At 45.3% G+C, this 72,089-nt stretch overlaps 1 protein-coding gene, 2 long non-coding RNA genes and 1 pseudogene across 3 annotated transcripts in view; 1 reads left to right on the top strand and 3 right to left on the bottom strand.

The window, feature by feature from the left end:
- Positions 1-2,512, bottom strand: part of LOC123424589 (elongation factor 1-alpha) — a 3,201-nt gene extending 689 nt beyond the window's left edge. Inside the window, exons 1-3 of the mRNA XM_045108228.1 lie at positions 2,428-2,512; positions 1,088-1,571; positions 1-424 (exon numbers count right to left, since the gene is read on the bottom strand). The exon at positions 1-424 is cut by the window's left edge and continues 689 nt beyond it. Of these exons, the coding sequence (XP_044964163.1) occupies positions 1-424; positions 1,088-1,549 (886 nt within the window). The 5' untranslated portion in view covers positions 1,550-1,571; positions 2,428-2,512. The remainder of the gene's footprint in view (positions 425-1,087; positions 1,572-2,427) is intronic.
- Positions 2,513-17,854: 15,342 nt separating this feature from the next.
- LOC123429366 lies at positions 17,855-20,681 on the bottom strand. Its single transcript, XR_006622655.1, has 2 exons — positions 18,534-20,681; positions 17,855-18,066 (listed from the first exon to the last, which is right to left on the bottom strand). It is a non-coding gene; the product is annotated as an uncharacterized LOC123429366 (long non-coding RNA).
- A 15,305-nt stretch (positions 20,682-35,986) lies between these two features.
- Positions 35,987-61,967, top strand: LOC123425128 (annotated as a pseudogene).
- A 1,138-nt stretch (positions 61,968-63,105) lies between these two features.
- Positions 63,106-65,160, bottom strand: LOC123429365. Its single transcript, XR_006622654.1, has 2 exons — positions 63,572-65,160; positions 63,106-63,467 (listed from the first exon to the last, which is right to left on the bottom strand). It is a non-coding gene; the product is annotated as an uncharacterized LOC123429365 (long non-coding RNA).
- Positions 65,161-72,089: the final 6,929 nt, after the last annotated feature.

Raw genomic sequence — 72,089 nt, 5'->3', positions numbered from 1 at the left:
CGTTGTCACCAGGAAGCGCCTCCAGGAGAGACTCGTGGTGCATCTCAACGGACTTGACCTCAGTGGTCAGGCCAGTAGGGCCAAAGGTGACAACCATGCCTGGCTTGATGACTCCAGTCTCAACACGTCCCACTGGCACAGTTCCAATGCCGCCAATCTTGTACACATCCTGAAGGGGAAGACGCAGGGGCTTGTCTGAGGGCCTCTTGGGCTCATTGATCTGGTCAAGCGCCTCAAGCAGGGTCGGGCCCTTGTACCAGTCAAGGTTGGAGGACCTCTCAATCATGTTGTCACCCTCAAACCCAGAGATGGGGACGAAGGGAACCTTGTCAGGGTTGTAGCCGACCTTCTTCAGGTATGAAGAGACTTCCTTGACAATTTCATCGTAACGGGACTTCGAGTACTTGGGAGTGGTGGCGTCCATCTGCAACAGATCATAAGAGCAATCGCATCAGATAAAAAAATTATTGAAAAGTAACGATGCAAACAAACACAAGCATGAGAAACAGCATACATGCATATACACCCAGGTATTGATGGAAGTTGCATGGAATACGAGATAATGAGCAAACAAACAGTTACAGTCATTAATTAAGTTATACAACAGTCAGTAACATTCATGATGAGTAGTGGGTGAACTTATACTATAAAATCACCAAATATTGGCAACATGCAAAAGCTCATCAATTAGAGGCAATTCAGTGGTACTAATAAACCTGGACATTTACGAAGTGATTCTGAATTTTAACAGATCAAGCATATTATAGCAACACAGTACATTTCCAAAATAAAGAAACAAAGTGGTCAACACTTATTACTAGAATGAGACAGATGTCAATCAGTCTACAGGAAATTTCTGTACTAATGAACATCCACATTGACAGAGTAATTCTGAACTTTAACATCAAGTGGAAATCAAAAAGATGGCTTAACCTTAACATCAAGTCGATAAAAGATGTCAATTAGTTTACAGGATGTTTCTGTAGACTAAGTAATTCTGAACCTGAACATAAAGTGGATAGCAAAATAGTAAATAAATCATATGGTCAGTCAAAGAATTGCCATTGGAAGTTGAATAGAAGTATACCTTGTTGCAGCAGCAGATCATCTGCTTCACACCAAGAGTGAAAGCAAGGAGAGCATGCTCACGGGTCTGGCCATCCTTGGAGATACCAGCCTCAAAACCACCAGTGGTGGAGTCAATGATAAGCACAGCACAATCAGCCTGGGAGGTCCCAGTGATCATGTTCTTGATGAAATCACGGTGACCAGGAGCATCAATGACAGTGCAGGAGTACTTGGTGGTCTCAAACTTCCACAGGGCGATATCGATGGTGATACCCCTCTCACGCTCAGCCTTGAGCTTGTCAAGCACCCAGGCATACTTGAATGACCTCTTGTTCATCTCAGCTGCTTCCTTCTCGAACCTCTCGATCACACGCTTGTCAATGCCACCAAGCTTGTAGATGAGGTGGCCAGTCGTGGTTGACTTGCCAGAGTCGACATGGCCAATGACCACAATGCTGATGTGGATCTTCTCCTTGCCCATGGCTGCTGGAACTGTTAACTACCTGCATAGACCAAATGAGGGGTGGTGAAACAAGTTTAGATAATTCAATACTTTAGCAAATGACTGAATAATCAGGCAATAATAACAAAATTAAACCGTAAAAACAATGGTCATTATACAAATAATCAGGCAACAGTTGACAGGCAAGCAGGGCTAGACTTAGAAACTACAAATTTCATAGACTTAAAACTAAACACTGATAAGCAATACAACTGCAGTTATTCAATTCATCGCGTAAGGCATGTGCAAAACCAAATCTGACTAACAGGTAAAACTAGATCTGTATCCAGACGGTTCTTAACAGAAGATTACAACAAACCTACAGACCAGAACGCCCTGTCAAGTAGCCAAGCATGATCTAATCCCAAAGGGCGAGATTAGCAGGCAAGGCAACTACCTGACAAGGCAATTCAGGGCCAGAGCAAACTGGAGATGCGGAGGGGATCGTCCGCAGAAGCACCCAATAGGATTCGAACCTACATGCGAAGGCCCCCGCAAGGAGGCCTCCGGTCTTCAACATTAGACGATGGGCGCTTTTCGCATCTCCAGTTTGCTGACAATACCAGATCACATTCGTGCCGTCTCTAAACTAGAGGAATTGACTTGCAGTTGATGGGGACTCGCGAAACTAGTTGACGCGACAGGCTCGAGATCGAACGGAGCAGGGCGCAAAGGCGAACTGAATCGAATCGAATCAATCTTAGGTACCCAAGTCCAGGCGACACGCTTGAATACAGATCGATCCATCTATCACGGCGCGCGGTCGAGCAAAGAGACGCGATGGCATACGAGCGAGAGGAATAACCACCGGCGGCGGAAGGGCGGGCGGCGGAAGGGCGGGCGGCGGGGCTGCGTACCTGGCTGGCCGGCGACGAGGAGTGGGGGAGGGAGGGAGGAGGCGATGGAGTCGAAGCCGCGGTGGGGGGATGGGATGGGATGGGGACGACGGGTGCCTAGGGTTTTATCTGCGGCCTCTTGATCGTCGGACGGGCGGCTGCGATGGCGGTTGCGTCTCTTCCGTTCGATCCCGATCGTGCGGTTGCTGGTGACTCCCCGGGTGGACTCCCGTTTCGTAGCGCCTACGTTCGCCTTGGCCGTGAAGGAATGTCCTGTTGTTTAAAATCAAAAATATCTTTTAAATTTGGGGCCTGCTACGCCATCCACCGACCACATGGAGGGCCGATCTACGCATAGCCGTCTGTTCCGCTCCGGCCAGGCACCCCATAGTTCCTGAAACGATGGCTGAGTTGCAGAAATTTTCACTTTGTTGCAAGAATAAACTTTGGATCCGTTAATTCCTGAAACAACGGTCGAGTTTCAGAAACAATTTGCTTGTTGCAGAAAAAAAATTCTTCGTCTTTCTGCAACATAGGTACTTTTGCGAGAGAATTTTTTGCAACAAAGGTTATGTTTCAGGAATTTTTGCAAACAAAAGTCAAGGAGCTGCTTTGCGCCGACGACGACGTGGTCGACTAGCTCGACTGCTACAGGCTACAGCACCAGCACCAGCACGAGCTCCTGCAGCTCGCCAGGGTGCCGAGGTGCGGCGCCTGACCAGCACCAGCACGAGCTCCTGCAGCTCGCCAGGGGGGCGAGGTGCGGCGCCTGACCAGCACCAGCACGAGCTCCTGCACCTCGCCAGGGTGTCGAGGTGCGGCGCCTGACCAGCACCAGCACGAACTCCTGCAGCTCGCCAGGGGGGCGAGGTGCGGCGCCTAATTCCATTCCTGCTCAAGTTCATGGAGCACGCGCGAGGGGAAAAGGGGACGGGCATACCTGCTTGGGGTGGTACTGGCCGCCACCGCTACCGAAGGATTAGTCGTCGTCACGGCGAGCCCCAGCCGCGCCGTCGCCTCTCGAGAGCCTCCCCAGATCCACTAGTCGCCCGCCTCCTCTGAATAGATCGTGCAACTTCAGACCGTTTCCTGAAACTACACTCCAGTTTCAGGAAAACGGTCAGGTCGTTTCTCCGATGGGTGCGGGATCTGGTTCGTCAGATGGATGCCAGATCGACGGACGAGGAAAGGGATGACAGATTCACCGGATCAGACGGTGGGACGAAAGACTTTCCCTTTAAATATTCCTCAAAGAAGATCTATTTTAAATTATTGTTACTAGCAAAATGGCCCGTGCGTTGCCACGCAAAAAAAACATAATCTGCAATGATGGTGACCACACTATGTTCACAATTCATCGCTTGATTTAGAAATTTTATCCACAAATGTAAGAAAATGTTTCTTCTTTTAAATTTATTCACAAGTTAAAGCAATCTTTACATTTTCAAAAAATATATATCATGGTTGTCAAAAATCTTGTCAACTCAAAGATTTATTCTGAATTTCAATTTTTTCTTTGAAAACATACAATAATAATCCGATACATCCAACAGTTAATTCTTCAAAATTCACACATGTATATTGTCACAAAGACTTGGAAGCATTAATGTTTAACTACATAAATTAGATCTTTCGTGAACAATTTTACAAATATGGGAACAATTTTAAAATTAAGTACATTTTTTACAATTTACAAACATTTACTAAAAATCGTGAATATTTTTTATATTTTGAACGGGTTTAGATATTTTCTTTCGAATTGGCGACCAATTCAAAAAAAGACGAACATAATTTTTGATGTTGGAGGATTTTATTTTAAATTCACAAACATTTTTTGAAATGCATTAAGTTTTTCTGAATAAACAAACATTTTTATAAATCAGTAATATATTTATTAAATTCATGAACATTGTTTTGGAATTTGAAAAAAAAAAAAACCGGCGCTTTTTTGAACCCTATTTTTAATTCAAAATAAAAATTCGTCAGCATTTTAATTCAAAATTCCTATTTCTTTAATATGCAAAAGTTTTTGTTATTCTAAATTACTTAAATTATAAATAAACAAAAATGGAAGGGAAAATTTTAAATAAAAAAAAGAAATTATCAAAACAGGCGTTAGCTATTTTTAAATTTTAGGACATTTTTTAAATGCATTAACATATTTTGAATTAGAAATCATTTTGTTAAATGCCTTTAATAATATTTAATACATGGAATTGTATTTGAGATCATGGACTTTTCTTATTGTACAAATATTTTTTAAAAATTGCAAACATTTTATTGTATATGCGAGTATTTTTCACAAAACTCCGAGCAGTTTTTGAAGTCACAAACATTTTAATTTTTTAAATATGTTGATTTATAATTTTCAGTTTATTAAAATATGAAAGATTATTTGAAGTTCTAAATTATTTAAAATAAAAAACTAAAACGGAACTGAAAATAAATAAATAAAGAGAACTAAAAGCAGGCGCCTGTGAATGGGCTGGCCCATATGGTGTGCTGGAAATTCTCCCAACATACAGAGCGTAATATAGGAGGTTTTTACATGGGCCGGCCCAGTCTAAAAAAATTCGCTTTGTGAAACGTTTTTAATTACTTACCATTGGCATGGTGGATAATTTATGCAAACTTTAAGGCCTCGTTTGGTTAAGGGGGATTGGGGAGGATTTGAAAGGAAAATTCCCGAGGGGCTCAGAAACCCCACAGATCCTCGCGCGTCCATTTGGTAGGAGTGCTTTGCTTAGCCCAATCCCCTCCGTTCCCCTTCAATCCCTTTCAATCCATGTGTTTCAAAACCCTCCTCACGGGACTAGTGGAAGCAAAACCCCGGGGATTTGAGAGGATTGGGTGAAACAAAGGGATTCACCCAATCCCCCGAAATCCCTCCCTCTCAAATCCTCCCCAATCCCCCTTAACCAAACGAGGCCTAAGGGTAATTTTCAAGACGGGCGACCAGAAATCGTATTTCCTTTATTATTATGAAGAGATTTCGGACGAATATCATTACTCGCGTGAATGGATATGGTTGGGCCGGACGGCGTGAGGCTGGGCACATACCGTGACACTGCAGAGCGAATAATGATGGGCCCAACGACCACAAATGTCCAAGATGGGTTTTTTAATTTTTTTTAGAAAATGTACAAGATTTCCTAAAAGAAATGTATAAGACGGTTTTCTCCCCTAATAATAAAGCGCGCAGCGCTTCTGTCGCCCGTCATCGGTCATTTTGCAGAAAAGCCCTCGCAGTTTCAGTTAATTAACCCGCAGTCCAACTTTAAGTCAGAACGAACCGTTTTCTGTCCTTTTGCAGAAAAGTCCTCACAGTTTTAGATAATCAACCAGCGGTCCATCTTTTAGTCAGTGCCGAACTGTTTTTTTTTGCATTTTATAGAAAACTCCTTGATGTTTCAGGTAATCAACCCGCCGTCCCTATTTAAGTCAGTCGAAACGTTTTTTTGTTTTAACAAAAAAAAAACCTAACTTTTCAGTCAATCAATCCATATTTTATCTAAAACAAAATTATCCATATCTTTTAAACCGTAACTTCGATTTTAACATGTTATATATGAGTTTTGATTGAAAAAATGTGTAGAATCTAAATAGGATGTTATTTTTAGCTGTTGAATACTTCTTAAATATTATTTTTGGTGCAAACTTAATCTGTAATGCACTGTCTTTTTTTTCTCTCTCTTTCCGACGACCATACGAATTGCAATAAATATCCATTAAATTAAAACCAAATTAAGAGGAAAGAAAACATCGTTAACCACACATGCACACCTTTGAAAAATCTCGTGGGGAGAAACAACATATTTCTCATCTTATTCCGAGTGATTGTACATTCTAACACGTTTTCGTTGTGTGAGCACTGAGGCCATCGTCGACAACACAAATGTGCTAATATATTACGTTCAAAGCGTGTGTTATTTTCTCTTCTTTTGCAACGCACGGACTTTTTTGCTAGTATACGGTAAAAAAAGTGTTTCCAGCTCAAGAAAATACAAACAAACAAAAATGCAAACAAGCGTGCCGTGCGGGTAAGGCCGAACCCCTTATTACATGCACACGTCAGCATACGTTTGCAGCTTCATAAGGATCCAAGGTGGGGAAAACTTGCTAAAAGAATTAATTGCTAAAAGAATTAAGAAAGTTGCTAAAGAAATATAACTTATGGAAAATAAATGTAAGCTTACAAATAAAAATGAAACATAAAAGTATAAAAAATACAGTAAAAAGAATGTCATTTTTAATAAAAATATAAATGTGAACTACATGTGTATGGTATATGTGACCAACAAATATATTGTTAATACAAAATCTAATGCAAAAAGTAACTTAAGAGTAATATGCATGAATTAATGATGTGATGTTTGCATGTATAGAGTAATGAAAAAACAATGTAATTTGTGACATGCATGAGTTGTTCATGTGACATACTTACATGTCTATGAAAAATAGCTAGTGGGTTGTAGTTATTTAAAAATAAAAGATGACCCCGACGGCAGCATTTTTTGACTCAAAACCAGACAAGACGTCAGCAGATACAACTTTTGTAAAAATGCAAACGGTACAACGCCATAGAGGGGGCGGGACCACTCCTGCACCCGAACATCAGCATATTCAATTTCGTAAAGTGCAAACGGTACAGCACCATAGGGGGACGGGAACCCTCCTGCATCCGAACATCAGCAAATTCAATTTTGTAAAGTGCAAACAGTACAACACCATAGGGGGACGGGAACACTCCTGCACCAGAACGTCAATAAATACTTCCTCCGTCTCATAATATAAAAATGTTTTTGACACTCATGCAATTTTGTAAAAATACAAACTGAACACCTCAAATATTAAACCTTTTCAAACCATGCAACTATTACATCGATGTATTACACACATGTCATCAGACTACCAAAATTTGGCATGTTCGATATGGTGGAGATCATCCACGACTGCCATCGCCTTTTCGGACGCCATTGTCGTCCGTCTTGTGGAAGTACCGGTCGAAGGTGTAGTAAGGATCGAGCCGGATCTGCTCCTCGCCGTCGTTGTCATCCTCAAAACTGCCCCGACAACCCCCCTAAGTCTGCCCGTGTTAAGGTTTTCTCTCCTGCGAAGTGCACCACCTCGGGTAGCCCTCGAGTGAGCCTAGTTCATGCCGAGGAGGTTGTAGAAGAATGTGTAGTCATCGCCGTCATTGTCACTTGTTAGCTCATCCTCCACTCCATCGTCCTTGTTGTAACCCTGCCTTGGATCTCCGCTGCGGACGGGCTTGGGCACGGTGACATCCTCGTCGCTGTTGGAGAGGACGATGATGACGCACTCGTCACGGCCGCGGCGTTGCTCGACGATTTCCTCCAGAGCGGTCTCTCACGCTCCATCTCCTCCGTGACATAGTCGTCGCACGACGAGGCAAGGCCGGCATCGAGGTCAGCAGCGATCTCCATGTGCTACTGCTTGACCACGGGCAGCGTCGTCGGCTACTTCTTTGGCTTGACCAGGTGAAGGAGGCCGCGGGGAGGGGACGGGTCACGGTGGACCTCGTTTATGATGTGCTTGCCGACGCGGCTGCGCCGACAGAGCGGCGTCTCCTGCGACTCGGGGTTGATGGCGACGAGCGACGTCGCCGCACCGGAGGAGCGAGAGACGGAGGACGACGAGGACGAGGGCGCCATGCGGCTCTGCAGCCAAGAGCTCCCGCTCCAGTGAGAGAATAATGGCGTCGGGTACTCCAGCGATGGCTCCTCCCCCCCCCCCTCGATGCGATCGAGAACAGCGTGGAGCGTGCGCCCGATGACGCCCCACCGTTGAAGGCGGCCGTCGGAGTTCTGGCGCCCCCTCGGTGCCGGGCGTCGTTCATCGACGCCAGCTAGTCGGCGTGACGACGCTGGATGTACGCCATCTAAGGGTGTGGTTGTTGGGGGGGTGGGGGCTACCTTGGCTGCTCGTGCGCGTGCTATGGCAAGGACGCCGACGGGTAGTTCGCCTACTCGAGCAGGCACACCTCACACTCGTCCAACCACCACGGCCGAAGTCGTGGTGTGCCACTCCTCGACAGGGACCTTTCCGCTATGGCCTCGGGGGAGTTTTTCGGCGGCTGAAGGTGAGAGAAATGGGGAGATTGGGGGGTGGCGAGTGTGCGGCGAGCGGCAACGAGGCTCGACTCTTTATAGGATGGACATGACGGGAGCAGTGTGTACGCGTGGCGGAAAAGAACGAGATGTGCGGTGGCTCGCCATCACTGCGCCGCGACACCTTGGAAACCCAACCGATGCGCGAGTCGAGGTGATGAAGACGACGAAGGTTCTCGGCGACGCACATTCGCTGACTCGGTGGGTTCACAGGGGAGATGATCTTACATCACGCCCCCAACCCCGGGCGTCGCGGTCTTGGGCGCTACAGTCGAGACCAACGCGCAACCAATCATCCCACGCATTTAGCCCACGAGCGGGTTTTCAAATCAAACTAGATCATTGATGGCGTGCGTTGCTGCGCCCGTCCATTGTTGCGATGGAATAATATGATTTTTCACAAATAAAGTGACGAATATTGAACAAATTTTTTTGCTTATATTTTTACAGTGCAAACAGTGTAGTATTTTACTACTCGAAACCAACATGATTTCTCTCTTCAATCATACATGTAAAAAAAAGTAATGCGTAGAACCTGGACGAAAACCAACAAATTTAGGACCCAGTTAAGCCATGTTTGTATCATGCATGAATTTCAAGGCAGTATAGTGCATAGCAACATTAAGTGGTAGTACCGAAAATGATAGTAGCAACATGGACAGACCTTTTCAAGAGTCATGTACAATTTAGTTCCCAGGCCATACATTAACTCTTGCATAAAGTATAACAAAGGGGTAATAAGCTATTCATAAGGATGGAACCAAGACGTTAATCCGGGTCGATTATTGTTCCGAAAGAGCCACAAAAAAAGAATCTGCACATGAAACAAATGTTGAATGGTCTCAGATAGCCAAAACATTGTCTACATCGAACCATGTCATATAATTTCAATGGTATGACAAACCAGCACCTTTTGCACCACCTTGGACATTTGTGGTTTATGAATAACAAGTCCCATTCATATGCAGTGTTAGGTCCTGCAATATACTATATTGTCCAACACTGAAATTATACAACAGACACAAGGTGACAACATCATCGAAACAAGCTATCAAACACCTTATTGTAGAAAATAACAACTACTTTGTTTGACAATACCTTACTAAATTTCTGCTTGACGAGATTAGATGGACCTAGAAGAAATGTACAACCACTGGCCTGTTTTTATAAGGTTACGATTTTAAAACAAATGTTAGCTTTTGTTGTATTGTCATCTGGAATTTAAATTATATCTTCTGCTCTTCTAATTGTACACGTTGCATTAAGGTTGCACAAGTCTAAAGTAGCAGCAGATTAATCGAATAGAATTACACGTACCAAGCTGAGGTCAGAGACCATAGAATCCGGTGCAAAATCATTGGTGCCGTGGATTGCTGCACTCGTCCACTTTGGCATTGTAATGTTAGGGATAACAAAATAAAGTAAGATACAATAAAGCAAACAATTTAAGTGAAAACAATACAAATGCAATTGGTTGGGATAAGTAACCAGAAATATCCAATGAAGACATCACAATGCTAGCACGCAGTAAGTTGCACTTCCACACCATTGCTCCTGTTAGCCCCCTGTTAAAAATGTAAGATTCATAAAACCTTAATACAACAGGGAAAGTATTGCAAAAGACACTAAATCAGTAACCACGTAAATACCTAATCTTACACAAAAAAACTTACTTCATAGATGTTAACTAAAAGTAAATAAGACCAAAGAAACCACATAGCTCACAAGAACCATGTAAATTCATAGCAGGAAAATGACTTAAAAGGACAATAAATCCATTGGTATGTAAATAGCTAATCTTTACACTGAAATGCTTATTTCTCACATGGTAAGTAAAAATAAACAGACCGAAGAAACCATATAGCTCACAAGAACCACCTAATTCACCAGCCAACTAAGACATTTAGTGCACCTTTTTCCAGGTTCTCAAAAAAGAGTCGGTAATACTAAGATCTTAAAGCATCATGAGCAGCTATAGAACTTCATTCTCAAGTTAGAAATGACACGTGTCGATCCCAAGATACGCACGCCGGGGGGGGGGGGAAGTAAAAAAGATTCTGATATAATAGACGTAAGAGTTAAGAAAAAAGTAAATAAGAATATAACTTCAATAGACGAATCTAACATCGACATGATTCGGATATCGGAGCAACTACTTTCTCAACACTTGAATTTTTTGCAGGTTCGGCTTTGGATGATTCAAGAATCCTGAATCCCATCCAGTACCTTTGTTATCTGAAAATATGCCAGAAGCAGTGAGCTCAAGAAATTATACAAACGAAATGGCTAAAGAAATGCCGATGGGTTATTCCCCTTGTAAGAAAATATTCAAGCACAGCTTGAGAGGAGCAAATGGTAGGTTTGCCAAAAACACAAAGTTGGTTTCTCAGGGACACAACATTTGGTTGCATTGGAAAATAAATCAAAAACATGGTCTACTTTTATAGTGAAAAGTGCATATCTACAAAAACAAACTACTTGAAAAACTACTTTCAGTTAAGAGCAAATTTGTGCGAGTCCCATAGCATAAAAAACTACTCGACAAACTTCATGATACAAGGGTGTTCAATGAAAGAAAGGATGTTCAACGAAAGTAGAAGAAAGCTATAACAAAAACCAATACATAGTCGTTGCTCACGCCAAGAAAAATACTGTAACGAGACTGGAATTGGGATTGCCATGATACCACATATGATATTTATCTCATTAAATTTAAAAGGAGAGGGCGCATATGCAGATATCAGATCTGCTTGCACAATCAGTATAGCGCCATATGTGGAACCTTCATAATTGAACTGACAATCACCGGACCTGATGCAAATAATCATGCATTTTGTTAGAATGATCATGGCAGCAAACACGTGCAGTTTCAACAGTAACAATAATAGTACGACAGAACTGAATTCACAAGAACAGTTTACCATCAGAACTACTATCATGGATGAACCAAGCAGAGAAGTGAAGGGATCCTGTGAGCGGTAATGCAAAACTACAATACAGTCCCGCGGAAGTGACCACATGAGGTGGAGGCCGCTCCGGGAAGAGCCCCACAAAGACGACGCGGCGACGAGGCGAGCGTTCAGCAGGAGCGAGAGGAGCAGCCAGAACGACGACATGTGTCTTTTCTTGTTGCCGCAACCCCTGGGCGAATTCAGCAGCCACAACAACGACATGTGCTGTTTCTTGTTGCTCCAGACCCTGGACGGAATCAGCGGAAGGCGGGGGGGGGGGGGGGGGGGGGTGGTGGCAGTGGCGACGATGCTTGTTCATGTTAGGACATTAAAGCACGAGGAAGGCCACATCCACATCGCGAGATCTAGAATATGGGGGCATGTGCAGAAAGCAGGTGTAGCTGTGATTGTATAACTGCATCTCTTCATTGCCAAGTGAACAATCAACTAATTTCTTTGTACCTCAATTGTCCTATTACCTGTTCACGAAAGCCTTTGAACACGTACCGGATGCCCTCTTTGGTCCCAACACTAAGCTGATAAGATCTGGGGATTTTCATCCACGTCACAGAAACTATATCAGCTTTATCAACCTCAATTGTCTTTCCTCCACCTTGCTTCTTCCATGCAAGCCCTCCCGAATAAAGCCTAAACTGACCCGGGTTCTACAAGCGCACAAAACATCAGTCCATAACAGCAAGACGAAAATTTCAGCATCATGATGATGCCACTAACATTGACCAATTCAACAACAGTCATAGAAAATAGGGGTTCTGTTGGAATTGATCTATGTACTTTTTACCAAAAATAATAATTGGAATAGGGTCTTCACTAAGTTTCAAGAAAATATGAACCACGAATGAACACAAATGCACAATTCCAATTCGTCAAAATGAACCAACAAGTGTTTCAGTCACATCTAGGTACGCTGAACAATGATAAGGAGGATAATCCTTAAAGCACATGTGCGAAGTGTAAATAGAAAGCGATTATGAAGGCCATTTACTATGATCTTCCAACATAGTGCAGACATAGTACCAATGGGCACACATGAATACCAAAATGGACGGCGCCTGGGTGATGGTAGCAATTGCACAAGACATTATGTATCTGTTGCATGAACATGTTCCTCGAATCCCTAGATTAGCGCCTGTTTGTAGTGGAGCTTCTAATTTGTTCCATCACAAACTAATTGGATATGGGATATTCATTTTGCCTGACCAACATTGGTGTCCAAATCCAACAACCAACGACGGATCCCAAAGTTACCCTCTGGGCAGGTTCCGTGCCGCAGAGAGGAAACAAACTCTAGCGCGTAAACCCTAGAAAAAACAGGCGCCGTTCACAGAATACCGCAGAACAAATTCCGCTAGACGAGCCCGTCCGGCAAACTCGCCAGCGCGGAATCGAACAGTCGAGCGGAAAACTCCAACGAAACAACGAATTGAATCACGGCGAACGAACTCGACCAGGACGGGGGGCGGGGGGAGGGCGGCACACTCACGTTGCCGACGCGGCCGCCGAGGGAGATGTTGTTGAAGAGGTGGCCGTCCGTCATCTCGCCCGCTGCCTCTGCGGTCGGTGACCGCAGCCGCCGTCGCTACAGGCTCGTGACCCGCTCTCTCGCGCGTGGTAGGGTGGCCTTCTAGGGTGCGGGATTTGGGAGCTCTGCGGCGAAAGGGGCTTTCACTGACTTGTCGCAATCGCCGCCGCCGCCGTCGTCGCGAGTGCCACCTGAGAGAGAAAAAGGTGGGGGAGGGCAAGCGAACTGTCGCGACTGGAGGGGAACCAATTGCAGCTACCGCGTTTTCCACGGACCCGAAAACCGAATGAACCAGCATCGTGCGATTTTTCTACCGGAGTAGCTGCCCCTTAGGACAACATGCTGAGGTTGATCAGACGACCAGGAACTGCCTGATTACACAATCAAACGACTCAGGGTTTAGGTTCAGTTTTACTGTCCTAAATGGCCACGCAACACGCATGAAGATTTAAGAGCTTTCTTCATGTTTTTTTAAGGAGTGTCTTGTACATTTTATTCTTTTTCTTATCTCCCTAGTGAGGCAAACCGATTCTCTCCTCAAATATAGGACACAATACAAATATATCATTTTATTCCATGCAAATGATACATCATCATTTCAGGCGGGGGGTGAGATAGGGGGAGTGAGATCCCGTGCCTCGCCCCCTTTCATCTAGCATCCAAATTCATCCTACGGCCAGCAGTGACTCATGACCAGTCAAGCGCTAGCTAACTGAACAGAAGAAAAAAAATCACGGGCTGATGAACCCATTCGCGCTGGGCAGGGAAAAACTGCGCGGGCTGGCGCTCTCTGGCCGCCGCCTCGTCCGCCGCTCTCTGGCCGCCCGTTGCCGCTCTCCCGCCTTACGCGTAGCTCTTGACAGCTACCAGTTATGATAAAAATTTGTTCTAGCATGTACTCCCTCCGTTCCTAAATATATTTTTTTTAAAATTGCACTATAAATTACATACGGATGTACATAGATATATTTTAGAGTATAGATTCACTCATTTTGTTTCGTATGTAGTCTCCTAGTGAAATTTCTAAAAGGTCTTATATTTTGGAACGGAGGGAGTATAAGTTTGTTAATACTTCCTCCGTTCCAAAATAAGTGTCGCTGCTTTAGTATAAATTTTGTACTAATTTAGTATAAAATTTGCGTTACTTATTTTGGGACAGAGGAAGTAGTATTTTGGGTAGTGTTGATTGTATTTTAGATAGGGGTAATTATATTATTTTGCACTTGGGGGACTGACTATAGTCTTTTCTGGCCTAAGAGCGTCTACTGTCAAAATGTACAAATTTGGCCCCTGAAATGTTTGCGAACACGCTTGATCATTGAACGGACGTCTCCGTTTTGAGCCCCCTACTTTTTCGTCTGCACAACCACACTTTTCATTTTTTTTTCCTCATATGTCCGATCACTTGTGAAGAAGAAGAGAAAGAAAGAAAGGAATGGATAAAAAGAGAAAAAAATGATTCGGGATGGGGCCGTGTCTTACATGAAGAACTGATCGGGCATGCTCGGACGCGTCCACGAGCCCTCATATTTTCCCCATATTTAAGATGGATATAAAGGGTGTCGGTCAGTCCGGACATTTAAAATGGATATGAGGGATCCGGCTGGATCATTTTTTTATGACCGGTCAGTAACGACCGTTTAATAAGGATATAAGGGGTTCGGCTGTAGATGCTTTAAGCAGGGCCGGGCCAACTATGATGCCAAATGTACCACTTGCACACGGCCCACAATTTTGGGGACCCCAAATTTAGTATATAGAACTAGTATTGTTTCTTAAAACATATCATACTCGCTGAAATTGGGACTAAGTCGATCGAAAGCTGGAGTTGGGCCCGAGCCGAGGCCATCAAGCACATGTGCTTGATCGATATTTTTCAAACGAAAAGAGGAAACACCTCGATCAATAATATGGAAAGGCTACCGTCGGTCTAAAAAGGATACAGTCGCTATAAGAAACATGATCTTCTCGTCGCGTTCATCTCATCAGGTCGATCGCATTTAGACGGCTGTCGTTGTTGCCTTCGTACCTTCCTCTCCCAAATTTCAAAGTCGTCGCATAGTCGGATCGATTCGTGACCGACTCTAGCCTTCAAGTACTTAGTGAGGTCTCCTTTTCGATTAACTTCGGTTCCTATTCCTAGTTCCGAATTTCTTAGTTAACTTTTGGTTGGGATCGTTACTTCGTTCAAGATCGGTATTTACCTCCTCGGTTAAAGATCATAGTTTAGCAGTTCAATCCGACATGACCCAAAATTCGGTAAGTTATCTGGTTTGTCTAATATTCAAACAATGCATGATATCCAATTAATATATGCTACTTTATAATTTAATTTAATTTAATTCATCTTTTTTTATCTCGTGCTTCAATAATACAGATTTGCAAAATCATAGGAAACATTAGTCTGGTTTCTATAAATGCTCGTTACCTCTTTTTTTTCAATGAGATAGGGCCTCATTTTTTAATTTCGCACACGGCCCAGACTTTGCCGGCCCGGCCCTGGCTTTAAGTGTGCATGTTAGAGATACCAAACTTTGTAGCTTGGATGCGTTAGGAAGGTCTAAGGCTGTACTATGTTGATCTTTATATTGTTGTTTTACTGGGCATCTTAACTGAGTGTTCATGTATTAAAAGTAGCTTAATTTTTCTTTTTACGCTGATGTTTGCTAAAACTGAACACAAGTGACTTTGCTTGCTAAAAATAGCTTAGATTGTCCTTTTTGCCTTATGTTTGCTAAACCAAACCCAAATGACTGTTGTTTTGTCCAACTATTATTGTTTTGAACAACTGATTGTGTGTTAACTGATCCATTTTACCCATCGCATGCCGTCGGAGATCAGCGTGAAGAGGTGCAGCCAGCGAAGCATTTATGTTTTCTTTGTTCTGTGTACCGGTGAGACTGATCGTGAGTTGCTGCTGGTCGTAGGATGGATTTGGACGCCGGATACATGTGGGCGAGGCACGCCGTGCCCTGGCTCTATCGAGGCACTGGATCTCGGTCCGAAATAGGGGGTGAGGGAGGGAAGCATGGACGACAGGGGGCAGAAGGAGGGGGTGCATAAATATACACACCGACAACAACAACAAGCGCCCCACCTAGTTTGGGATATCATGGTCATTTGCACGGCAACAATCTGATTCAAGTAAATATGAGATATTTTCAATAATTGAGAATAACAATGAACATTATGGTACAATCGGGACGACACACGAATGCCGTGCGTAAACGAGATAAACACATTAACACAGATAACACGTGGAAGTGTTCATTGCATAAGAGCATGGTTAATAGTATAGCCAACTGCTCGCTATAAGCAGTCTTATAGCCCATCTTACAACTAGCTTGTACAATAGTTAGCTATAAAAGAGTACTACTTTTATCATATATGACCGACCTTTGATTCTCACAAAGCATCTAGGAGCACGTGCTAGAGCTGGCTCTTCATGAAGAACCCGCTTCCCTTCTCTCTCCTCTGCTCTCTCATCCAACTCAGCAAAAATATAGTATTTTAGTCCTTACAACCTGCTGACTGTATCTTATTGAGCATGGTTAATAATACAGCCAACAATCGGCTATAAGGAGTTGCCATGTCATATAGAGCCAACCTAATAGCCGGTATATACAATAGCAAGTTTTAAATGTGTACTACTTTAGTAGTAGTTGGTCCACCTTACAATCTCACAAAGTGTCTTGGGTCTCGTGTTGCAGCTGGCTACTCATCAAGATCCCGCTTCTCTTCTCTCTCCTTCTCTCTCTCCTCCAACTAAGCAAAGATATAATATTCTAATTCTTATAACATGCTTATGTCACCTTATTGTACTTGCTCTAAGACGCATAACTAGATCGCCCTGCAGTCAGCCATAAGTGTTGTGCATGACGCAAGCCTGGACAAGGTAGACGCCGAGCAGAATCGTGCAGAAGAAGCCGACGCCAAAACCCACAGCATACCACCAGGGGGCGCACTGATGCAGCCGCGCACACAACAAAACGACCTGTAAAACAGCATCATCCTCTTCACGAGAGCCCAACGAGCAAGATCAGGCAAGCCCGGCTAACCAAGCCTATTATAGGCCACACCCAGCACATGGCAGAGGTGGAACCAAAAGAAATGATGTAGTGGAGCACCCACCCACATAGGGGCAAACTTGTAGGGTAGGGACGCATGGAGTTTACGTGCGAAAACGAGGGATAATTACCACGACGAGCTTCACCAGAACGAGCTCTGCCAGGAAACCAGTCATGAAGATGAAGAGAAAAATGCATCGACCACTATAAGAACACGCCACAAGACAGTTAGCGGAAGAACACCCACCCAACTAAAGATCACGTATCCATCAAATAAGTTGGAGCTCTACAAGCAACCGAAAAGGAGGAGATGCCAAAAATGAGAGGAGTCGAAGCTGGGAGCGGAGCGACGAGGGGGAGGCAAAAAAAGGCATTTTATACACCGTGGACAGTAGATCATCATTTTCGTGAATACCTTTTTTTCTTGAAGTATTACTCGACAGGTGGGGACCATGAAAATACAAAATTGCAATAAAGAAGCACATTTGACGTCATCCGGGGTTCGGACACGAAAGCTCAGACACCGCAACCCCACATCATACATCACTAGATCATGGTAGGCGCGCATTGCTGCGCCCGTCCATTTTTTAGATAGGATGTTAGGAAATGGCATACATTGATGGCATGAAACACATAGCCGGTCACCAAAAATATATAATGACAAACTCTGAAATGCAAATAATAAAAAAGAACGATAATTTCTAAGTCATTCAGCTGCCACGTTGAACTACCAGCTCTTCACTAAAATGGAACAAGTTAACATCAACAAATGCATCGCCCAGTGTTCCAGTCATATACTTCAATAGTTTATAATGTAACATATCAGAGACATCATTGTCCATATCCAAAATGAGAATACAAACATGGATCCTCAGTTAAACAACTATTATCACAGGAAACAAAAAAAATCAGTTGACCTAGAAGTTTCATTTCTCTCCAAAAATTCCTTGCAAGCGACTAAGTTGCACCTGCAAAGAATACGCATATTTAATCGGATGCATAGCAAAGAAAGTAACATGCAAAGATGACATGAGAATGGTACAATGGGTGCAATGATTGTTCTTGGATAGAGATTTTAATTCATATAAAATGGATGTTGATTTCATATGTACAATAAATTTATCTTCAATCCCAGTTAAAAAGTAATAATCTTCATCCAAGAAAGTGAAGAATAAAACATGTACTTTCATGAGAAGGAAGCACATCTAGTGATTTATTTAACAGTAACTTCATGATTACACTAACTTCAATGGTGGCAAGTGCAGTGACATAGGGGCTGACTAATAACCAAGAAAGGAAGAAAAATACATGAATACACAATAATAATATGTGGGCTTGGTCTATCTAACCATGTACTTTACCACAACTTCCAACTGGAGGAGCAGTCTAATGCATGAAATAAGAGTGACAAATTTATTTATGTCAAAAAAAAAACCTTTCATGGACATTGGTTCTGTTGCACAAAAGTTTCTAGATCAGAACGACCCATGTAAACACCAAGTCTGGCCGTACCAGCTTCTTAATCCATGATCCAGTCATAGTCATGTGAAACTGAAAGTACAAAATTAGCTATGAAACAAGACATATTAGCCAAGTTTATTTCAATGAGTGCGGAATATATACTATGAATAAAACAATATCGTTTTAGCGATATGGGACTACAGAAATGCATCTGGATTAATAAATATAATCATATCATGGGTGATCGACACGCGTATAAGAAACATCACGAAATTGTACAATCATCACCCTTTTGACTATAATCATATCATTTAACCTAACCATTGATCTCATAACAGCTTACAAAATAAAGAAACGTGTCGTCTAGCTTCAACATAAATAACAGCAATGTTAATGTGATCTACTCATATGTAAAGAACCTTTCCGAATAATAGTGTACAGTGCATTTAAAAATATTGTGGAATTGCAAAATTAAGTAATATTGAATTAGCAAATTCTAAAGCAAACTATACACTTGATACTTCAAGGTCATATTTGACAATTCCATCAAATACAATTTTTCAATTGTGGAATTACTAAAATATTCTCTTTTGAGATAGTTCCTTGAATAATACGAGTACAGTACATCATTCCTTTTTTACTTTGCTTCTACAGAAATTTGGAAATGCCATTTGTGTACTGATTTTATTATTACATCACTCGGTCGGTTCTTTTGACTTAATTCTTTCTAATTTCACTCTCCGGCTCGTTGCATATTGCCGTGTCCATTGGTATAGAAATTAGTGACATCAACAAAACAATAATAACATAGATAAGTGAATGGGAGCAGGGAGAGGGAAAGCAAGATAAGCTTGAAGGCAATAGAGAAACAAAGTGGTTGTTGGGATCTCAAATAATTTCATCAAAGGTGCCGCCAAAAAGTTTGATGAGAGCTTAGGTCTAGCCATTTCTCCATATAGAACCTCACAACCAAAACTGGCTGCATTAATTTACCCACACCAACGTCCATTCTTTATCCGTTGTCAATCATCAAGACAGTCGTACAAGCAGTACCTTGGCGGAGACGAACTGAACCTGCATATAATATATAGAAAGAAAAGCACAAGCATCACCTTAACTTAGCCATTGCAGTATTATATTACTATAAGCAAGAACATATTTATATAGGCACTAAGGATCCTAAAAAGGGCTTATTCATAATCTAAACCACAATTTGTATCAAACTCAATGAGCAATGCCACAGTGGTAGCCATGGAGAAGCAAAGTAAACCTGAATGTGAACTCTCGTAGCTCTTGTGGTTTGTGAATCTTGGAGATTGTCCATCAAACTCAGCTCTACAAGAACTACATTTGTGTTCAAAGTAGAAAGAAAAAGAAATAAATAGCCAATTAGCCTCACAGGAGTACATCATCACGTCTAATAATATGTATGCTTCTATTCAACCACCGAAAAGTACAATTCTGATTATTCAGTACCATGTCTAGTTGCATCACATAATTATCCTACAGCAAGTTAACTAAAGTGATAACTTATAAAATTTCTTCTAAAATCAGCGGCATATGGCAGTAAATTAGAACATCCAAATATCTCCAGCTTGTATATGCCCTGTTGTAGCACCAATCAGACCGGTACTTCTGACAGGAATTTGGAGTGAAGAGAGAGAGAGAGGGAGGATATGATATACATTCAGGAAGTGCTACCACAACTGGAGATTCACTGTTCGGCCAATCACACCACGGTAAACTTCTTGTAATCCTGCGTATCAATTGATCCTGCAAAAAAAACATGAACGCAATTTGTGAACAAAACGAGATCCTAGTCCTCTATCTTTTCGAGCAATATTCAGATCGGAAGAACCAAATGGAATAGGAGGAAGAAGATAGGAGCGGTAAGAAGAAACAATGGAATCGTTACGCAGATCGAACGGGAAACCGAATCGAACCGGCCACACCGATCTGTCCGCTGGCTCGACTCATCGTCGGCATCGATGGCGCTCTGTGGTGGCTCGGCCGCACCTGCGCGTGCGACAGTACAGAATCGAACCGGCCGCACCGATGCTCTTGTCTGCCGGCTCGATTCATCCTCAGCATCGATGGGGATTGGACTGTGCGGCTCGAAGGACTCGGGATTGGATTAGGGTTGACGCGGTCGCTCCCTCCTGATTAGGACTGGTCAGGTCACGCGCTCGCTCGTACACTGGCTGATAACCGGCCTTCCTTCGAATGGGCTGGCAGAAGGCCCAATGCACCAGAGCAGCAGCCCAAAGGACCCAATCAACCAGAACACTGCGTTTCGGCCGCTGAAGCAGCGTCCCTTAGGACAGTCGGCCCACGAAGCGCAGAACGTGGCACACAGGGTAGATCGTGCGGCTGGAAACGATCAGATCTGAAAAACGGACAGCCAGAAACGCAAAACGCCGAGAGGACAGGGATTAGGTGCAGTTTTACTGTCCTTAATGGCCACACTAAGAGAGCACATCACCAGCAATGAGTTTACTGCAACAAAAAATAAAAAAAACAGAATCAACAAAAATATTCACAGTAATCTCCCACGGCGGCGGCGCGCGGACCTCTCCGCTGACCCCCCTCCCTTGCCCGATTCAGGAGTGGGCAGGCGGCACACGGACTAGCACCCCATCCCTACCGCGTGGAGGAGCGTCCGTCTCCCGCTGCAGCACCGTACGGACTTCTTCGCCGATCCCCCTCCCTTGCCCGATTCAGGAGAGGGCCGACGGCACACGGACTAGCACCCCATCGCTGCCCACGTGGAGGAGAGGTCGGCGGGGGAAGGAGCTCCGCGCGGGACGGGAGGGTCCAACTCCGGCGTCTCGCGCTGCATCGGCGCGTGAGCTACGACAACACTTCAACAAAAGGAGGAGAACAGATGGAGAAGAGTGTTCGATGAAGAAGAGAATCGTAGGGCTAAGACAGCTTATGTGCACCGGGAAGAGCCCACGGGGGCTGATAGGACGCCACTCTAGCACGCGGGATAGAGGATAACAAAGCATGTCACTTCTGACCACTAACCCTTTAAACGCAACCCAAAAAAACATTGACCGTGTCGGGATCGAACGGACTATACACGCAAACTCGAGCCGCGATGGTAAGGTTCAATCAGTGGCGGAGCCATCGCCCGGCGACCCTGGGCAGTTGCCCGGGCTCGCTGGCTGCTGAACACCGCAGGAAGGCTTGTTGCGATTGGGCAAATCCTGCTGCACATCATTGTTTACCCGGGCAGACTGTGCTGGGCTTCTTAAGTAACGGCTTAATGGGCTAATTTAGGTATCGAAAGGCCCAAAAAAGTTACTCACTAAGGAAGACGAGTTGTTACGTTCCTGGTATGTCACGTATCGTGCAGATGACAGGCTGCGAGCGGCCGTGGCAGCCAGTGATGATCCATCTCCAGGAACGTTTTGCATGCTGGACTGCTCGTCTCCTCCTTCGTTATTACTCACTCCGTTTCTGAACGAAAGTCTTTTTAAAGATTTCACTACACACTACATACGTATGTATATAAATTTATTTCCAAATATAAATTTATTTATTTTATTCCGTATGTAATTCGTAGTGAAATCTTAAAAAAACTTATATTTAAAAATGGGGGAGTAGGTAATATTGCTAACTGATTTTGGAATTGATAGAAATTTTTAGGTTAGGGCACGGAGAATGATCCGCAACCGCAGATGATTCCAAATTTACGACTCTAGTTTTTGGGTTTAGATAGTTATATATTGAAATTTGAGAGTGAATTTATCTTCTTCCGACCTCTATGCACCAATTAGGAATGAGCATGTACAATTTTTTTACTTAAATATTACCGTTTCGTTGGTTCGATATAAACTAAACTGCCCACGCGTTGTCCGTGTGGGCGACATGGGGCGAGCCCATCTTTTTTTTTTCTCGTGCCTCATCTATGCACCCTTTCGTCATTGTTTCCGGTGGCTAGCTCCGTCGACTTCCTCCATGTAGCCGGCGGCGACGGTGGGGCTACGTTCCTGATTCCATTTGAGCGGCATGAGGCTTTCTTTGGCCGGTGACTTGACGCAGTGGCCCCTCTTATTTGGTGGCATCAATGGCATCAACCGGTGACCTCAGTTCCATCTGTTATGACTTAGCTCTTGCTGACATGATTCTCTGTGTGTGGGTTTGTGTTGGTTGTACCCATTCTAGTTATGCTGAGGCCTTATGTAGACCATTATAATCGCACCCCTCAGTGATATTATTGGTAAAAAAAACTAATTGAATATTAATTTAAAAATTTAAATCATTAAATTTTACTACATTATTAATGTGGATTTGTAGTTCGAAAGTATGGTGATATTAAGTATTGTATATCTGAATACTCAACTTATTTCTAGATTAGAGACTTAGGCTCAAACTCGCCCAGGCTTCACAAAAGTTCTGGCTCCGCCCCTGGGTTCAATGAGGATTAGGGGTTTTGACGTCCCGCTCAACATAGAACAGACTCTTTTGTTTCTATCGCAATATGGTCTAAGACACAAAATACCAAATCAGAGGACGTAACTGACAAAGCACAAGTGTTGCAAACACAAACACAAAGCACAAGTGTTGCAAACAATAAAGGGGTTCCAGACACCTTAATATCACCCGAATAACACAGCCTAATAGTAGCAGAACAACACGACATAAGTGAAGTCCACTAAGCAGATAAGCAAACAAGGCACACCATGCTACGTGGCACGAAACAGGAGGTAACTTGGAAAACACGACACGATCAAGCAGGGTGGTGTGCAACCTATATTAGGCAACTTTGGCTTAACTGCACGATCAAAGCCGCTAACATATATAGGTGGCCTTATTCATCCGATGACCAAGGACCTTATACAAAATATCAGTTCTGCACTGATTCATATCGGAGCTATCAGGGTTGACTTTCCCAGAGGAGCAATCCACCAGCCTAGCGCAACAGACACAAGTGAATTTCCTAACAGGGGAGATAAACACATGGGGGTCAGCGTTAGCATGCAAGGCAACATTTTTTGTGGGTACACTAGTAGATGAGAGAGATAAACATACGGAGGACAATCGCGCCCGGTTGACTTATGGAGCGTGTTGCTCCAGTTCCCAAGGCCAAGCTTCGAATTGGCATTGGAGCATGGTTAATAGTATAGCCAACTGTTGATTATAAGTTATTTTATAGCCCATTTTATAGCTAGCTTATACAATAGTTAGCTATAAAAAAGGTAAAAGTTTTGCCTCGTCGATGAATTCATCCTTGAAACAACACGGTAACCATCAAAGCAATAGGAGGTGAGGTCGGTTGGGAAAGGTGGCAGCTTGGCATAGTTCACCTAGCCAGCAGGAAGCTCCATAGAGGAGAATGGTGTAGGAGCACTTTTTGTCCAAGGAGGAAGAGACGGTGGAGTGCATAGAGTAGATAGAACTAGTGGCAGGGGCGCGCCCGGCGCGCCTCTTGAGCGTACATAGGCACACTTATCTAGTTTTTATACTGGTGAACGTGCTTGTGTGAGTAAAACAGGTCAAAAACCGTATATAAGTCAGAGCTGTTGAATAAAGAATTGCATCAAAAAGGAATACACATAAATTGCAAGCAAACTAATGCAGCAGGTCCATATTAAGAAGTGGTTCACGATGTAACATCGTGTCGGCCATATATAAGTCAGAGTTGTTGAAGAGGAGAGGTTGAAGATCGAACGAGAATCTGAACCTGGTTCCTGGACAAAGGCGTGATGGCCGGCATAGATCGAACAAGAATCCGAGGAGGGGGTCTACCAATAGAAGCAGCACATGCAAACCATGGACCTAGGTACAACAAAAGCAATGTTAAAATCACAGTTAGTTCCACAAGAAACATGAAGGAATGGGTTAAAATAAAGGGCGGAGGGGGGGGGGGGGGGTAATAGCACCACAGATTGACCACCCCGAGCGCAACTTGACTGGCGGCACAGACGGTCTAGACCTCTTATGTGGCGAGGCCGACGTCGGCGAGAGACATGGTGGCGCGGGGCGATGGAGATATCTCCCCCACACATGGAGCTCGTCTGGCGATGCCGCTGAAGATGCCGCCGTCACGACCACCCCAAGCCTCCTACGTGGCGGGTGGCGTTCCCGTCAGTGCCCTTGCACCCCAACTGGTGTGTACTGCAACTGCACGTAGGGCTGCAATAGCTGCTTGCTCAAGCTGGCGTGCGGACTGCCTGATCAGTTTCATTTGTCAACTATAAATATGCTTGTTTTTGCAATTTTGCTCTGTCTAGTTTGGGGTTTAATATTCAGGTTTCAGTGTCGTGTCCAACCCACAGGCAATGAATTTTACTCTTACAAATCTGATTGATTCGTTGCAGCGATTGGCTGCCCCGCTGCCTGGAGGCATAGTGTCCAGGGGGATACAAAAAATTAGTTGGATTTCTTGTGGTATCTGAACGCTATATCTTGAGTCCTTGACTAAACTTTTCATTGCTAGATTTCACAAGAGAGCCTTCTATTCTCCATTTTAGAACTGAATATATTTGATATGCTGCATAATGCAATGTGGACACACAGACAGTGCCTTTTCATTATCAAACTATCCTATCTGATCGCGTAATCTTTATTTTGTTTCCTCCCACATGAATGCAACGGCTCGTTAATTATTTCCTTTGTTTATTACCACATGCATGTTAAGCACCCAATCATCAGAAATTTTATTCCATCACTAATAGTAAGATCGACACGAATAATATCTTCACCCGGTTATTCACTAAATTGCTCTAAGATTAAATTGTGCCTCACCAAAAAAAAATCGTGTTCTCACATAAATGCATCATGATTAACTGTATAGCTTGAGACATCTACATAGCAGCAGCTTGACCAGTACCTGCCGATGTTCAACCTACCATCCAAAATCCTATGCACTGTAGTCAAAGTAAAGCTCAGAGTCAATATCTTTTTATCTCTCTGCTGTAACTTCTTTGCTTGCGAGTGTCTCGGAAATGGTTGGTCTAGGTATGCAGCTAGAAATGTTATCGTTTGCTGACCACCTGAACTCTGTAATTCAGATGGACACTGATTCAAATTGACAGTCTTGTCTAATTGCTTGATGGAGGAATAATGCTCAACATGTCTAATAGTATATTTTTGTTCTGGAAAGCATACCCGGTATGCTTATATTGTAGAATCGCATGGTTTGTATTTCTCTGATATGGTAGAAAAAATGCAAATGATGTAGTATGTGGCAATATACAACACCTTGAAACACTTGCAAGGTGGAGAAATCCAACACCCTGACTTATCATGTTTCAACGATCGTGAGTTTTTAGCAATTTGCATTGATGACCATCAAGCCATCAATAGACATGAGACCTGGTCATAAATTTGACGAATGTCATGTATGGCATGGCAACATAAGTAACACTCGAGAACCAGGACTAACCTTTAGGATCATCAGGAGCACAAACAAGACATCAGAATGGATAAACTTGTGTGCAAAACCCATGAAAATGCACCACCATCGAGCTATAGAAGAGGTAATTACTCAACACATAATTCTTCCACAATGGAGTATACAACAGATCTCCTTTTTGCTCCTTATTTCTGTCCCCAGCACACTGTGTGTTTGTCCCTTACATCAGGGACATGTCATACTCATCCATCTCCTCTTGCGTAACCTTCCATGGGTCCATATATGCCAGCCACATAGCGAAGACTTGTGCCACGTTATTTATCACTGCGCCAATGGGGCAGAATAAGAATGTCCTCAACACAACCCGATACATAGTCCACTGTATCAGGGGATTCCAGAATCCAACCTGGCTATCACAGACGTTCCTTACTGGCATTCTTTCAAACACCATGCGTGTATCCATTTGTGGACCAACAACACAATGGTTCAGGCACATCAGAAGCAGCTTGACTGTGTCCCCAAGCCCAAGCGATGGTGGCTGCTTGCTCAGCTCTGCTCGAGCCCAGGCGAACGCACGATACGTCTGCATAGGAAAAGACGTGAAGTCATCCCCCGCGAGTCAGAATTGGACGAGCATGTGCAGGAGGAACTCGGCAGGCGAAAGGGTCGGCGGCGTCATCGCCTTCTTCGCTGGCCGTGCGCTGGAGGAGGGTGCCCGCGAGACAACACACATGCGTACAATCAGTCGACAAAAACTCCCTGAGATAGGCATAGAGCAACTTGATGAGTTATAGACAGGGCTCCGCATTGTGCCCTAGCTTGCTTGTGCCACCGGCAGTGGGAGCGACGGTGGAGGCCCAGGACTCGACACGGGAGCATGATTTGTGGGTCAGAGTGGATGCGGAGGCGGTGAGATTTGCGAAGGGGATGGGGCAATAGACGAATCAGAATAGGGAGTACTCGGAGATGGAGAGGTCGAGCTCGAAGCCGACGCGGGCGGTGAGGGGAGGGTAGAGGAGGGGAGGCGAGGAGCCCAAGGGTGTCAACGTCGACGAGGGTAGGGGAGGTGCTCGGAGGGGAATACGAAGCGGCTGAGGGCGCGGCAGCGAGGAGCCTTCGTGGGGAAGGAAGGGAAACTTATCTGAGCGCAAAATCACGCACCCAATCGCTGGCTTTCGCGAGCGGTTTTTTCTCTCGCTATTATTTCCTTCGACCACTCTTTCTATCCTACGTGGACATCGCCACCGCTTGCCCAGCAGTTCGGTCTTGAAGAGTGTAATATGCACTTTAACATTTAGGTTTAATTAATAAAACATAGGTAATGTATCATAAAAATGATATTATTGAATTCGTGTCCAAAAGAAATTTTCAATATCTTGATTTATGTATTATTAATTTAATTTATGGTCAATATTTAAATCCTGAAAACGTATGAACGCTATATTATAAAGTTGAGGAAGTTTCAAGAGGAGACGTAAGAAAGTGAAAGCTACATGTGATGAATTTGGCACACAAAATCTGTGTGGAGTAAGACACGATTCAATTCTGCCGGCTATGCGCGTCACCTGAGGCGACAGTCAAGTACTAGTATTCATGAGGAGACGCATGAGAATGAAAGCTACATGTGATGCATTTGGCACACAAAGTCTACGTGGAGTAAACACATCTCTGACAGCGACCTGCAAGTTTCTTTAGGCGTACGTTTGTGGACAAGTGGATTAGTCCTCACACGCAGATGCATGAGACCATCATCCAACATTATTCACATACATTTCAAACATTTTATAAACCAATCAGACAAAGTATTGATGGTTTGTTATATTGAGCGAGAGATCTTTAAAAGTATTGATCTTGGTAAAATTAAGGAAGATTTTCAGAATGAGGGTAAGGCATTGCCATTACCTAGGTCTTTTAAATATCATTAAAAGCTTCATTATCGTTATGTTTTAGGTTTTTTTTATTGCAACATTTTATATTTTTATTGTATTTGGTTTTTCATTCGTAATGTGTATTGACTCTTTCAATTTGCATCAAAAGGATTCTTTCTTTAAGACTTCGCCACATCTTAAATTTTTTTGCATCAAAAAACCAGCAGCAGCCAGCCAATGGTGGCTCGACATGTAGACACCAACTAACGAACGAACACTGCTCATTTTTGTTGTGTGACGAGCTTCCACGTACTCTATAAGGAAAGGCAAGTGAACCTATGTCGTTGGTCGTTCGTTACAAGACCACACCACACCTGCACCCTTTTCAACCTGCATCCGCGTGCCTCTCTGCCTTGCTATCGCTTTACGTGCTCGCTATAAATATTCGTTTGCTGCAGTAGAAATTTTCAATACTCCCTCCGTCACGGTTTAGAAGGCACAGTTAAACTTACGTGCGTTTTCAAAATAGACAAGGTTTAAGGCGCGAAAGCAATTACTCTTATTAATTAGTACTAGTACTAGTACTAGTCATCAGGGGCGAACCCACGTTGATGTGAGTGGGGGCCATGGCCCCCATTCAAGTTTTGTAAATCCTGTAGTATTTGGTTGTATTTTTAGAAAATAAATACCAAAACTCTATAAATTATACAAAATGTACCAAAATATGCCCCCACTCAAGTATTTGCCCCCACTCAAAAATGTTTCTAGGTCCGCCCCTGCTAGTCATGCATGCGCCATTCCAATTTGCTACTCAGGCATTAGTATTAATTCTTTCTCAGCTGATTAGGCGCATTAGCATTTACACCTGCTACATCTCACAATCAATCGATGACTACCTTGGTCCCAAAGATTTTCAAGCGTGCCTTCTAAACCGTGACGGAGGGAGTATCTTGATTTATGTATTATTAATTTAATTAATGGTTAAAATTTAAATCCTGGAAACGTATGAACGCTATATTATAAAGTTGAGGAAGTTTCGGGAGGAGAAGTAAGAAAGTGAAAGCAGATTTGACACACAAAGCAGAGTAAGACACGATTCAATTCTGCCGGCTATGCGCGTCACCTCAGGCGACGGTCAAGTACTAGTATTCATGAGTAGACGCATGAGAATGAAAGCTACATGTGATGGATTTGGCAGACAAAGTCTCGTGGAGTAAACGCATCTATGACAGCGACCTGCAAATTTCTTTAGGTGTACGTTTGTGGACAAGTGGATTAGTCCTCAGACGCAGATGCATGAGACCATCATCCAACATTATTCACGTACATTTCAAACATTTTATAAACCAATCAGACGAAGTATTGATGGTTTGTTTTATTGAGTGAGAGATCTTCAAAAATATTGATCTTGGTAAAATTAAGGAAGATTTTTAGAATGAGGGTAAGGCATTGCCATTACCTAGGTCTTCTAGATGTCATTGAAAGCTTCATTATCGTTACGTTTTAGGTTGTTTTTCTATTGAAACATGTTTATATTTTCATTGTATTTGGTTTTTCATTCGTAATGTGTACTGACTCTTTCGATTTGCATCAAAAGGATTCTTTCTTTAAGACTTCGCCACACTTTAAATTTTTTTCATAGAAAAACCAGCAGCAGTCAGCCAGTGGTGGCTCGACATGTAGACACCAACTAACGAACGAACACTGCTCATTTTTGTTGTGTGACGAGCTTCCAGGTGCTCTATAAGGAAAGGCAAGTGAAGCTAGGTCATTGGTCGTTCGCTGACAAGACAAGACCACACCACACCTGCACCCTTTTCAACCTGCATCTGCGTGCCTCGCTTTACGTGCTCGTTATAAATAGCCGTTGCTGCAGCAGATAACACAACAGCCACCCGCATCTCGCCACTTGTAATTGAAATATCGTCTGCCTTTGCCTCGCTCGGCTCGTCTGCTTGACGAACCAGCTGGTGCTAGAGCAAGAAGTTCATAGCGCTCGCGACCGCGGAAACCCTTCACTGGAATTGTTCGGATCATCGCACTCAGATTTCCGTCGTCCGAGTTGTTGAATCTATATCTCTGAACATGCCCTGTTTTGCTCCTTCTCGTACAGTATGAGGAGAGGAGAGAATCAACCTGTGTTGCCTTGCCAGTCCGCTTGAAGAACCAGAGGCAAGGAACCGTTCGTGCTGATCAGTGATCACGACACATGCCCACAGGTGCTCCCTCCGTCCCAAAATATAAGTCTTTTTTATTTTGTGCATGGGAGCTTTTTTTCTTGATTTCGCTTTCATTATGCAGGGGAGGGTCAGATTTATCCCAATTAATTTTGCAGATAATTTTTGTTGGGTGTGCCTAATCATCACACGTCTGATTTTCATTTTAGCTCAGGTCACATTTTCGTCCAATGTGTGGTTGACATGTGTACCAGTTTTTTTCAGTTCATTCAGATGATGGAAACAAAATTCGTCTAATTTTCAGTTCTTGTTCAGGTCGAATTCCCACTTGGGTTAGCCCCAGGGCCGGGCCGGCAAAATTCGAGGCCCTGTGCGAAATTAAAAAATGGGACCCTATCTTATAAAAAATGAACTAGCGAGCTACTATTACAATGTATATATATATCTCACAAAATTAGGAATAGGAACCAAATTTAATCAAAAAGAAGGATTCGATAAGCACCTGGAGGTTGGAGGAGTCTGTCACCGATCTAATAAGACGAGACGACATCGCCGAGTCTGGGATTTGAGAGACTGGGAGGAAACGAAGAAGGAAACAGTGGCTCAATCTAATGAGTAATGACGGATGGGATGGGAATCGGATGGAATCAGGTGTGGGGAGGCCAAAAAGTTGTGGTCTTTATCCAGATTGACTGACTGACAGTGAAAAACGATCGAGAGATCAGTGCTTTGCACGGACGAGCCTCTCATGAACGTGCACACACGCACTCGTTCTTTTGTTAGCGCAGCTGATCTAAAGGAGGAGCGATCGAGGAGGATGACCAAGGAAAGGGCAGAAAACGATGGTGGCCAGGGCGAACTTGGAGTGGCGACGATACGAGGCGACTATGTAGATCCAATCCCTGTAGTTTATTTTTTTAGGGAATTTCGTCCCGATCAACGATCCCTGTAGCGTAGCGATAAGACGAGGAGTGCGCTCGATCGATGGCCTTGTCGCTCGACTCCAGCCCACTCCAGCGAAATAAGGCCCAAAAGTGTTCAGTATTTTCTTTTTAATACTGGGCTGTTATAAAAAAATTAGGGCCCCTTAGAATTTGGGGCCCTGTGTGGACTGCACTTTTGGCATCACTGTGGGCCCGGCCCTGGTTAGCCCGTCCTGTATGGCCCCAAATGAAAACAATTACTCACATCCCCCAGCCACCAGCACAAAAGTTTACCACCCTCAGTTCGTTACTTCTCATCGGCTTAGCTGTCCCCACACACAACGAAAAAGAAAGTATAGAACATGTTCATGCTGCAGAATTGCATGTAGAAATTGAAGCGGCACATACTGGTGCACACTTAATTAGAAAAGGAAGGGAAAATGCAAAAATGAAGATACATGTTACCTCCAATGTTTGCGGAATGAAAATATGAATCTGAAGAAATGAACACGCATATAAGCTGCATAATACTCCGTAAAGCTTGGAACGAAGGAATGTCTTGATAAAAAGAACCAAAATGAACAAAAGATCCACTTCCCTACTGCTTGACATACCAAACATGTAGCAAAAAGGGAGGAAAATATGCAAGAAGTTACTAACAAAAACGAAAATTGTTGTATTTTAGTTTCACCTGCTTGTTTTTTTCCCTCTTTTTGTACAAATACTCTTTGTATTATTATTCTAAAAATCAATAACATTATGCAACAGAGTTCCGCTGTTTCCCTCAAAAAACAATAACAATAAAAATAATAAAAAAGATGTCGAAACCAATGTCTACAAAGCCACAAAACACGCACACGTGCATACATATATATGGTTCACTTGCGGGAATGATAAAAGTTGCGACACATTGACATCGCACGTTCAAACTAGTTCAGGACTCGGGGCCGATTACATATGGTTGCTACCTACTTAGATGTTGGGTACCCCAGCTACTGCTATGACTCCCTTTATTGATCTCAACTGATGGTGTCAAGGGCAACCATTATGTTCAGTTCGTTGAGCACATTGGTCCTCATGGTGATTAGAACATTTGTGCCAACCCCAAGAGCAGTCCTAATGAGGAACTCCTTCCAGCCCTGGTCGAAGTAGATGCGGTCATCCGTTGATGTCTCGTACAGGGTGTTGGTGACAATCCCTTCTCTTAGGCGTAGTCCAGTCATGCGTTCTCCAGGGATGCACAATCTAGAAGTTACCTTTAGAGGTAATTTCTAGGATACACCGACCATGAACAAAATCCCTGTAAAATAAAAATTAATGACTTAACTTTAAATTATTTGACAAGAACAAACACTGACCAAATAACCGAAGACTTAACAAATAACTAAGGAGAACTCAAGTGAAACACTTAGGGTACTAACCCTTAGGATTTGTTACAATATATTACTGAAAAACTCAATCCAAGAGCAAAAAAGAATGTGACCTGTCAGGGCGAATGATACACAATGTTACTCATGCATATGAGTGAAGAAAAATCTGGTTTTGTTGCCATGTATTGCTTGGTTTTATCAGGATCACAATAATAACAAAGGTTCTTGGTGAAGATGAATCTTTATGAGCATTTTCTTGCTTGTGTGTGCAGGTTGCTTCACCCTAAAAAGAACTATAACACCTTGCGCGAAAAAATATATACTTGAATAACACAACTAGAACATAAATTATACCTCCATGTTCCCTGTCTAGAGCTTAATTAAATTTCTAGCCATATTTTGGAAATATAACAGACGAAGAGTCACTAGCTGCTGCAGATGACAGAGAAAATACTATGTGCCCAAGACGAAGCAAAAGGAGAGTGAAAAATGACCAAAACAATGTGAATGGGGAGGGACTTACTGAACATAATTTATGCCTTTGGGTACCGACTGCAAGATCAAAATAAGAGACTAGCAAAAGAAGTCGAAGACAGACTGAGTAAGACTGAGAAAACTAAAGCGAGACCGGATATGAACAATGAAGAAAGATTGAAATTAAGAATCTAAGAGACTAAGGAAGTGAGACCGAATAAAACAATGAGAAAAATGAAGAAATAAGAGGAACCGATGATACTGAGAACCAGAGAAGACAGAAAAATGAATGAGAAACTTGGGGAATAGAGAAACTAGAAAAACTGAAGGAATTAAGAATCTAAGAGACTCAAAGTGAGACTGAATAAAAGGATAGAAATAAAGAGAAATCAGAGCAACGGATGAAACAGAGAACTAGACGAGACAGAAAATTGAATGAGAAACTGAAAAAACTGAAGGAATTAAGAACCTAAGAGACTAAGAAAGAAGGACGGAATAAAAAGACGAGAAACGAAGAAATATGAGCAACTGATGAAAATACAAATGATTAAGACTGATCTAAACACAAAAAATGACTGATGACTAATCTGAATACATATTACATGAATGACTAATGACTAATAGTGAGGACTGGGACTGAAATAACTTCAAATACTGAAGATTACTACTGAAAAAGAAAAACACCGACCAAATAACTGAAGACTTAACAAATAACTAAAGAGAACTCAAGTGAAACACTTAGAGAGCTGATCCTTAGGAATACTGATGCCTAAAAATTGAAAACTGGATGAGTGATTGAAACAAATACATTAAAGCTGAGAAAACGATCTACCAAAAGAACTAAAACTGAAACAACGTAGAAAATGATCTACTAAAACAACTAAAACTGAACCTGCTAAAAAACTGAGACTAACAACTGAAAAACTGAAACAAACACTTAAGGTGCTGATTCCTGAGGTATTGAAGAATAAATACTACAAACCGTAAAAAAGAGAGCAAAACCGACACAATAATAACTGAAATAAAAGAAGTACCAAAAAGTAAGAACACACTCAAATTCTTTTCAGTCCACATGAAAAATGGTAAGAACAATCAGCTGATAAAAACTTCATACAGTCCCAAACTACCCTGAACTTCCACAAACAGCAACAAAAAAGTTAAGCTACTTCTTGGTTACTTACCACTTCACGTATAAACTACACAACCCCCCTGAACTTCCACAAACTTCACGCACCACATTCAGTCCACAGACATTGAATACTGATTGGTTATTTACTAGTTCCCACTGAAACGTATTTCTGTTGTCAACTGTCCAGTCGCTGGAACTACGGGCTGCACTATCTAAGGGGTTAAAGATTTAGGACAAAAAAGTTAATACCTCCTGCATGTCCTACTAATTTCTTGCATTCGAAATCATAGTGCTACTATGAAACATGCATGATGCATGTGTTGTTTTCACACGCCACACCCTGACTTAAAAGTTAAAACTAAATATATACGTCTATGCAACCATTAAGCTCACTACTATCTGAAGATAGCTAGGGAACAGCAGTACTTAGTTCCTTTCATTACTTGCTCTTTAAGCTAGCTAGCTCAATTTTTTTTATTGAACCACAACAATGCATGGTTTGAATGGATTGATTCCCTGCAGTATGAACTAAACACACTAGACTTGTATGAACTAAACATAGATGTATAATGAATGAACTGAAACACATGACTGAGAACTGAAAATACAAGAATGAATGTTAAATTTATTGAGTTTGAGTTCCCCCAATCTACAACAAATCTGAAGAGAAATTAAGAAAAGCTGAACACACATAACCCAGGGCACAAGCACCTCAATCTCGGTAACTTAACAACCGGAAGGTCACTGTGTTATGACATGAATTTGGTGTGGGAGCTAAGAACAGACTCCCTACAAAAATCATCTGACATGGGCTCAATGATAGAAGAAGGAAAATGAAGTGAAGCTGAGCGAGAAAACTCATGGGGGAGAGGGGAATAACTTGCTGTACCTTTCACCCCACCGTCGTTGACGATTGATTCCGGCCTCTGCGACGAGCAATTGCTTGTGGCGGACCCGACAGAAAATATTCGCCGTCCTCCTTTCCCTACCACCCTCTCCTTCCTCCCGGTGCCACCCCACAGGCTAACCTCCCTCTTCTCAGAGCTGCTCGTCGACAGCTGGCCGCCCTCCATGACCTGCCGCCAGCCCTTGCCGTTGAACGCCTCCGCCGACGACTTCCTCCACCGGCACGCCTTCGCAACCCAATAAAAGCCCATAACCGAAAACCCCTGAAGCCCAACAGGCCAACACGACTTAAGAGAAAAACAGAAAGAGGGAACAGACAAAGCAACACTGAGATTCCTACACGATTTGATGGCCACAAAAACGACCTGAAGCAAATTACAAAACAGATGACTGAAAAATAGAAGAAGTGTTTTTTTGTTTTGTTTTCATTATGGAAGTACTACATACCCAACTATAGCATGCCAAGTTACACGCATGATTTTCTCCATGGAAGTATTGTCCAAGCATGAGCTTGCTCAGTTTGCTCTCAAAAAGTAATTCTGAATGTGGTTTAGGCATCTATTAATTGGTTATATATGCAATTTTAGTAGGAGTAGTGTTCCCTCCCTGCCCTGATAATTTGTCATGAACGACTGCACGCCTTAGGCGAAAGCAGGCACCATCGGTCAGCAAAGCTGTAAAACGGTGGCGCAGAGTGTGCGGGTGCATCCGAACATGTCTATGAGTGTGTGGTTAATTATGGTGTGGCCTGGTTCCAGGGTGGCTTGTGCCGTATGTAGAGCAGGTGGTTATTTTAGACCGTGGCTGTAACTGTAGGAAATTAGACTCCCAAGAGTAGAAAGAAAACTCCGAATTTCCCTTTGTTTCTCTCGTTCTGTTGCTGTTCTCCCCTTTCTTGTTCTTGTTCGTCAGGCTAGCTACTGATCTCACACCGCAAAGGGGACATAACATAGTTATGCTTGACTAAGGACAAGTTGGTTTGAAATTTCTTAGGTTTCTGTAGAAGAATCTGTATAATCTTCTGCTTTGAACAATATCAATACATCGATCAAAAGTTTCAAATTACCTGCCTAAAACAATGCATCGAATGAGAAACACCATTATAATTCTTTTAGCAAGCAGATTCTATTTCAAACTTCAGTGCCGAGTACTCTAAATTCTTGTTAATGAACTGAAAGTGTGGACAGTAACAATGACATGTGCATTCTCTTGACAGGATGGTGGGTTGGTCCTCGTACAGCATCAACACCCCTATACAGAAAACTGAGCTGGTTCTGAGATGCCAATCCATCATGCTTGCACTTGCATTCTTCCTGCTCCTGCTCACGGAAACCACAGCAGGATGGTCCAAGACTGATTCATGGAGGACATATGATCGAGGAGTATGCATCGCGTGGGAGAGAGAAGCCTTGCTGTCCATTAAGGCCGGCATCGTGGCCGACCCAGAGCGTATCCTCTCATCATGGCGAGGGCAGGACTGCTGCCGCTGGAAGGGTGTCAGGTGCAGCTCGATGACCGGCCATGTCATCGTGCTCGATCTCCATGGAAATGAGGACGGGTACCTGTCAGGCGAGATAAGTTCTTCCCTTATAGTTCTGGAGCATCTGCAGCACCTGGATCTTAGCTACAACCTGCTCACCGTGCCTCAAGGCCGCCTCCCCGACTTCATAGGGTCGCTTCATCACCTGCGGTACCTCAACCTCTCTGCTATGGGTTTTTCTGGCATGGTACCCCATCAGCTTGGTAACCTATCAAGGTTGCTATACCTTGATCTGTCAACAAATACCAATTTGTATTCAGAAGATCTTTCGTGGCTGCCACGGCTCCCCTTGCTCAAGCATCTTGACCTAAGTAGTGTGAACCTCGAGTATCTACAACCAACCCTAGCCGCCCAACTCCCTCCCCCTCCCTTCCTCGCCGCCGCGTGAGGCAGCCGTCGGGCAAGCCCGGGGCGCCAAGGATCGTGGCGGCGGGGCCTTGGCTGCCCTGTCTTTGCGTGGGGAACTCCGGATCTGGAGCGGCGGCTCCATGGATGAGGCACGGCAAGCGCAGTCGTGCGAGCGGTGGATCTGGAGCGGCGGCTCCATGGATGAGGCACGGCAAGCGCAGTCGTGCGAGCGGTGGATCTGGCGTTCGAGCCGCGCGGGCGGCGGGATCCAGTGGTCGTTGGCGGCCGGCGGCGGCTTCTGCGGTGGTCGGTGCGCGCGATCTGGCGCATCCCCTCCTCTCATGTTCGCCGTGCGGGCTAGCCTGGTCGGACCGTGATTCCTTGAGTCGTCGGTTCTGTACAGGAGGCGCTGCTGGTGATGGGGATCTAGTTCGGGCGAAATCCCTGGCCGACCACGTCGACGGCGACGCCTGAGGGCGCCGTTCCCCTCCTTGGAGGTGTTGGTATGGACTGATCCCCTCACTTCCCCTTCCCCTAGGTCTCCTGGGCGAAAGCCCTAACTTTGTTGGACGGCGGCGGCGCTCACGGTGTCGTTCCCTTCTTGAAGGCGCCGCTTTGGGAACCTTGGGCTGGGTGGTACTTGTGGGTGGTGGGCGACGGCGGTGGTGCAGCCCTATCCTAGCATGGATCTACGTCCGCTGCTTGGAGATGGACTCGCGTAGGTGGAGGTCATCGTTTGGCGTCATGGTGGCGTCGATGGCGGAGGCACCTGTCAAGGCTGGTACCTCAATCTGCTCTGAAGATGAACCAATGGAAGATGGTGGCGGCGACACATGTGAGTGTGTCAGACCGTTTGTGCCCCTGACCCGGTATGTGGCTCGGTCGGGGCCTCTGGCTTTAGATGTTAGGCTTAGGTGAGAGGTCTGGGTATTTGGCTCAGCTTGCACCCCTTCATCATATGGATAGGAGTAGCGGCAAATGTTGTCAAGATGACGGATTCAGACATATTGTTGTACTACTTTGTAAGGTCCTCGGAAATAATCAATAAAATGGTCGCATGCATCTCCCAAGATCGGGGGTCATCCTTCTTTTCTAAAAAAAAAAAAAGTAGTGTGAACCTCAGCACAGTGATAGGTTGGGTGGACACAGTGAGCATGCTGCCCTTCCTTCAGGTCCTGAAGCTACGGATGTGTGATCTTCAAAACACAAGCCGCTTCGTATCTCCTTCAAACCTGACTAGGCTGGAGATCATCGACATGTCTTTCAACTCCATTGAAAAGCAGTTCGACACAATTACTTGGGTTTGGGATGCAGCCGGGCTCAAATACCTCAACCTTGAGAGCAACGGAGTATATGGCGTGTTTCCTGCAAAGTTGGGACAATTGAGCTCACTGGAAGTCCTTATGCTCAGCTGGAACAACATGAAGGGGATAATACCAGATACACTTTGCAGCCTGAGAGTGTTGGAATTGGCAAAGAGTCATGTTCAAGGGGATGTGATGGAGTTCATCAAGACGCTACCAGAGTGTTCCTGGAGTAAGTTGCAGGTGTTGCGTCTAGGCAGAAATAACCTAACGGGTTCTTTGTCAGATCAGATCAGCCACCTGACTAGCATAACCACTCTTGACCTCAGATTTAACAAGCTTACAGGAACTCTGCCCACTGTGATAGGCAAGCTTCATAAGCTGATTTATCTGCACCTAGGCTACAATCAAATACATGGGCTTGTCACTGAAGATCATTTTTCCAGTCTTACAGAATTGCGGAAGCTGCATTTATCTGGAAACTTGTTTAGCATGGAGCTGAAGACTAACTGGATCCCTCCATTCAGCTTAGACTCACTAGGATTGACATCATGCCGCCTTGGGCCGAGATTTCCTCAGTAGCTGAAATCACAGACAAATATCTCCTTTCTTTATATATCAGGTGCCGGCATAACTGATACAATGTCAGATTGGTTTTGGACCGTATTTAAAAAGGCTGCAATTTTGGACCTTTCAAGCAATAAAATCAGGGGCACATTACCAGCTACACTTGGACAGATGAACACTATGGTGTTAGATTTAAGCTCAAATGGATTCACTGGTTCAGTACCACGGCTACCTCAGAATATAGATGCTTTGGATCTCTCAGAAAACTATCTATCAGGGCCTCTGCCATTACATTCAAATTCCACACAACAAATGTCTGAGGTGTTTCTTTCTGACAACCATTTCACAGGCACCATCCCGGCATCGTTATGCCAAATGAAGTCCCTGGAAGTTCTTGATATTGGAAATAATTTGATAACCGGTGAGCTCCCTCGATGTTTAGGAATGGCCAAAAATGCTAGACCTACAAAAACTTACAAAGGTTTACTTAACCTTCCAAACTAACTCTTCTCTTCCCCTGATTTTCAGTGGGGGTGGGGCCTCTCATCCCTCAATTACCAATCACAATCTTACACATCAGTTTGTACGTAAAATCTTTACGTAAGCCTTTGTAGGTGTAGCATTACTCAGGAATGGCCCCTCCTAACACAGACTCTCTGGACAGTAATTCATCGAGCTCTATGTCACTTAAAACTCTGAGGGTCAACAATAATAACCTCTTGGGTGAGTTCCCTTTGTTTTTACAGAACTGCCCGCAACTAACTTTTATTGATCTGGGTCAAAATAAGTTTTTTGGAAGATTACCAGCATGGATTGGACAGAAATTACCACTTCTGAAGTATATACGCCTCAATTCCAACATGTTTTCTGGCCATATTCCTGCATAGCTTAGAGGACTACGTTATCTCCAATATTTGGACCTATCACAGAACAACTTCTTAGGCACTATTCCTGATTCCTTGCTAAACATGGATGGTGTGACCAAAACCACGGAGTTACCAACTCTGGATAACCCATCCCACAGTTCCGGCGGGTTGAATGTAGTAGATGACGAAGGTCAGCTCAACTATTATATTATTGGTACTCTAATTGCTGTCACAAAAGGGCAACGGCGTGAATATATTGGTCGATCCATATACATGGTGAGTCTTGATTTATCCTGCAACCATTTAACTGGAGATATCCCCAAAGTCATAGGCCCTGCGGCGGGTTTAGTAAATATGAACCTGTCTTTGAACCATTTGACTGGAAAAATCCCGGCTAGCATTGGCTCAATGCACTCGCTGGAGTCACTTGATCTCTCGAGCAACAACCTCTTTGGTGAAATCCCCTCAAGTCTGGCCAACCTAACATTACTGAGTTATTTGAATTTGTCCTACAACGAGTTATCAGGACGGGTACCGTCAGGGAACCAGCTCGGCACGTTTAACCCTGATGATCCCGCATCCATGTACATTGGCAACCCTGGTCTCTGTGGGCCTCCTCTTCGAAAGAGCTGCTCGGGAAACCACACGGCGGAAAGCAAAGATAGATCCAAGATGATGACCTTCTATTTTGGGCTAAGTGTGTGTCGTGGTTTTGTCACGGCAGATGTCCTCGTGAGAGAACTTAGGTGTGAGACCATCGCAACCATGTGACGGCTTAAAGGGGTTGGTCAGAATCATGCGTGAATCCAAACGCGAAAACACCAGCAACAGGGGAGGCGTGTGCTGCGGATAGTGATGTGAATTCCGCGGAACTGAGGACGCCGTGTTGCAACTCGGTTTTGCAAACGCGGAGATGATGAGACGAGGCCCTCCTGCTCCGACAGTCAACTCGCCTTGTTGTGTATTTCATCCGATGAACATGCATGTAGAAGAAAACTGCAAGCTGCCTCATGTGATGCGTATTCACTTTGTACTGCTAGCTGGATCAATCCATCTTTTCTTTCCTCGTGACTCTAAGGAGACGCGTAGGCGCGGAATTATGCCAGTAACAAAACGGATTAAAAAGAAACGAGTGCCGCAAAGTTTCCTGTACGCCTTGATGCAGTCTGTGATTGACGGATAGTCAAAAAACTACCGCCATATACTCTTGTATCGGACTTGACGGATTATCACGGCACATGCATCACGAAACCCTAAAATCTTCAAGAACACACCTCATGCATCTCAATCTTGAACACGCTGTTACGACTTCTGCATCGTCTCACCTTCATCTGTCAGATCGTGAGCTTCTCGATCCCTGAAAAATTCCCTCCAAGAACGCAATACCACCGTGCATTCGGCGCGCCAACTGTCGTGGTTTTGTCACGGCAGATGTCCTCGTAAGAGAACTTAGGTGTGAGGCCATCGCAACCATGTGACGACTTGAAGGGGTTGATCACGCACGATTCTACAAAGACGACCGACACCAACTAGTACAAATTTTCTATGGCAGAAATCCATCTACGGAATACTACATCTAGTACACATCAGCTCACCTATCAACAGATCAATTAAAAGGGAAGAGATTTAAAGAAGGGAGGAAGCCACAAACGCAGGAGAAGATACAGACACGGATTCGCGCGCCCGCGCCTGCATCCACCGTCGTGGCTTGCCATTGCCACGGCCCGAGCCTATAGCCTGTTTCGCCCCGCCTCCGTCGGCACCTCTCCGAGTCATCCCGAGCTCGACCTGGACTCCGAGTCGCGCTGCCCGCTCCCACTGCTGCCGCCTCGCCTCCTACCTGCTCGAGCGCGGCATCGCCTCCTCACCGCGCCCCGGCCGGTTCAGACACGGCCCCGTCGCGCTGTTCCGCTCCGCCGGCGCTCGTCACCACCACCATGGCTCTCGCCACGCCCGCCGGCTCGGCGGACCCGCTCACCGCGGATTGGAGCTGGAGCTGGACGCGGATCCACCCCGCAGCATCCGCGCCTCCGCCGCCGTGGCTCGCCTCCACAGCAGCGGCCCCGTCAGGCCGACCTTGCCTCGCCTCTGTTGTTTGCCGCTGTGGCCTCGTCTCGCCGCCTCGCCCCGCTGGGTGGATATCGCCTCCAAAACGGCTGCGGGCCAGATGTCTTGCCTACATGCCGCTCCCCTCTGACCTGGCCGCCCTGCTCGCGTCTGTGCCTCTGCCGGTCGCTCGGTCCTCTCATGCTCAACAGAGCAACTCCATCGATCGGCCGCCCGCCGCGCAACCCGCTGAGCCCCTGTTACGAGGATCCAAAGCACAGGAATACAAGGAGGAGCTGTACTCCGACTCGTACTAAACAATCAGAGCTAACTCGGGCCGCCCCAGTCATTGCCCAGCTCGGACATCTACAACCAAGGAAAAAAGGAGGAAAGAGAGATCATGTGGAGAAGAGAAAAGCAGCTTGTTTTGTCAGAAAAGGAAAAGGATGGCTGCCCTCCTAAATGCACAAGATTTAGACCGGTTGCTAGACTCAAAGCTGGCGAAGTGCACCCGACGATACCTGTACGCAGAATCCAGGGAGACTGATGCTCTGTCCACCGCTGCAACTCGAAGTAGGCAGAATAAAGACGTATACATGCTCGATCGGCAGAAGAATAAAGTTTCCGAGACCGACTAGGAAGGCATCAACGACCAGCCTATTGATTTTTCCTTTTATGGTGGTCAAATTACTACTTCTCTTGGGGGTGTCACATTACATCAATCAAACATCTCATACACAGTCAATTGTTCCCCGAGGAGGCAATATTATCTGATTATCAAGGCAATCAATTTCAAGTCAGGAGATATACTATTTTACAAAAGTAATACTTAGTACATGTCGTGGGTATAAGTGTGACAGTAGATGTGTGGGGTACAAAAGGATGGACAGAGCCTCAGCTACGGCGATGTTGTATGAGTTCAGGCCCCTCTACGGTGAAGGTAAAAACCCTACGTCTCAGTGCTCTTGGAGCTTGTTGTCGAGTGGAATATGGATTACAGTGAATTGTTAACCCCTGCACCAGTGGAGAAGGACGGCTTATATAGAGTGCGCTACCCTTCACAACGGTTCGGTGCGCAGGGGTGGAGTAGTGGTGAATAACTGCATACGTTACAGGTAACGTATGTCTTAAATGCTAATAAAGGCATATGGAAATGTACGACCGTTGCCCTCCAGGGGGGTTACGATGTACAGAGTGAAATCCAGTCGGTAAGCTTGATACGCTCCGAATGCTCATCTCCGACTGGACGATGGAGGAATCGTCACCGACTGGATGATGGTAAGTCCTTAATTCAGTCGGAACTGACTAAGGGCCTTGTCCTTTATGAAGGGTAGTCCTTGGGTAGGCCCCACAGGGCAGGCCTATGACCCTATCCTAGGACTATAACCACATAATTAGTCCCCGAATGGATTGGGGTTGGAACGACGAAGCGATGCTTGGAGTACGGATCCGACTGGTACGGATGCGACTTTGACGTTGTTTGCCTCGATCCATTTTATCTTCTTGACCAGTGATCCGAGTGGATGTATTTGTGAAACGAACCGTCAGGGACCGAGTGCTTCCGTGGTATCTTTTGACGTGACCAGTCAACTGACAACGGCGGATTTTCCGGGATCCTCAAATTTCGGTTACCGCACGCTCGGCGGGGGTGACGACATCGTAATCGAGTAGTATCTGTCGCCTCGATTTCCGCGCCTTCATCTCCTCCACTAATATCGCAGCGACCGGTCGGGGGATAAGATTTCGGGGCCACCTGCTAGTGACGCAGTCGGAACCTTATTTAAACCTCTACAACGAGGGTTTTTCGTTGCACTCGCCTGATAGCTCGCACTTGCCCCGCTTCTCTCGTCACCTCCCGCGCATCTCAAGCTCCTTCCTTCTCCTTCTTCCCCGCGGGTCTGCAGCCTCCACCATGACAAAGGGGCAGACGAGCAAGCTCGAGGCGCGGAAGAAGAAGGGGAAGGCGGCGGCTCCTGCTCAGCGACGGCAGCGAGCACTGCCGGCGGGTTGGATCCAGGGGGATTTCCTCCCCTCCACGGTGACGGAGGAGGACATGCTGGAGCTGGTGGAGCACGGCATGATCGAGCACAAGACGTGGAGGTTGCCGGCGGAGGGCGAGACCGAGCCGGCGCCCCAGGAGGGGGAGCGCGTCTTGCTGCTCAGTCACGTGCACCGAGGCTTCTCTCTGCCTCCTCATCCCTTCTTCAGAGGTATATTGAACCACTTCGGGGCGCAGCTCCACCATTTTCCTCCCAACGCAATAGCTCATCTCTCTGCCTTCGTCGTGCTGTGCGAGTGCTTTATCGGCTGTCCTCCCCATTGGGGGCTTTTTAAGCACATCTTCTCTGCTAGATCTCAAACCATCAAAAGGCTAAGCCAGTCGAATGACAAAACTCACCTCCTCCAGCTCTGCGGAGGCTTAGGCTTCCAAAAGAAAAGTAAAAGTAGTTATCCCGCTCTTCAGTTGTCTGAATCCGTTAGGAACTGGCGGTCGACTTGGTTTTACTGCCAGGGCGTTGCTAGCCCGAATGCCGCCATTGGACTACCACCTTTTAGTTTAGACCGACCAGCTCCGCCTAGGCAGCTCGCGCTCACGAAGATGGAGAAGATCCAGATCCAGCCTCTGGTCGATGCGCTAGTAGAGGTCGTCCGGAAGGGAGTCAGTGGCATAGATTTGCTGGAGGTTTTTCTGGGTCGGAGTATCCAGTCTCTGCAAGCTCGACACCACGCCATGTGGCACTACACGGGGCCTGAGGACTCCACTCGGACTAACCCCAAGTGCGTGACCGGGGAGCTGGTGGCGTCGTGGGTCCTCAACATCACAGGGGCCTGCGATAATCCCAGAGGAGCCCGGCGAGTGAAGCCCTTCCGCGCGGACAACCCTCCTCCGAATGAGGTGAGTATAACTTGTCGAGTGCACCCAATTGTCTTAGATTTATCGTTTTTTCTTGTATTACTGTCTGACGTCTGATGTTGTCGACTGTATCTCGTGCAGGCGTGGACCAACTGGTTTTCTCCTGTCTCGAACGGGAATCCAGCCGAGGAGGAGGAAGCTAGCCAGGAGGATAGCGTGGAGAGCGTCGAGTACGTCTCCGACAGTGGGGAGACGGAGGAGGAGTCCGAAGAAGAAGAAGAGGAAGATGAGGAACAGAACTCGCCACACCCACCTCCAGAGCCTTGAACGAAACGCCGCCACGAACCCGTGGCTCCGTCGGCTCCTCCAGCGGCCTCGAGTGCCCCGCCAGCCGCTCCTGTTGTTCCGAGTGCCTCGCCAGCTGCTCCCGTGGTTCCGAGTGCTCGGAACACAAAGAGGACCAGGGACTCTGCTGCTGAGCCCGCGGGCCAGCCCCCTAAGGTGGCCAAACCGAGTGGATCCAAGCCTCGAAAGGCTTTACCGCGGATGAGGATCGCCGTTCCCGTCGCCTCAGCATGAGTGCATTGTTCTTCCATCTTCTTCCAGTATTTGATTGAACTCATGCTTATCGGTCGAATGAATTTACCTTGACAGAGCTGCCACCTCCGCCACTTCGGTGTCGCACCAGGAAGACGATCCCATGGATACGGACAATGTTGTCACGTCCCAGCAAGGTACGTCGTGGCGACTCCGAGAGCTTACATTATTGTTTCGCGAATTCCGTCTTTAGTCTTGCCCTTTTTTCTGTGGTCTCACGTCGTTTGGTCGGGCTTCCTTTAGAGGTGATCCATGTGGAGGACGACGACCAAAAGAGGCCCGAGCAAGCTGCGGCGCCTGTCCTTGAGGCTGTTCCGTCTGTTACTACCCCCGCCATGGACGCTCCGCCAACCGAGACGATGCCGTCGACTGAAATGGCGCTTATTGCTGCTGAACCGACTGGAGCAGGACTTGGGATGCCCAAGGAATCTCTTGTGGTGCCAGGTCCGTCGACTGTTCAGTACGACGCCCGGCGCCTCCCGGAAGATCAGGTGGGAGCTTCCAAGGAGGCCATGGTGCGGGCGGAGTTGATGGCGGGTGATGCCATGTCACGCCCAAGATGCGACCCTATCCTCAATTTGGCACGAGGGCCTCGTCAGGGATAGAAGCGCATCTTGTCGTGTCGCAAGAATGGATATCGTTACAAGTACATGTACTGAAAAGGAGAGATATATAAATAGAGTTGGCTTACACTCGCCACAAGCTACATCAAAGTCACATCAGTACATTACATATTCATCAGGAGTAAGAGCAGGGTCCGACTACGGACGAAAACAAACGAGAAAAATAAGAACGACGTCCATCCTTGCTATCCCAGGCTGCCGGCCTGGAACCCATCCTAGATCGATGAAGAAGAAGAAGAAGAAGCAACTCCAAATGAACAATCAACGCGCTCGCGTCAAGTGCCCTCTACATGTACCTGCAACTGGTGTTGTTGTAATCTCTGAGCCACAGGGGACTCAGCAATCTCATTTCCAAAGATATCAAGACTAGCAAAGCTTAATGGGTGAGACATGGTTAAGTGGTGAGGTTGCAGCAGCGGCTAAGCATATATTTGGTGGCTAAACCTACGGGTACAAGAAATAAGAGGGGGAAGATCTACGCATAGCGGACGTGAACTACAGATGATCAAATGAATGATCCTGAACACCTACCTACGTCAGACATAACCCCATCGTGTCCTCGATCGGAGAAAGAACTCACGAAAGAGACAGTCACGGTTACGCACACAATTGACATATTTTAATTAATTAACTTCAAGTTATCTAGAACCAGTGTTAAACAAAGCTTCCACGTTGCCACATAACCGCGGGCATGGCTTTCCGAAAGATTTAACCCTGCAGGGGTGCTCCAACTAGTCCATCACAAATTACCACAAGCCGCATAGAAATCCTCAATCATGAAGCTCGCGATCTCGTCGGATTCCCTAGTGGAAAACCTCAACTCTGAGATTACCCAAAGCATCACCGGAATCCCGATGCACAAGATATCTCGTCAAAGGTAAAACGAATCCAGCAAGGCCGCCCGGCGTGTCGACGATCCCGATAGGAGCCGCGTATCTCGTTCTCAGGACACGACGGATGGAACTAGCTACGGGTGCCAAACCTCGAGTTTCCCCGTGGTGGCCCCGCAGGCAGACCGTTTGGGACCAACACCATCAGCACTGGCCCCCCTGTTTATGTAAAATTACTCCTCGGGTTCATGACGCCCTATGCATTCCAATATTAACAAAATTATTATGCTGGGCAAATGTAGAACCAATGTTGGGCCTTGCCAGACCAGCTTTAATCTAAAACAAATTATCAAGGGGGTCCCCATAACAACCCCGATCGTGTTAGGAGCGCTCATTTATGGAACATAAGACCGGTAGCCGATACTAAGGGGGCAAAGGTGGAACAAAACACCAGGCTAGAAAGGCCGAGCCTTCCACCTTTTACCAAGTATATAGGTGCATTAAATTAAATAGCATTAAATATGGTGATATGACAAGGAACCCATGTTATCACATGGAAGCAACTGCACCTGCAACTAACAACGCTAACAACATGGTTAAGCAAGCAGTAACATAGCCAATCAGTGGTTTGCTAGGTCGAACAGGTTGAGGGTAATCATGGCATTGTTGAGAGGCTGATATTTAACAAGTGGTAGGTAACGAGACATAATCGATAGAAGCGGTAAACTAGCATGGCGATGATAGTAATGGTATCTGGGGAAATGGTCATCTTGCCTGAGATCCCGCTTGGAAGAAGAATGACTCCGTGAAGTCGGCGAACCAACGTGGTCGAACGGATCCTCACTTCCGACACGCTTGCGGAACTCTATCCAGGCGAAGCAAACCGGAAACACAAATCAACACACGATATTCACCACACGATACATAACACATATGATGCATGAACAGTTCAATGATGCAGGCAAGGCATGGCAATTCACCTCACGCAAACACTACACATTAAGTGAAGCTCGATATGCAACGGGTTGCATATTGATGAAACTCCTCATTTAATTATTTAATTCACTCCCGTTAATTATCACGGTAATATTACATTGTGGTTATCATGGCAAGGGTGAAGCACAAATTAATCTATCTATCTAGGCATTTTAAATGAGGTCGGAAACGACATATAGCATCTCAGAAATGACCACACGTGTTAAATCTTAATTCTGTCCAGATTTGTCCTAATCACATTTTAGGTTTGATAAACGGCAAAACAAAGTGGTTCACGTGATTCTACTCATCGTTCTGATCCATTTACATATATGGCACAATTCCAACAGAGCTACGGACAAATAGCTACGACCTAAACCGTTTTTAACACGTCGGCATGTAAACCGATGCAAACATCACACTAAACAGTTCTAATTATGCATGAGAGTTGGAAAATATTACTCTACGTAAAATTCTAGCCAAGTTTCATATATAACTCACTCCGATCTATCGCACGGTTTAAAAGTTGTAGCCGTTTTTAAAACATGCGATTTTCTGAAATCTAGCAAATTCGCAGGAGGAGGAAAAAAATGAACATGGGCCAAATTGCAACAGTTTGCAGTGGCCAGGAGTGAATGCAGCCAGCCCAAGTGGTTGTGTGTGCGCAAGAAAAAGGAATAAAAGAACTGTGCAAAATATTGGGAGAACCTGGACTTGAACCCAGGACCTCCCTGGTGTAATCAACTGCACCAACCAGTCGGGCTACGGAGCACTCGTGACAACAATCGGGTTTGCTGAATATAAGCTGTACCTTGTCGGTGGCTGAACCAATCTGAAAACTGAAGACGAAGATGGCTTCTTCTGTTCCTGTGGCTGGGGATGCAGGTTGCAGGCAGCAGCGTGGATGGAGGTCAGGCCGAGCCTGATGGTGGAGCTCCAGCCATGGGGGCGTGGCGGCATAGCAGGTCAAGGCAAGGGCCTCCAGATCCGGCTGGGAGGGGCTCCACCGGCAGGGTCACAACGACGGCAGCCATGGGGTTCGTGCTGCTGACATTCAGAGAAACAGAGAGAGGTGTAAGGTTGAGAGAGCAGAGAAGGAAGGGAGAGAAAGAAACAGAGATGGGAGAGGGAGAGGAACAACACAGGGGCGACCTGCTGCTAAGCTCAAGGGCCGATGGAGCTGGCTGGGTACTTGGGCATGGCTCAGACACTGCCCTTGACCGATCGAGGCAGGGAGGAGACGCATACGTGAGGGAAGGCGGCGCCATGTCTTAGGGACGAGGCGCAGGGGCGTGGTCCGGCTGCTCCGACGAGACGACAAGGGGGCGACGGCGGAGGGGCGATCGACGACGAGCTCCGGGCTGCCATGGTGCTGCTGTTGTCTGAAGAAAGAAGGACACATATAGATCAGAGAAGAAAACAAGGAAGAAAGAAGAGAGAAGAGAGAGGGATTCGTGAGGGAGAGGAGAGAAATCAAGAGAAGAACAGAGAGAGAGGAAGGGAGCAAGGGCGATGGGGCTGGCCTGGCTCTGGTGCTCGCGGCGTCACGTGGCCCTCCGGTAGAGGCGGGGTGTCAGGCGCAGGCAGATGCCCCAATCTGCTCCGGATCGAACGCTCGTGCAACACGGTTGGATCGGCAGCGGAGATACCGAGGTTGGGGATTGCGGCGGCGCGACTTGGGATTGGGGGATAGCAGACCTCCTAAATTTTAGGGCTGCTACATAAATATATATATACACACACGAGACATGACGGGATGGGGCTATCTCATCCCTTCGATTAAAATCGAACGGTCAGATTATTAGGTCAGGGAGTTCAATTGACAAACCGATGATGGTTTAGGGTAAAACGGGGTTGATCCGGACCCAACGGTCACGAGCGTCGGGTTCGGGTTCCGGGAGGTTTTCGGACTAGGTTGCGTGTAGGGTCGGTGCACTGTGCAGAGGGGCTACGCAGAGATGAGAGGGAAAACGGGCAGCCCGGCAACGAGATTTAAAATACCGGAAAACGTCCGACGATAGACCGAATACGGTGCCGCTACGATCGACCGTTCGGGTACCAGACGGACTCCGATTACGACGACACTTGACACGCGGCCTAGCTACAACTAATTACGATCGCACGCCAAGTTCCAACCCAATCAAAGAAAGTTTTAAACACACTTTTGAAAACAAGATTTAGACGATGCCGCGGGCGCGTGCGTGTGTGGTCGGGCTCAGAACGGACAACGACGATAACCGGCAACTAACAACGGATGCAAGTTTTGAAAACTGGCGGCAACGGGATGCCGATGCAATGCAGATGATGCGAATGATGTGATGATGATGCAACAAAAGAAAACAGACACACGACGAAAACGGAAAGAAAAGGGGAATCTTCTGGAACGTCGGTCTCGGGCTGTCACAACTCTCCTACACTACAAGAGGATCTCGCCCCGAGATCCAAGAATGAAAGGGGGAGAGGATGAGAAAGAACAAGAGGTAAAAACTTAGTCGCTTCTTTGAAAAACGAGTGAAACTAATGATCCTTGAAAGTTGCAAGGCGATGAGGAATGATATGAGAAAGAAGCAAGAATTCACGGAAAATTTCGGCAGCACTTCGGTAGGAAAATGGGACAAAAAATTCGATAAGAAGAGAGAATTGGACAATATGCACAACAAACAAGTAAATAGAGCAAGGGAACACCATGATCTTGATAGAACAACAAGATTGACCCAAAGAGCAACATCACAATGCCTCCAGAACAAGAGAATAGGAACTAGCTCAAGCGGAAGAAGAGAATGAAGAAATAATGCCAACTATCATCACAATAGAATTGAAGAGCCTCCGGACAGAGAATTGACAAAGTAGTTGGAAGACCAACAACGAAAAGAACAAGATAGTAGTGGGCTTATGAAGATCATCCCAACATATATGAGGTGACAACCAACCACTAAAAGAAACAAGGATAGCTTGGGAGCAACAAGAAATGGACAATTCTTACCCCAAAAGGATACCTTGAGAACTAGGATTAATGAGAAGCACCATGATAGCACAATCCATAGGAAAAGCTTTAGGTGAAGTCCAAACCAAGATAGCTCAATGAAGAAATCATGGGTTGACAATATCTCATGATCATAGAATTGGTGGTTTAATTATCTCATTCCTGAAACGATATCTCTTCGAAACTCCTACACTAACAAGAATGCTATAATACCACCTCAAAGGATAAAGGAATAACAAATGCACTTGGAAATGCAAGAGAAGAAAATTTGAGGTTCTCCAATAAGAATTTTGAAGAACACTTGAGAATGAATTGAAACCTTGATGAACCACCATGAAGGACCTCCGTATGAAAAGGATGATGCAAAGATAAGAATGATGAAAGAATAAGATTGAAGCCTTGCAAGACTTCGATGAAGCTTCACGAAAAGATACTTGATAAAACTTGGAACTTTGGAAAAGAAAAGATAAGAACACCTCAGAAAAGGAATTGATATCATGAGCCACTCCGGAAGAAGAATTGAAACCATTTAATGAAGCAAGAATAAGAATTATGTTATGCTTATCCTTCATCAAGTTAAACTGATGACAAGCAACGGATTTAGCATATCACTTATTCTACTAGAAATGAATCTTGAAGAGGCACAGAAATATAAGCACCACTTGAGGCAAAATTGAAGGAAACACCGGTAAGAATTCACAATTGAATGGGAACACCATGAATTAATGGAGATACATGAGAATGAAGAGATCATGACCCATCTGAGATAAAACTAGAACAAGGCACCGGATATACGAGAGACGAACGAAGAGACAACAATGGAGAAGAATTAGAGAACGAAAGCTGAAAGCTGAGAACGCAGAATCTTCTAAAATGATGGCCTTCGGAGGAACGAGAAATAAAAACAACCCAGAAATGCACCGAATAGCAAGAAAAAGGGATTACTCAAGATTGGAATAAATAAGATGATGACACCAAGCTGAAATGACAATCTTCACAAGAATGGAGCAAGATTTGATAGAAACACTCCTTCGAATAGCAAGCTGAGAATGATGACGAGGAACACACCAAGAATTAATGAGACACTCCGGAATAATGAAGAATGAAAGGTTGACCAACTATGAGAATTAATTCAAATAGATCTTGAAGAAGTAATATGACTGATGGAAATCATACTTACGTCATAGTTGAAAGAATTAGAGATCTCCGGGAAAGAATTAAAAGAGTCAGGAAAGATCCTGGGAAAAACCTGTGGGTTATGGGCCCACTCAAAGAAACCATCGTTAGAAAAGATTGCTTAGAAAGAGAGATATTCCACCGGTACAAATGAAAACTAGATGAGGTAGAGCACCTCGAAATAATTAAAGATCTGAAACAAGAAACTCTCAGATATCTTCAACACTCCGGATAGGATAGATAGAAAAGAAAACAAGATAGGCTGACAAGAAACTCCAACATAGCTAGAATTACAAGGATGAATAGGATATGATAAACACAGACAACTGAATTAAATTCACCGGAAAGATGACAAGAATGAATAAAGAGGAACATGAATCTGCTGAGAATCTTCACAATGAACCACCGGATAGGACACGGAGGAAAAGATAGCGGAAGCACAAGAAAGAAAACTCTTGGATAAAAATTGAATCACTGAGAAAAAGGGCGGGAAGGTGGGGAAAAACAAAGACAACTTGGGCTAGATGAGATGAACTCCGGAATAAAATGAGAGAATGATCTTGCAAAATTGGATAGGACTGAGTTCACTTGGAGAGAAACACACCGGTTGAAAAAGAATTGATACGATGACTCCGGTTGAAAAGAATTGATAAGACGATCTGATTGAGCAAAGAATTTGCATTCACATAAAAATATGAGAACACGGATTAGGAAAGATCTGAAATCACCACTTGACATCGAAGCAACACGAATTACCATAATCAACAAAACAAAGGGAGAGGCTTATGAAACAAGCCAGAACAAACTCATGAGAGAGATTTCCGTTTGATATTTTCATAGACAGGATCGCACGGGCTCGATTTTACAGTAGTCATCAAGTGCAAGGCAGTGCACCTGACATACGAAGCGTCCCCGAGTCGTAGCAAGCTACAAGGACTCTTTAAGACACAACGTGTACCGTTGTAAGTCGACCGTGAACAACAGAATCCACTAGATGTCAAACCCCAACCTAACATCATGTATTTGTTGGAAGATTGCCCTATAAGGAACTACTTGAATTCCCACCTATGAATTCCCGAAATGTCTGGTCATGCAATCTGGTACACGGATACAAGGAGTAGTATCACACAACTCCTATACTAACCCGTCACTTGTATCACATCCATCAACACACGACCAGAATCTCGGACCTTCATCTACAACAGACCCTCGTGATCACAACGATACAAAGTATGGCAGTACTCCCGAACAATCTGCACCAGTACTGGGGACATCGGGTTTATCTCGCCACTACTAGTATTGAAGCAATTATGAACATCCTTCGTTCTGAGATACTAAGAAATTTGAATGATAACGATGTGCTCAAGAATCCCCTGGAGCTCAACTCCCCGGAAGAAGATCAAGTCAGACAGGAGGCACCAAGACAGAACTCCGTCACATCGGCATCATATAGATTCCAAATATATCCGCGTGATCCTAAAAAAAATTTGAGTGGGAAGAGGAGTAGAGTAAATTATTACGTCAAGATTCCTCACCAGAGCATAGAAGAGGAGAAAAAAGAATCCTACTCTCCGATATATAACTAAGACTCAAATAGTTTTTCACTGGACTCTACTCGACCAAGTTCGATCAATCAGGGGGGCTCCTAGGTCGGTACGGCTCTGATACCAACTTGTCACGCCCAAGATGCGACCCTATCCTCAATTTGGCACGAGGGCCTCGTCAGGGATAGAAGCGCATCTTGTCGTGTCACAAGAATGGATATCGTTACAAGTACATGTACTGAAAAGGAGAGATATATAAATAGAGTTGGCTTACACTCGCCACAAGCTACATCAGAGTCACATGAGTACATTACATATTCATCAGGAGTAAGAGCAGGGTCCGACTACGGACGAAAACAAACGAGAAAAATAAGAACGCGCTGACTTGCAGAAGACTTGCGAGATGGGATCAGCGTACGAAACTCTGAGAGCTGAAAACATTCAGTTTGCTGCGGAACTGGATGCAGCAATGCTTGCCTTGGCTGGTATGAAGGGTGTTCTGGCTAAACGAGAGAAGTCCTTGGAGGAGTCCCGTGAGGCAAACAAGGCATTGGTGGCCGAAGTGGAGAAAATGGGGAAACAAAGAACTGAGATGATGGGACAGATGCAGGTGATGAACAGGCGGTGCATAGCACAGGAGAAGTACGTGAGTGACTGGGCAAGGCAGATGATTGCGCTTCTCGGTGGTAAGTTCTGTTTTTCCGAGTGTTTGTTGACTATGTAGTTCATTCTGCGCTTACTTGCTGCTCGTCTTGTCTTTGCAGATTTTTGTATGGACGCTGAGGCTGAAGCAGCTGACGTGGAGCGGTCGGTTATTCCGAACGTTCCACTCGACGACGACGTCAATCGAGACATGCTCCGAGCGCACATTCACCTAGGTAAAGTGGGACCTTTCATCGGTCGACTGAGAGAGGTCGTCGGCCGAATCGACAAGGAGCTATGGCCCGAAGACGAGTCTCGGCAAGAGATGGAAGGTTTGATGACTCGGCTGGAGGAGGCCCCGAACCGAGTGCAGGCGTGGAAGAAGTCTGCGGCTCGCTGTGGTGCGGACGTGGCGCTGTCGCTGGTCCGAGTGCACTGCAAGGAGGCTCACGAAGAGAAGTTGAAGGCGTTGCAGGTCGCAAACACCAAGAAGCTTCGATTCGAAGATTTCATGGAGACCTTCCTTGAGAGCGCCACTCGCATCGCAGACGGGATCGACCTCGACACTTTCGTGGAGCCTGCCAGTCGCAGTGCCAGTCCTGATGACTCTTGAGAAAACTTTTACCTCGGTATGCCGAGTGTTAGCTGTATGAAACTTTGGCCACTGCTGTTGGTCGTCACATTCGTGGTTCGGTGTGGATAAGCTTGATCTACACCGAACCAACTATCTTTAGACGGACTTTGAATTTGAATCGAATCTTTTGCTTTTCCTTTGCCAAAGAGTTGTTGACACGATTTTGGCTCGTGGTTTTTGTTTGGCGTTTCTTGGTGAAGCCAATGGAAAACATGCGGAGCATGTAATTGTCAGTTGTCTTGACATCTACATGAGCCTCACTGAGGGTCTGCTGGGTCTCCGAGTGGATATGTAGGATACACTCGAAGGCAATTGTGTACTTAGGCGATTCGTGATCGCGGCTAAGTCTTCGAGTGCGACTGTAAGGTCGTACTCGGAGCGAGTTGTTACTCATGTAATTTGTCAGTTGTCTTGACATCTACATGAGCCTCAATTAGATTCTGCTACTCATGTAATTATCAGTTGTCTTGACATCTACATGAGCTTCAATGAGGGTCTGCTGGGTCTCCGAGTGGATCTGTAGGATACACTCGAAGGAAGCTTTTTATTTAGACGATTCTTGATCGCAGACAAGTCCGTGAGTGCGACGTTTAGTGCACATTCGGAGAAAGTTAGTACTTAGGCGATTCTGTATCGCGTCTAAGTCCCCGAGTGCGTCGTTTTAGTGCACACTCGGAGAAAGTTTGTACTTAAGCGATTCTTGATCGCAGCTAAGTCCCCGAGTGCGACGTTTAGTGCACACTCAGAGAAAGTTTATACTTAGGCGATTCTTGATCGCAGCTAAGTCCCCGAGTGCGACGTTTAGTGCACACTCGGAGAAAGTTCGTACTTAGGCGATTCTTGATCGCAGCTAAGTCCCCGAGTGCGACGTTTAGTGCACACTCGGAGAAAGTTTGTACTTAGGCGATTCTTGATCGCAACTAAGTCCCCGAGTGCGACGTTTAGTGCACACTCGGAGAAAGTTCGTACTTAGGCGATTCTTGATCGCAACTAAGTCCCCGAGTGCGACGTTTAGTGCACACTCGGAGAAAATTTGTACTTAGGCGATTCTGGATCGCAGCTAAGTTTTTTTTTGAGACCGGAGTCTGCGACCGCGGAAGAATTTTGAATCTGCAAAAACTCAATCTGCTTTGTATTACTTCAACGATACTTGTTCTTTACATTGCTTTAGTCGACGGTCACGTGTAGAAGCGCTTCAGGAGATCTCCGTTCCATGCTCACGGCTCGTCCATTTCCCTGTCGAGGTTGTAGAGTCGATATGCTCCGTTGTTCAGCACCTTGGAGATGATGAAGGGTCCTTCCCAGGCGGGAGCCAACTTGTGAGGTCTCTGCTGATCCACTCGGAGCACCAGGTCGCCTGCTTGGAATGTATGACTCCTGACGTGTCGCGCGTGAAAATGCCGCAGGTCTTGTTGATAAATGGTTGAGCGAGTCAGTGCCATCTCGCGCTCCTCCTCTAGAAGATCCACTCCGTCTTGCCTTGCTTGCTCTGCTTCAGCTTCGGAGAAGAGTTCAACTCGTGGAGCGTTGTGAAGCAAGTCACTCGGAAGGACTGCCTCTGCTCCGTAAACGAGGAAGAACGGGGATCGCCCTGTAGATCTGTTTGGGGTTGTGCGGAGACCCCAAAGCACCGAAGGCAGCTCGGTGACCCATGCGCTGGCGGCATGCCCCACTTCTCGCAGGAGTTGAGGCTTCAAACCTTGCAGAATAAGTCCATTCGCCCGCTCTGCTTGCCCGTTTGTTTGGGGATGCGCCACAGATGCAAAATCCACTCGGATACCTTGGCCTGTACAAAAACTTTTGAATCTGTCCGAGTCAAAGTTTGTTCCATTGTCAGTGATTATGCTGTGAGGTACCCCGAATCTGGAGATGATGTCCCTGACAAACTTGATGGCCGTAAGGGCGTTGAGCTTTTTGATGGGCTTGGCTTCAATCCACTTTGTGAACTTGTCGACTGCCACCAACAGATGTGTGAATCCCCCTTGGCCTGTCCTGAACGAATGGCTCTCCTGTAAACTGGCCACGTTTCTGTTGGATTCTCCTGTAAACTTGCTGATCCCCGTCGCCAATCGGAAGTTGAGAGGAATGTCAGCCGAACGAATGGCTCGACTGAAACACTCGGGACCGGAGACGATGGTCCTGCTTCCACTCGGACGGTCCATATCGTGACCATCGCGGTGGGCTCGGCCCCTGTCGACCCTCCTCTGGGCGATATGCCCTCTCGCGTCGGGCCTTGGATCATAAGTGTCACCGACTGAACGCCGATCATCATGATGTCGTGGCCCGTAGGGCCCACCCGCGAAGGGGTGCGTGAGCGGCGACGATCTTCGGGGTTCATGGAACGGCTGCCTCCCGTGTGTCGCTGATGAGAACCGGGGCTGTGAACGGACCAATGCGTGTTCGCGTGAACAGAACTATTGTGAATCATGTTGTGCGACTGGGAGACCGCTGGATTTTGCTGCTGCGTCGTGTGCAGCAGGGCACGGATTTGCTCGATCCCTCTGCCAGCCTCTGAATCAGTCGGCTGGAGAGAATCGGCTATCCTGGCGGCGGCAGCCAGGTTGAGGACGGGTGTGCGGAACACCTCCACGTTGCTCCGCCGAGTGTGCCGACTGGCAGAACGGCGGGGCTGACAGTGAGCGTCGGATGTTTCGCCGACCTCATGCTCGTTCCGGCCAGTTTGGCGGGGACTTTCATGGGAGTTGGCCATGTGCACTTCAGCTGCAGGCCCGCGACCCAAGTACTCGGAAGGAAACTCAGTCGGAACTGAGTCCGAGCGCTGGGACGGCGGTGCAACCACAACCGACTCTAGGACCGCCACTTGTGAGGACACGTTCTGGCGCGCCTGGACGTGTTGCACCCAACGCTGGAGCCGCGGACGGCGGGACCGCTTGTTGCGGCGCGCGATGGCGGCGTAGGTCGACACCGGAGCTGACTGCTGGAGAAGAAGAATACCGCGGGCGCCGACACGGAAGTGCGTAGCCCCGCTACTGGGGAGCGCCTCGACGTCGAGAGGGGCATCCCGGAGCCATGCCGAATCGTCGACGATGAAGGAGAGAGCGCCGAAGAGGATCTCGTGACACATGCTCAAATCTCCACCGGATGACATGATGAAAAGATGTAGTCGCAAACTCACCGGAAGTCGCTTAGACGCCTGCCCCACGGTGGACGCCAACTGTCGTGGGTATAAGTCTGACAGTAGATGTGTGGGGTACGAAAGGATGGGCAGAGCCTTAGCTACGGCGAGGTTGTATGAGTTCAGGCCCCTCTACGGTGGAGGTAAAAGCCCTACGTCTCAGTGCTCTTGGAGCTTGTTGTCGAGTGGAATATGGATTACAGTGAATTGCTAACCCCTGCACCAGTGGGGAAGGGCGGCTTATATAGAGTGCGCTATCCTTCACAACGGTTCGGTGCGCAGGGGTGGAGTAGTGGTGAATAACTGCATACGTTACAGGTAACGTATGTCTTAAATGCTAATAAAGGTATATGGAAACGTACGACCGTTGCCCTCCAGGGGGGTTACGATGTACAGAGTGGAATCCAGTCGGTAAGCTTGATACGCTCCGAATGCTCATCTCCGACTGGACGATGGAGGAATCGTCACCGACTGGATGATGGGAAGTCCTTAATTCAGTCGGAACTGACTAAGGGCATTGTCCTTTATGAAGGATAGTCCTTGGATAGGCCCCACAGGGCAGGCCTATGACCCTACCCTAGGACTATAACCCCATCAGTACACACGAGACAAAATTTCAGGAAAAGCATCAGCATCTACGACAAAAACAAACAAGGTGCTATCCTTTCAATTTATTTTTCAGTACACATTATTTATTCGAAAATAGTTACTTTGCATTAGAAAATATTTTATACAGGATAATTATTCAGTGTGAAAATGGCATTATACTACACGTACGGAGCCTGGTCAACATCAACCTGATGCGGGCAACTCGTCAGATATGTCGGTTTACCAACGGCGTGATCAATTTGCCGTCCACTTCGGCTTACAGTGCCATGATCAACTCGTCGTCGGCGCCGCCTTACAATAATACGGCCAACTCTCACGTCCGTACAAGCAAGACGGCTTACAACGACGCGGCCAAACTTTCACGTCCGCACGACCAAGGCGGCTTACAACGTCATGGCCGATTCTCGAGTTCGTACCAAATCACGAGACAACTCTCGCATTCAAGACGCCGCCCTCATGGCCCGGAATATGTCAACCCGCCGGTGCAGTGCTCGCTTGTACGAGCCGTCAAACAAACGAACGCAAGTCGCCGCCTCCATAGTCCGGTCTATATCAACCCGTCGGTGCATCGCTCGCCTCTATGAGCCGCCTAACAAACGGATGCAAGACACCGTCCTTGCGCTCCGGATAACATCAACATATCGTGCAGTGCTCACTTATAAAGCCGCCCAACAGAAGTGCGCAAGCCGCCGTCCGCACGGTCCAATCTATATCAACACATCAGTGGCTTTATATCTCGAAGATGGAGTGGGTACCAATATCTTTTCTTCGTCGGCTTATGTCACAGAAAAATATGAAGATTCTCAAGCCGCCTCCTCGAGTCGACTCAAGACTTGAGGGCTACACAGACATGGCTCGCCAGATCCAACCAGGCTGAATAATTCAAGAACACCGGGTCAGTACAGGCATGATAACCCGGCCCCGAGGGCTATTGCCTCATTGGCGGGCATTTTAAAGTCGCCCAAGATGACGAGTCGCCACGATGTGCTGTTCAAACATGGGTGCCCCGCTTCATTGGCATGTATTTTAAAGTCGCTCAAAAGGACGAGTCGCCACGATGCGCCGTTCAAACATGGGTGCGCGGCTTCATGGCAAGAATTCATGGTTAAACCTGCATGTCTGCGTGATGCTACTCCGAACCCCGTGTACTCCTTTCATGATAAGTCAATCCATATGGACCCTGAACTTATCCGGGTTAAAACATTGATCGGTCGTGAGTGTCGGCTTACAGAAAGCGAGGATACTCCATTTGCCATTAAGCCACCTTCTTGGTCAAACCTGTATGTCTGCATGATGCTATTCCGAATCTCGTGTACTCTCGATATGTCAATCCAGTTGGACCCTGAACTATCGAGGTTAAAACATCGATTGGTCACGAGTGCCGGCTTACAGAAAGCGAGGATATTCCATGGGCTATTAAGTCGCCTTCTTTGAAACTTGGTTAAACCTGCATGTCTGCATGATGCTACTCCGAATCCCGTGTACTCTCGATATGTCAATCCAGTTGGACCCTGAACTATTGAAGTTAAAACATCGATTGGTCGCGAGTGCCGGTTTACAGAGAGCGAGGATAAACCAGTGGCTAACAAGCTAGTTTCATTGAAGTAAGATTCAAATCTCATAAACCAGCACTATTTTATTCATGCATCATTTTGCATTGCATCATGCATCATATATACATACCATGCCGGTCTTCAAAACCAGGTCGAAGCATAAATTCTTGCAGGTGCAAATAAATCTTTGAATAGCCAATTTGGCTGGATTTTCATCATGGTTTATCATAACCAGTGTTAAATGATTGGGGTTTTTAAGCCGGCTCGGAAGAATTGACTATTGTCTAAGAGCCGCCCCATCACATATAATGCCGAGTCATCTAATTGACCGGCCCTTGGATTTCTTCAACTTGTGGTCTGTAGTAAACTACAACACTTATGGATTTCTCAAACATATGGATTTCTCAAAGATATATTTATCGGGTTACATTGCAAACCACGGTCAAGGATTTCTTTTATCACAAAGGCATCATCAGCTCACAGAGTGGATATGATTTTATTCTACAATGGAAGAAATAGCCCCGAGTCACTGCAGGCACACAACCCGGCACTTGGGGGCTACATTATTCAAATAAAGATTACATCAAAGTATGGAAGTCTCCTGTCACTGCAAGCATGCACCATGACACTTGGGGGCTAATGCAATCCGCTTTTCAAACCATCACATCATCAACAGACCCGGCTACCTTAAGGAGATAAGCCGGCCCCGAAGAGCTACATATCGCTCTTTATTCAAGTATGGATTCAAGGAAGAGTCGGCTCATCATTTTTATAATGACCCGGCCCTTGGGGGCTACATATTGCCGCTCAAGTTTACATAGACAGATCTACAAAGTCCCTGCTCAATATTGCATAATGACCCGACCCTTGGAGGCTACATCATATGATGTTTTATTTTCAAAGGAGAAGAACGTGGAAGTCCCGAGTCGCCGCAAGCAATCGACCCGTCACTTGGGAGCTACACTATTCACATCATAATTTCTAAAGTCCCAGGTTGCCGCAGGCAAGACAACCCGGCACTTGGGGGTTACAACACTAAGTTGTTTCACTGACCATGACGTTCAAATTGAAGACCCGGCCCATCACACACTGATGACCCGACCCTTGGGGGCTACAAGTAATATGGATATATCAAAAAAAAATCAAAGAGCACATTTCATTTCGTCATGGAGGTGAAGTATTGGGAGAGAGGTTCAACATATTTTTATCTAGTTGAAGCATTGAAAAACTGGCTCAACATCACACGGATTCCAATAATTCGACATAGTCAATTGGAGTTCAGTTGTTTGACGGGACACCACCAATAATCATGACCCGCATTAGCAATCATGACCCGCCATTGTCAATCATAACCCGCCGAAGCAAGAGAAGCTGGTTCAACATTGTGTGGATTTCTTATTCCCCAAATTTTCATCAAGCCAAAGCATTGGAGGCCGACTCACTGGCATATGTATTTTATCATGGAGGACACGTACCTACGAGATGATTGAAGGCGGCTGGAAGAAACCCGGATTTTCCAAAGAGCCACTTCAATAAATCAAGCCGGCCAGTGGAGCAAGCTGGTCCATTGACATATTTATTATTTTGATTTCAGGAGCTTACCTTGAATAAATTCAACCTAACCCGGGGGCTAATGTTGGGGATATACCCCACGGTGTGACCCGGCTTGAAGTATGATCCGCCAAGACTTGGCGACTCACCGGCGAATCAACAGTGACCTGGCGGGCAGGTCATACATGACCCGGCAGGCAACTCACACAAACGATAAAGGCCCAAGGCCCAACACGCACCCTGGCATAAGGCGATTGATAGAGAGGCCAGGAGGGCCGACTCACACAGAAGGCCCAAGAAAAAGAAAGACTCCCACAAGAAGGAAATAAGACCTGGATTAGGATTTAAGAGAGACTAGTCATATTCCTATTCCTAGTAGGACTCTACATGTAAACCTACCCCTTCCACCTATATAAGGAGGGGTAAGGCGCCCCAAGAGGAACAAGGGGGACAACTTAGGTCTAGACAAGACAAATCATGAGATAGACAGATTAGACACCCACGAGATTAGAGGTGTCGAGTCTGCACCCTTGTAATCGAGATCATCATGCTCATCAATGAAACACAAGCAGGACGTAGGCTTTTATCGAACATGGGTAAACTCGTGTCTCTCGATTCCGACCAACCCCTTCAAGCCGCCACATGATTGCGATGGCCTCACACCTAAGTTCTTTCACGAGGACATCTGTCATGACAAAACCATGACAGTGTGGGCGTCGTGGTTGGTCTCTGCGTAGTGTTCTGCTCACTTCTGTTCAAGAAAACATGGAGGGTCTCCTATTTCTGGTTCATCGATGAGATGTGCAACAAAATATTTTAGTTTGTCCATGTGAATCGTGGTGGTCGCATGTTGATTTGAGTCTGTAGTGCAACTCATCTAGTCTACTGGTGTTTGAAATAAGTAGTGGTGATGCCCGATGGTTGGAGTGTTCCCACATTATGCTTGGGGCGTGAGTTCATGTTGCCAGGTGTATTAAGTTATGTAAGCAGTAGAGGGAATAGAGGTGCATTGTAGCCATCAGCGGAGTTGTAGCTCATGGTGTGTGGTATGGGTGTGCAGCAATGCATGTCCTATGGTACTGTTGCTTTGTCAACGTGTTGAAAAGGAGGGGAGGGCAGTGTGAAGCCAACCCACTCTGAAGAAAATAGAAAAAAGAGGAAGGCTCCCAACGTTGTAGGGAGCTGGACCAAAAACCACTGTGTTTGAGCTCTGTTCTTTCTTCTTCAGCGAGTCTCTGTATTTTTCCCCTTTGAGTTTGCTCTGCTACAGCGACCAGAGAGTGTTTCCGGTGAGTCGACCCAGCCAAAGGGAGTTGAGTGAGACGCTCGGCCTGACAAGTTTTTCTGCAATATTTGTATAATCTTTATCTAATAATAGAGAGGCTATCGTTTTCGTCGAAAAACCCACCGAGGTGATTTTACAAAAAAGTCCTTACTGTTTATGACATTAAACTCGTAATATATTAAATATTTTTTTAAATACTCATATCTTTTAAACCGTAACTCTAAATTTAACATATTATATATGGAATTTGATTAGAAAAATATGTAGAATTTAAATATGATATTATTTTATTTATTAAACGTTTAATAAAAATACTATCTAGGATGCAATCTTAATAAATAAGTCATTATTCGTCTTTCTTTCATACCGGTACTCATCCGGGTTGGAGATGAACACGTCAACAAAATCAAGATTAGAGATGAAACTGAAGATCACTTGACTGATTCTTTATACGTATTAAATCTACATGCAAGCCGTGTTAAAATAGAAGACCTGTAAAATTTTAAACTGCATTTTTGTAGGATAAGACCATCTTTATTTGTATCGTAACTATAAATTCTTAAATTATAGACATTTTTTATAAATTAAGAGCGTGTGCCGTGTGGTATTTCTTTCTCCCGTTGCAACGCATGGGGCCTTTTGCTAGTACAACATAATCCATTGTGGCGATTTGTTTCTTTTTCTAAGACCTTGCAATTGATGTTGCACCTTGCACAGATTTGCATGAATTTCTGCTTTACATTAGACTTGATACATAGTTCCTTTATCTAAAGATTACTGAGTTCTTAATCCCCTAAACTATTCCAAACCGGGCAAAACACCCCCAGCCTTCAGTTTAGCGGTATGGGAAGGCTGTTTTGCTTACCTGTCGCCTGAGTTGAGCCCACAAACAGGCCACCTCGGACATGGCCCCGAACAGGTTTCAACCGAACCAACTGCCGCCGCCGTTTATCCTTTCTTCTGCCGGGCTCGTCACGGGCTTCTTCATCGAGGCGAGGTCGCTGCAGTTTGGGTCCTCCGATCCCCTACAGGCAGCTGTCGTTCGAGTAAGAGCTCACAACTAGAAATCAGTCAGACCTATTAATAACTGAACCATAAATGCTCTAAGGACAACCAGGCCGGGTACACTCTGCACTCACCCTTTTCTTCTCATCTTTTGGAAATCTTAAATGGTGGAAATTTGCTAGCCCATACTTAAACAATGCTTGCTTGAATTCCCTGCTATCATTAAAGGTCATACCTACAGCAAACTCTGGTTTCTTATTAGTGTCATCATAAACTTAGTGTGTGCTCTTCCTCCTTCTCACTTCATTTACCTCTCCATCAAATGACTTCCTAAATCTTGCTAATTCAATAGGGAATAACATTAAGTATGATGCAAACATGTACAAAACTTAAATTAATTCATATATCAAACAAATTTGCATAGCACATCGATCAATCAGAGAGAAAGAAGTAAGTACAGAAAGAAGGGAAAATGTAGTAGAATTTATGACAAACCAACTTAACGATCGATTCTCTGACCGCTTATCACACTTGTCGCTGGCCTCCATCTTTTCTGAGTACATCATCTCGCTGTGAATCAAACAAGATGCACCCCCTTATCCTACTCGAGTCGAAGTTGCGCTGGTGGAGGACGAAACCACGCATGCAGACCGAGCCCAGGGCAAACCCAAGGAGGCTCTCATGTGCACAGATCACCGGGAACCCACAAGAAACTGAGCCGAGTGAATCAATCGTTCATTATTGAACTGGTATACTCAAGAAAAAAAAGCACTGTATGTAGAGAATGTTGTACCTCACTGATGAAAAGTTAATATGTCACTTAACTGATGATAAGTCTGTTTGTCTTTCACTTATAATGCTATATATTTCTTCAGTTATATTCTTCTGGTCTTACCATCAATTTGTTAGTTGACTGCAATTTTTTGCGAGATGAAGCCAATTGTTATAAGTTTAGTAGCTTTATGGTTCATCTTAGTTCATAGAAATTGTTGTTTAGACTATTTAAAGTTATAACGAACACATGAAATTGTTGTGTTGCCTCGTCACCGTTCACACCCAAATCCCTCGATCATCCCAGATCCTTTTGATTCCTAGTACTGCACAAAGGCATCATCCATCTCCTATGGTTATTAAACCCATCATTCCAGATCTATTCCCTATGCTAGAGTTCATACTACCAAATACTCCTAAATCGCAGCGCACATCAAGCCCTGAAATCATCCAAACAAAGCAACTAACCAAGAGATGGGACATCACATTCGAGAGATAAAATCTCACCTGAGAGGATCCTCCCTCCCTCGATTTGGGGCGCTGCTGCTAGTTGTCTCCTTTGTGGACGGGGGGCGAGCTATGGTCGAGTGGACGGCGGCGCGGCGAGGAGAAGTCGGGACAGGGTAGAGCCGCACGGAAGAAAGGGAAGGACGGCTTGCGCGTCATCTGCTGCTTGACGTCGACTGGCGACCCTGGCAGAAGATTTGGTTGATGTGATGGTTGCCGCGCCGACGACTGGGAACACGAGGAGGGAGATCGGCGCCCTTTCCCTTGTCCGGTCGGCGAACCTCATCAGCGACCTCCTGGCTTGCTCCTCTTCCCTACATACGCAGCCTCGCCGTCCACGACCTCACGGAGCAGGCTGGTCGTTCCCGATCTAAACGAGCATGTGCGACCCAGCCCCTATCACCTCCGAGAAATTTGGGCGAGGATCATCCGTGGATAAGAGGAAGACGAGTGGAAGGGGTGGGGGCAAGAGTGGTCGCGTGGGGAGATCACCCATGGCGGCGGCTTCCTCGCATTAGCGGGAGTAAAATGCATGTATGGTCCTTCAATTTGGTGGCTATGTCCACAATGATTCTCAAACTCAGATACTGCTTTAATACGGTCCCAGAACTTGAGAATACTGCTTTAATACTGTCCTTAAACTTGACAAACCCGTCTTATGATACGTTTCACATATTCCCTCCGGTTCCAAATATTTGTCTTGGATTTGTCTAGATACGGATGTATCTAGATACATATGTATCCCGTATCCGTATCTAAACAAATCCAAGACAAATAATGTGAACCGAAGGGGGTACGTTTCTTGTACTCTGCAACTTTTTTCTTCGGAAAACTGTCTCATAATTTATTTAATTATAAAAAGCCTAATGCCAGAAATATAGGTTGCACATGTCGGTACGGGAAAAGAAAAAACAATAGCAATATGGACGATCGAACCTAAAGAACTGCAGACTGTGGGTCAATTAGTGCACACCAGCTAACCACCAGGTCATCAGTTGCTTCACGTAAATTGTTGAGCTAGAGGTTATCTTTCTATGTACCTCTTCAAGCGTTTTTATGTAATTTTATATATGGCGTAACTATATGCCCGCACTAGTTTGTTTTATTCTTTTCAATCTCATGTTTTTCATATCTATTTTCCAAATTTAAAAATAAATTTGCCATAAAACTTAAATAAAGTGTTAGTGCATTTAAAAAGATCAACGTATTTTTGGAAATGTTTCATGTGTACTAAAAACTATAATAGTGTTTTTGAAAAGTATTTCATGTGTATTAAAAAATTGCAAACATGTTTTTGAAAAATGTTCGTCATGCATTCAAACAATGGTCAACATGTACTAACAATATATTGTTTAAAATAATTCTTAAATTTCCAAAACCACATTTAACATGCTTTTATTACGTTTCTATAATTTATTATTATGACACAATAATTTTAAATACACACTAAACACTTTTCAAAATACAACATTGTCATTATTTTAATAATTGAGTATTTTAAGTATAGAATGAAATACACAATAATTGTCCGTGCTTGTGGCCATTTTTTAAATGCATAACAAACATTTTTTAAAGACGTTTGCAAATTTTTATTACACGTGTAACATTTTTCAAGAAGATATTTACAGTTATTAATACACATGAAATTTTCCCACTTAGGTTTTCCTTCCATTTCTGTTTCCAAATGGAAAAATAATAATATAAAAAGATGAACCTGAAATAACTAAAATAAACTTCTGTGATGCAATAGGAGTGCCATATATAATAAATATAGATATAGAAAAATGATTGACGGGGAACGCAAGAACACTATAACTTAGGTCAAGTAGAGCATTACATGGTGGTCAGCTTGTGTGTACTAAGCAAACCGCACTAAAAGACCTCGAGGTCTTATGTTCGGCCCTCTGTATTGGAAAAAAAATTGTTCCCCATACTGGCAGGTGAAACCCACATTACATATTTAACTTTAGGTATTTTCTTGCAATTAAACATAATCAGAGGCAGTTTAAAAAAAATTGTGTGCAGTACACGAAACATATGTGAGACGTATCACAGGACCAGTTCGTCAAGTTTAAGGACCGTATTGAAGCGGTATTCTCAAGTTCTAGGACCGTATTGAAGTAGTTTGTGAGTTTGAGGACCACTCTCGACATCGCCACCAAGTTTGAGGGCCATACATGCATTTGACTCCATTAACGGCTGCGTTTTACTTCGCCTTTTTTTCCCTCACCAGCCACAGTAAAAATCAACTTGTACACAACGAGAGAGCGTCCTTCACGCGTACGTTAATGGGTTTGATGGAAGGGAACAAGAGATTGAAAGTCACGAAGGGAAAGAATTTTCTTGAAAGGAAGCTAAGGTGGTGTTTCTTTTCAAGGGACTAGACTTTTTTTTTAGTTCAAGAGACTAAAGAAAAAAGTCGCTTCAATAGTTTTTTCTAGTCCTTAAGAAAAAGTCACTTCTGTTCTTTACCTAGGAACTAAAAGTGACTTTTTAGTCTAGTCCCTAGTTAAATAAACACCACCTAAGAAGGAAAGGGTGTAAAGATTTGCTAGAGAGGCCCCACCCAAATCTAAAATCATCCCACAGCCAGATTTTTTTTGAACGAAAGAGAAAAGGTCGGGTGCGTGCGGTAGGACAGTTTGCTCTGATGCATCGGGGCTGCCGCGCGAAAATTGATTGAAAGTTTGCGTGGACCACAGGAAGAGTGGGTATACGAAGCCCATGAAAAATGATGGCAATATTTAGTTTTGGATAGAACGATGACAAACACTCACAATTACAACCGGTTACTCCCTACGTACCTAAATATAAGTCTTTTAAGATATTTTATTAGGTGTCTACATACGGAGCAAAATGAATGAATCTACACTCTAAAGTATGTCTGTATACATCCGTATATAGTCCATAAGTTGAATCTCTAGAAAGACTTATATTTAGGAACGGAGGAAGTAGTAGACAAGGTCTTTGGATCGCGTAAACCAATGTGCCACGGGGATCAACCAGCAGGAGTGGAGCCCTTCACACACCCATTTGTCATTATATATGCATACCGCAAGTACAACGTACAGTAGCTTTTTGTTTGCCCAAAGCCTAACACCGCCGCCGTGGTTTGGGAAAAGAGGGAGTAAGTGTTGTGGGCCACCGGCTGACGTGCTTGCGCAAAAGGAATGGAAAAAACATGAACACGGCCAAAAACTATATAGTTGTGTATTATTTTGCGCCAAATCCATTTTACATTATATCGAAGGCCAAATAAAGTTGAACACAATAGAAAAGAAAAATAATACAGGTGGGGCAGGGGAGGGGGCATCCACTCTACCTTCAATCTCCCGTGCCGTCATGGCGAGCCAGCGGAAACATATATAGGCCCTCGATGCAACCAACTATTCTTCTAGCCTCACTCCCTCGCCGCCTCCAAGAAAAAGACACATTGCAAACCCTCGTAGTGTAGGTGGCAGCGGGACCACATCATACTCTTCTATTGCAATCGGGGACAATGCATGACATCTCACCAAAGGAGGCTAAGGGCTAGTGCGGGGGGTCAGAGGCGCAACTGCGGGGGCGTTAGGGTGGAGGAGGCAGCATCAGTAAAAGACACGACGACGTCCGCACAAGACATTCATTGGTGGTTTGGTGCGGGTCAATCAGGCCACGCAGAGGTGGCTTAGAGCATATACATCCGCAACTTGTAAATCCGACACCTCAAATGCCCGTGGAAGTGACTGGGTGCGTCCGCGGACACCGACAAATCATGCCACAAATAAAGGAAAATATACAACTATTGACACGAAATGCTTTAAATTTAACATAGGCCGCCGATGCCACCAACTATTATTCTAGCCACACTCCCTCTCCGCCGCCAAGAAAAAGACACATTGCAAGCCTGAGTAGAGTAGGTGGCGGCGGGGCCGCAACATCCTCTTCTATCGGGATCGGGGCCAGCACAGGATGGCTAACCGAAGGAGGCTTCGGGCTAGTGCGGGGGGGGGGGGGGGGGGGTTCAGGGGTGCCACTACGGGGGCGTTGGGGCAGAGGAGGCGGCATCAGAAAAAACACAACGACGTCTGCACATGACAGTCATTGGTAGTTGGGTGCGGATCAACAGCGCGAGGCAGAGGTGGCTTAGAGCATCTAAATCTGCAACTTGCAAATCAGGCATCTCAAACGTCCCTCGAAGTAACCAGGTTCATCCACGGACATCGCCCGATCACGGCGTAAATCAGGGAAAAGACACAACCATTGAGAAGAAATGCTTTAAAATAACATCAAGAAAGCTTCAACCAGATGATACGGAGCCATCCACATTAAAACACATTTTTACATCTCTTTTTGCTCCATAACAAGGTCGCCTAGATATGGAGCACTTGGCTACGGGCTGGTGTGGCGGTTGGCAGTGGTGTCCTCTCGGCCCAGCTCTGGGCCCTTTAAGGCCCCATTAGGGTCTAGTGGGCTTGGCTCGGCTTCGCCTGCGACGACTCCGGCGGATGAAGGGGTGGCTCATGTAAGGAGTTGCGGAGACGGCGGCACACCCACCGCAGCGCGGCAATGAGAGCTTCACGATCTGTTAAGGACTCGAGCGGGGCTACATGTGTGTTGTGCTTCCCTTGCCACGTCCGATCGATGACCGTCAAGGAAGGTGTAGGTTGTCCCCTCCCATGTGGTTGTTGAGTCTATCGCTTATTGTTCCCGGCTACCAACATTTTCAAGGAAGCTCCAGCCTGGCGAGCGAAGTTTTAAAAATAACTTTTCTATTATTATTTTCACCAGGAGAAGAGAATAACAAAGAACGTTCTACGTGTAGTAGTATTTCTCTATTATTTACAAAATTTTTTTACACACGCAACACTACAGGAGTTGACACGAAACACTTGATGCGTTGGAATAAAAAAACATAGATACTTTGCCGACAAAGATACGTACTATTTTGCTATCAAGAGAACCTAAGAGTCACATAGATGCTTCAAAAAAATCATCGAGCATACAACATACGAAAGAGCATCTTGTTAAAAATACCTGCTCGAGGTTGTCACCGACGCACCCCGGACCAACGTAACTCTGTACAGAAGCGGGACTTGCATGAAAAGTCGGTCGTGCGCCGGCTTGAATTCCAACCCTAAGAACGAAACTCATTTGAAAATATTCACCATATCGGTGGAGTAAAATTAAGAAGCCTTAGCATTTAACATGTTATGTTATCTATCTATGGCTCTGTTTCTTTAAGAAGTCTTAAGACTTTTTAGTCCCTACCCGTTTTTTTTCAGGGACTAAACAGGGACTAGAGGTCATTAAATGACATGCAAAAAGACCATGTTATCCCTAGTAATGTACTAGAAGTTATTAAATGACATGCTAAAAGTAGGGGCACTGTTGTAAAAAGTGTCAAAAAGTCCCTTCCATAGAAACTTCTTCATTTAATCCCAAATACCCCATTTTAGTCCCTAAAAGTCCCTCCTGTTTCTTTCACATGGGACTAAAAGAGACTTTTTTAGTCCCTACAACAAAAGGTCCCTGTAAAGAAACACCCCCTATATTATTCTAACTCTCTCTCTCTTCTTCAATTATCTGTCACATCAGCATGTCTACTAGTCCCGAGTATATAGTACCACCTAAGTTACTCCTACTATGACCAGCCTAAATGCTACCATAGGAACACATGTGTTGTCCGGCCTCTTAAAAGAGCATTGTCTCAAGGCCCAGAACAACACGGTAACCATCAAAGCAATGGGAGGCGAGGTCGGTTGGGAAAGGTGGTAGAACATCGTAGTTCACTTGGCCAAGAGGAAGCTCCATAAAGGAGAATGGTGGAGGAGCACTTTTTGTCCAAGGAGGAAGAGACAGTGGAGTGGATAGAGCAGATAGACTGGAAGTGAAGAAGAGACTGAAAGGCACGAAGGAAAGGATTTTCTTGGAAGCAATATAAGAAAGGAAGGGTGTAAAGATCTGCTAGAGAGGCCCCACCCAAATCTAAAATCATCCCACCCCGAGACTCTTTTTAAACGAAACATACAAGGCTAGGGTTGCCGCGTGAAAAATAAAACAATTGCAACAAGGAAATCGTTTCTCACCCGCGCGCCGGCCGAACCGACGCGTCGGTCGCCCCTGACGCGCGGGGGCCTTGCAACATTTTTCCCAGCCGCGCGCTTCTCCGGTCAATGAATACAACATTTTTCGTCTAAAAATGTTGCAACCTGCGTTATTTTTGTTGCAAGCGTTTTTTACTATATTTTTGTCTCAGTAAAAAAGCTGCATATAAGTTTGGTTGCAACTTTAGTTCGTCGGATTTTTTGTTACAATCGATGTTTTTTACTTTTTGCTACAACCGTGTTAATTTTTGCTACAACCGGTATCATGTTTTGCTGCAACCGTTCACTAAAAAGTTGCATACATGTCACGTAAATTTTTGTTACAACCGGCGTTTGACTTTTGCTACCACGTATCATCAGCTTCGTTTTTTCTACGATCACGTAGATTTTTTTTTTCCTACAGTTTTTGTTTTTTGTTGCAACCGTTGAAAAATTTGCTGCATGGCATCGAAATTTTGCTGCATAGGAAGAAAAATGTTGCATCCGGATCCAACGGTGCGGATGGCGCGGGGTTGATGGATCCTGCGGCCCGCGCGCGGCCGGCCGAAAATCTGGGCCGGCGCGCCGGCGCAGATCACCCCCCTTGCAACAATGATGGGATGTGGTGAGCTCCACACCCATCACGCACGGTACCAACTCGATGGAAAAATTTAAATGATCGATTGAAATTTTTGCATGGACCATAGGAAGAGATGCTACACGAAGCCCATGAAAAATAATGGCAATATTTATTATTTGAGAGAACGATGACAAACGCTCACAATTACAACCAGTTGCTCCCTCCGTTCCTAAATATAAGTCTTTTAAGCGATTTCATTAGAGGTCTACATACAGAGCAAAACGATTGAATGTATACTCTAAAATATGTCTATATACATCCGTATGTAATTCACTAGTAAAACCTCCAGAAAGACTTATATTTAAAAACGGAGTAAGTAATAGGCAATGTCTTGGGATCGCGTAAACCAATGTGCCACATGGATCAAACAGTAGGAGGTGGAGCCCTTCACATGCCCATTTGTCATCATATATGCATACCGCAAGTACAGGCGTACGGTAGCTTTTTGTTTTCTCAAAGCCTAACACCGCCGACGAAAGAGGGAGCAAGTGCTAGGGCCACCGGCTTGTTGGGGAACGTCGCATGGGAAACAAAAAATTTCCTACGCGCACGAAGACCTATCATGGTGATGTCCATCTACGAGAGGGGATTTCCGATCTACGTACCCTTGTAGATCGCACAGCAGAAGCGTTAGTGAACGCGGTTGATGTAGTGGAACGTCCTCACGTC

The sequence above is a fragment of the Hordeum vulgare genome, chromosome 2H (genome assembly GCF_904849725.1).
Source record: "Hordeum vulgare subsp. vulgare chromosome 2H, MorexV3_pseudomolecules_assembly, whole genome shotgun sequence".
Taxonomy (NCBI): Eukaryota; Viridiplantae; Streptophyta; class Magnoliopsida; order Poales; family Poaceae; genus Hordeum; species Hordeum vulgare.
The sequence above is the reverse complement of the archived record's forward strand: the minus strand, read 5'-3'. Positions and strand labels throughout refer to the sequence as shown.